Source organism: Amblyraja radiata, chromosome 45 (assembly GCF_010909765.2).
Source record: "Amblyraja radiata isolate CabotCenter1 chromosome 45, sAmbRad1.1.pri, whole genome shotgun sequence".
Taxonomy (NCBI): domain Eukaryota; kingdom Metazoa; phylum Chordata; class Chondrichthyes; order Rajiformes; family Rajidae; genus Amblyraja; species Amblyraja radiata.
Genome location: NC_046000.1, coordinates 621,404 through 693,492, shown reverse-complemented (window position 1 = coordinate 693,492; position 72,089 = coordinate 621,404). Strand labels below are relative to the sequence as shown.

At 46.1% G+C, this 72,089-nt stretch overlaps 3 protein-coding genes across 3 annotated transcripts; all 3 read left to right on the top strand.

Moving 5' to 3' along the window:
- Nucleotides 1-14,028: 14,028 nt before the first annotated feature.
- LOC116968510 (histone H2B-like) lies at nucleotides 14,029-14,525 on the top strand. Its single transcript, XM_033015277.1, has one exon. The coding sequence runs from the start codon at nucleotides 14,044-14,046 to the stop codon at nucleotides 14,464-14,466; it is 423 nt and encodes a 140-aa protein (XP_032871168.1). The 5' UTR covers nucleotides 14,029-14,043; the 3' UTR covers nucleotides 14,467-14,525.
- An 849-nt stretch (nucleotides 14,526-15,374) lies between these two features.
- On the top strand, nucleotides 15,375-16,000 carry LOC116968549 (histone H2AX-like). Its single transcript, XM_033015318.1, has one exon. The coding sequence runs from the start codon at nucleotides 15,539-15,541 to the stop codon at nucleotides 15,917-15,919; it is 381 nt and encodes a 126-aa protein (XP_032871209.1). The 5' UTR covers nucleotides 15,375-15,538; the 3' UTR covers nucleotides 15,920-16,000.
- A 15,964-nt stretch (nucleotides 16,001-31,964) lies between these two features.
- LOC116968396 (histone H1-like) lies at nucleotides 31,965-32,621 on the top strand. The gene has a single exon (XM_033015177.1). It carries the CDS (start codon nucleotides 31,965-31,967, stop codon nucleotides 32,619-32,621), a length of 657 nt encoding a protein of 218 aa, XP_032871068.1.
- Nucleotides 32,622-72,089: the final 39,468 nt, after the last annotated feature.

The window sequence follows — 72,089 nt, the reverse complement described above, 5'->3', positions numbered from 1 at the left end:
AACGGGTTCAATGGGGCCCGAGTGGGGAACTGGGGAATTTCAGAAAGGCCGAAAGTTCCAGACTATCAATCCGCAGAGAGTTAACATTTAATCTACAGTAATCTATGTTACAACGCCAAGTACTCAATACTCTGACTGATGAAGGTCAAAGTGCCAAAAGCCTTTTTGCCAACCTTATCTACCTGCAACTCGACCTTCAAGGAACCATGCACTTGTACTCCGAGATCCCTCTGGTCTACAACACTACCCAGAGGCCTACCATTTACTGTGTAGGTCCTGCCCTTGTTCGACTCCCAAAATGCAACACCTCACACTTTTCTGTATTAAATTCCATCAACCATTCCTCTGCCCACCTGGCCAATCGATCATCAGCAAACTTGCTAATCTTGCCCTGTATGTTCTCATCCAAATCATTGATGTAGATGACAAACAGTAACGAGCCCAGCACTGAACCCTGTGGCACACCACTAGTCACAGGCCTCCATTCTGAGAAGCAACCTTCCACAATCACCCTCTGCTTCCTTCCATAGAGCCAATGTGCTATCCATTCAGCTATCTCTCCTTGGATCCCTATAGATCTAACCTTCCAGAGAAGCCTACCACCTTTTTCGAATGCCTTACTAAAGACCATGTACTGAGTATAGAAGCTGGGATGTAATGTTAAAATTGTACAGGGCATTGGTGAGACCAAATCTGGAGTATGGTGTACAATTTTGGTCGCCCAATTATAGGAAGGATGTCAACAAAATAGAGAGAGTACAGAGGAGATTTACTAGAATGTTGCCTGGGTTTCAACAACTAAGTTACAGAGAAAGGTTGAATAAGTTAGGTCTTTATTCTCTGGAGCGCAGAAGGTTAAGGGGGGACTTGATAGAGGTCTTTAAAATGATGAGAAGGATAGACAGAGTTGATGTGGACAAGCTTTTCCCTTTGAGAATAGGGAAGATTCAAACAAGAGGACATGACTTGAGAATTAAGGGACAGGTGTTTAGGGGTAACATGAGGGGGAACTTCTTTACTCAGAGAGTGGTAGCGGTGTGGAATGAGCTTCCAGTGGAAGTGGTGGAGGCAGGTTCGTTGATATCATTTAAAAATAAATTGGATAGGCATATGGATGGGAAGGGAATGGAGGGTTATGGTATGAGTGCAGGCAGGTGGGACTAAGGGAAAATAATTGTTCGGCATGGACTTGTAGGGCCGAGATGGCCTGTTTCTGTGCAGTAATTGTTATATGATTATATATGGTTACACAACATCTTCAGCTCAGCCTTCATCAAGCTTTTTGCTCACGTCTTCAAAAAAATCAATCATATTTGTGAGACACGACCTCTCATGTACAAAACCATGCTGACAGGGGGCGCTGACCTGTGCGCGGCTGCCCAGCCTGCAGCTGTCTGTCTTTTCATCTTTTTTTTATTTTTAGTTAGTTAAAGTGTTTTTGTTTCTGGAGTTCTATACTTTTTTATTGTGGGGGGTGGGGGGGGGGAAGGGGGAAACTACCTTTCAGGGTCCCTACCTGGTCGGAGAGGCAGCTTTTCTCCGGGCTGCAGCTTCGACCCGTCCTCGCGGCCTACCAGCGGGCCTGGAGCTGCGTTTCCTGTCGGGCACTGCCCAGAACCAAGGCTTCGGCAGCGGCACAGCGCTGGAGCGCTATCGTGGAGCGGGCGATGCCTTGCCTGGGTCGTCGCGCTGGAGCTCCGGTGAGCTGAAGACCGCCGGGAACAACATCGCGGAGCTGCGGGTTTGAGGAGCGGCCAGCTGCGGGCGGCGGCGCCGAACTGTACATCAGGAGCCTGGGATCTCTAGATGAGATCGCCAGTTGTGGAGCTCCAACCGGCGCGGCCTTGTTGGCTTCGGAAGCCGCGGCCTCCAGTACGGAAGCGGCCATTCCAGGGTTCCCATGCCGCTGCGAGGATTCTCCCGACGCCGGAGCAACATCACCCGGCGAGAACGGCCTGGAACATTGGGCCTCCGTAGAGGCAACTGTGGAGGCCTCAATAGGCCCGACTATGGGTGAACTGGGGTTGGGGACTGGACTTTGTGCCTTCCCACATAATGGGAACCATTGTGGGGGGATGTTCTTTATGTTTAATCTCTTATTAATGTTATGTCTGTATTATTTCTTTATGTGCTGCACTGGCAAGAAGCATTTCACTACACCTAGGTGTATGTGACTAATAAATAACCTTTGACCTTTGAAACTTTGACTGTCCCTAATCAGCCCTTGCCCATCCAAATGCCTGTATATCCTATACCTCAGAATACTCTCCAGTAATTTACTAACTACAGATGTTAAGCTCACTGGCCTAGAGTTCCGAGCATTTTCACTGCTGTTATTCTTGAAAAGAGGCACAACATTTGTCACCCTCCAATCCTCTGGTAGCTCTCCTGTATTTAAATACGACTCATACATTTCAACTGGGCCTCCCGCAATTTCCTCTCTAGTTTCCTGCAATATCCTCGACTATATCTGATCAGGCCTCGGAGATTTGTCTACTTTCAAACACGACAGTACCTTCAGTACTTCCTCGACATTACCTGGAGTATTGTGTTCAGTTTTGGTCCCCTAATTTGAGGAAATACATTATTGCTATTGAGGGAGTGCAGCGTACGTTTACAAGGTTAATTGCTGGGATGGCGGGACTGTCATAGGCTGAGAGAATGGAGCGGCTGGGCTTGTATACTCTGGAGTTTAGTAGGGTGAGAGGGGATCTTATTGAAACATATACGATTATTAAGTGTTTCGACACGCTAGAGGCAGGAAACATGTTCCTGATGTTGGGGATGTCCAGAACCAGGGGCCATAGTTTAAGAATAAGGGATAAGCCATTTAGAACAGAGATGAGGAAACACTTCTTCACACAGAGAGTTGTGAGTCTGTGGAAATTTCTGGAGATCGGTTCTCTGGATACTTTCAATAGAGAGCTAGATAGGGCTCTTAAAGATATCAGAGTCAGTGGATATGGGGAGAAGGCAGGAACGGGGTACTGATTAGGGATGATCAGCCATGATCACATTGAATGGCGGTGCTGGCTCGAAGGGCTGAAAGGCCTACTCCTGCACCTATTGTCTATTGACAGTAACCCTGACTGCTCTCATGACACTTCCAGTGACTGCTCCAATTTCCTCCGTCCTACTGTGTTTCTCCTCGGTAAATACAGAGTTTTTAGTTCCCAAAACTCCTACAAGGATGCACTTGATCCCAGCTGCCCGGCACATATGTTCTTCTAATTCCCGTTGACTATTTGAGGGTCAGTAATACACCCCCAACATGGTGATCATCCCTTTCTTGTTCCTCAGCTCCATCCATATAGCCTCACTAGACAACATGTCCATAATGTCACCTCTGAACACAACTGTGACATCCTCCTTAACCAACAATGCAACTCCCCCAACTCTTTTTTCCTCATCCGTCTCTCCTGAAGTGCCTGTACCCCGCAACATTGAGCTACCAGTCCTGCCCCTCCCTCAACCAGGTTTCAGTCATGGCTCCAACTTCCCAGTCGCTCGTACGTATCCACGCCCTAAGCTCATCTGCCTTACCCGTCAAGCCCCTTGCATTAAAATACCTGCAGTTTAAACCAACCTTCCTTCCTCGCTCTCCAGATTTTTGCCTATTCTGTCCATTAACCTTTCCCACACCACCATCCATACCAAACTATAGCCTCTCCTGTGCCTCTGTCCTGCATGAGATCCCACCCCCCTGCCAATCTAGTGTAATCCCTCCCTCCTGTGTATGGAGTTGGAATCGTTATGTGCTGTTCTGGTCATCAGACTACAGGAGGAACTGGAATACGCAGGGGAGATTCACCAGGGGAGATTGTTGACTGGGATGAGGCGGAACCTGATAAAGATATAGTAAAATATTATAGGGACAGAGATAGCATGGATAGTGAGAAGCCTTTCCAAGCCTTTCCTGATTAGTTAGGATGTCAAAGATTATGGGGAGAAAGCAGGAGAATGTGGCTGAGAAGGAAAGGTAGATCAGCAAGGATTGAATGGTGGAATAGTCTCAATGGGCTGAATGTTTTAATTCTGCTGCTATGACATAAACAAAGGCATGTGAAACTAGTGAGCATCGCTTCCATGGGAGGACGGAGAGGTTTAGAGGGTACGTGAGGATTATATTTTCATCCATTGGCTGATTGCAATGTGAGACACTGCCTGAGAATGTGGGGGATGCAGGTACACTTTAAACATGTGTAAAGTATCTGGATGAGTGCTTGAAGCATTACGGTGTAGATTGTTACAAAACAACAGATGATTAATGGGATTGGTGCAGAGGGTCCTTGATGGCCAGCATACTGGGCCACACAGACTGTCTCTGTGCTGTACAACTCCATCAGATGTCATTACAGAGGATGCAAGGAGCCTCTTAAAATGGCTGTTGATCAGGAACTGGAAGTGAGGGGAATTCAGGAAAATCACACTCATCATTTAATTGATAGTAATCTAATGCGACACATGAGCAAACATAACATTCTTGCTGACAACCAACATGCATTTAGGAGGCATAGATCATGTGAGTCTTAGCTTATCCTGATGACAAATGACCTGGCCAAGCACCTTGATAGTAACGTAATCACGGATTTAGTTGTGCTGGACTTTTCTAAAGCATTTGATGTCATCCCACACCAGAGACTGCTTCGGAAGCTTGACTTCTATGGTATTCGTTCCAACACGAAATGATGGATTTCCGGTTTCCTGACAAAACGTCTTCAGCGTGTGTGTGTGAACAGAAAGAGCTCCAATTGGCATCCAGTGTTGAGTGGTACACCTCAGGGCACAGTACTTGGCCCACATCTATTTTTGCTTTACATAAATGACATCCATGAAAAAGTCGCAAGTACGACCAGACTATTCGCTGATGATTGTTTGCTGTACCGTCCAATTAAGTCAGCTGTTGATGAAGATGCTCTCCAAAAGGATCTCGATACTATGGTTGAGTGGTCACAACAATGGGGCATGCAGTTCAACCCTTCCAAATGTGAAACCATGCGTGTCACCAGAAAGAGGAATCCAGGCGAAACATCTTACAATATACTTGGTGCCACCCTTGAAGAATCCAAACAAACCAAGTATCTTGGCATCAAATTGCAGGATGATCTGCGTTGGAATGGTCAGACTCATCATGCAACGGTGAAAGCAACAGGTGTCCTAACATTTCTGAGGCGCAACTTTCATCATTGTTCAACTTCTGTCAAGGAGAAGCTGCACTTCACCCTCGTTAGACCTCATTTGGATTACGCAGTTGCAGCATGGGACCCATACACAAATAAAAACATTTCTTCCATCGAACGTGTCCAAAGACAGGCAGCTCGATTTGTTACTAACACCTATGAGAGAGAAGCGATTGTCACCAAACTTCTGAATTCTCTGGGGTGGAACACTCTCCAAGACAGACATGAAGCTCACCGTTTGACCTGTTTTTACAAAATGTTAAATGGTCAGCTCGACATAGATTACAAGACCTACACCAAACCCAAACCAATTTGTCGCAGACAAGGGCAATCGATCCAATTTGTGATCCCAGCTACAAAGACAGATGTGTACAGCAATTTGTTCTTCCCCCGCACAATTAAAGCATGGAATAATCTCCACCCTACTATAGTTACCCAACCAGATGCAACTAAATTTAAAGTAGCTTTTTCTTCCCAATAACACTTTCTGGCTTAAGTCCTCCCTCCACCACCTCCAGTTTAAATTCCATTTGGAATATTTTGGAGGACCAAGAAACCAATAACCAAGAACCAAGGGAATTGTTTACAAACCCCATATTGGAGCTGACACTGACAGGTGATTGGGTCATCTTCTCTTCATCCCAGTGGTGTACAAGAAGCACCTGGTGAGTAGATGGGTGCCTTGTTTTTTAGAAAAAAATAAAAAATAACCAAGCGTACACAGATTGGGGGAAGGTTTCCCCCCTTAAGATAATGAAGGAGGACAATGTTACCTAGGTTTTCTGAAAGGCAATACATGTTTGATCAACTTCATCAATTCTTTGATAAGCAACATGTATTGTCGTTCATGAGGCAGCAGTGGGTGTACTCAGCAGGCATTTGATCAGATGCCAGATCAAAGGTTATTGTGGAAAATAAAAGTTCAGAGATTGGGAGATGACGTGGGTGTGAACAGAAGCGAGTGGACATGAATTAATCTTTCTCTGGTTGCCCACTGACATGAGTGGTATGTCACAGTGATTAATGCCCAGGCCCAAACTTCTTACAATTAATGTGAATGACTTCTCTGACAACCAAAGTTTTGATAACTGAATTACTGATAATAAAGAGAGCTAGGATAGTACTTTGTGAAGGGTACATAAGGAGGATACAATGATCTATATATGTGTCAGGTAAATGGGCAGAGATCTGGCATATTTTATCATCCCCACGTCCCCTTCACTACGTACTTTCCTACTTTGTACCATCCGTAAATTCAGTAATCCAACCTTCATTCTTCAGTGAAGTAATTGAGAGGAATTGCAAGAGGTTTGAGCCCAGACATTGATATATTTCCATTGGAACATGGGTAGAGCATTGGCAGATGGAATGAAATCCTGACAAATGCATTTTAGGATGTAAAATAAAGATGGGTCATTGGCAGGATGCTAAGTTATGTTGATGCATAGACAGACCGAGGGGTTAAAATCCAAAGTTCCTTGAAAATTCCAATGCAGTAGATAGGCTGATGAAGAAAGTATATGGCATCCCTGCCTTCCTATGTCATGGCATAGAATATAATGGATAGGATGTTATGCAGCAACTTTACAAAACACTAGTTAATCCACATTTGGAGTATTTGTGCCATTCTGCCTCTCTTCTCCATCTGTGGCACGAGAAAGGATGTGGTTGTACTGGAGAGAGTATAGAGGACATTCCCCACGATCTGGCATGGACTGGAGAACCTTATCTTAGAGGAACTATTGGAGCCGCTGGTCTTGTTTTTTTCTGCAGTGAAGGAGATTGATTACTGACCAGATAAAAGTATATAAACCAGTGAGAGGCAATGACAGGGTAGAACATCTAAATCTATTTCCCATGCCAGGTGTGTCAAAAACAAGAGAGCAGAGGTTTTCTAGACAGGGAAAGGTTGACATTTGAATCATGGCACCAGAGAGGTTGTGGAATCAGGCACGGTCTGCATGTTGAAGAGGCATTTAGACAGGCAGTCTGAAGAAGGGTCTCGACCCAAAACATCACCCATTCCTTCGCTCCATAGATTCTGACTCACCCGCTGAGTTTCTCCAGCTTTTTGTCTACCTTAGACAGATAGTTAAATAGGCAAGACCTACAGGGCACAGTCAGATGAGATTTATGTAGATGGGCAAAGATGTGGGGATGGACGGAGAGGGCTGAAGTTCCTATTTCTGGGCTGTAGCACTCTATCGCTCTGCAATTGTCCATTTTTGGAAAACGGAAGCATATTGTCTGAATTGTGAGACATGACAGAAATCTGAGATTCAGAGAGTTCTTGGGTTCCTGGTGCCTGATTTTCAACGGCTCATTCGCCAGGTACAGAACCAATCTGGAAACCAAACAGAATGTTATCTGATGAAGGATCTCTGGCCTGAATCATTAACACTGTTTAATCTTTCACAAGGACTGCTTCCCCAGAAACTATGCAGACTGAAGGGCTGACCTCAAAGTTACAGAAAATCATGAGGATTGGAGGGTGGCAAATGTTGTGCCTCTTTTCAAGAATAACAGCAGTGAAAATGCTCGGAACTCTAGGCTAGTGAGCTTAACATCTGTAGTTGGTAAATTACTGGAGAGTATTCTGAGGTATAGGATATACAGGCATTTGGATGGGCAAGGGCTGATTAGGATTAGTCAGCATGGTTTTGTACGTGAGAGGTCGTGTCTCACAAATATGATTGATTTTTTTGAAGATGTGAGCAAAAGGTTTGATGAAGGCTGAGCTGAAGATGTTGTGTACATGGTCTTTAGTAAGGCATTCGAAAAAGGTGGTAGGCTTCTCTGGAAGGTTAGCTCTATAGGGATCCAAGGAGATGTGGATACACAGTCTTTGTCCGAGGGTTTCAGAATCCAAAAGTATTAGGCAAAGGTTTAAGGTGAGAGGGGACAGAGTTAAGGGACAAGTGAGGGGCAAGATTTTTCAACAGAAAGGGATGTGGGCGTATGAGACAAGCTGACAGATGAGACGATAGAGGCAAGTAGAATTAAGGGCCAAAGGTTGGCAAATGTGACACCCTCACGAAGGCCCTTGCTCAGTATGGACGTTGGGCTGAAGAACCGGTTTCTGTGCTTCACAACTCCAGTAAATGCTGCCTGACCTGCTGAACGTTTTCAGTTCTCTCGGAAAGTTTTCGGAACAAATCCCACACGGTCACGGGGAGAAGGTACAAACTCCGACAGACAGCTCCCGTAGTCGTGATCGAACCCAGGTCTCCGGCGCTGCAAGCGATCTACCTCTACGCCCATTTCCTTATTATTCTGAATAATCAGTTTCTTTCAACTTTATATTAAATCCACTTTAATTCTCCCCCCTCTATATAAATCATATGCAGTGCGGATTTACTGCCGAAGCTAAGGTAATTCAGCTCTTCTACACACTGCTTTATCGAGATCTGAATATTTTATGATGTTTGTGCATCCAAGATAAGATAAGATAACCTTTAATGTCATTCAGACCGAAGTCTGAACGAAATTGAAGCAGTCATACATACAATACAATACAATAAAATACAACAATAAACACATATTAACATCCACCACAGTGAGTCCACCCAACATCTCCTCACTGTGATGGAGGCAAAAGTCCTAGGTCTCCAGTCTCTTCCCTCCTCCTCTCCCTCTGCGCTGAGGCGATACCCCCCGGGCGATGTTAAAACCTGTCCCGCGGCTCAAACACCGCGGCCCGGGGTGGTCGAAGCTGCCGCCCACCAGTCCTGCTGACGCAGCCGCTGGTTGGTTTGCCAACCGCCAAGATGGTTGATTTGCACATTGGCACATAGTGTGACAAATCAGGTTGATCTGAGGAGTGAAAACATGGCATCTGTGTGACGTGCAAGTTTATCCCAAGACTGTGTCAGTGACAGGATTGAGTACAGTTGTTGACAAATGCTTTAGTGCCCGACGGCTGCTGGCAGTGGGACTCACTGGGAACTTGTGTCATGGCCGTGCTGTTGATGAGAAGCGACAACTCTGATGTCAATGTGAAGACATGTTGGACATGGTGGAAAACTCAGCAGGTCAGACAGCATCTGTGGAAAGGGAAATGGCTGACATTTTAACTGACATGCTTGATTGGAACAGAGGAAGAAAGAAATGTGTCTCAGCAGCAGAGAGGGCTGGGAGGGCAGTGGGTGGAACAGAGTGAAGTTCGCTGATAGTTGCACCAGGGCTACTCAGTTGTTAATCTAGTGATGCAGGGGGCTGGGATCCACAGTGACTCTGATCAGGTGGACTATGTAGAAAATGGGACAGTGAAATCCAGTGGGATGAGTAGACAGAGACAGGAGGGGAAACTCGCGAAGGGCCGGTGGGGTTAACTGCATTTACTTGAATGAAAGGAACCTCATGGGTAAGATGGGTGAGCTGGGATATCCTGGAGGGATCGACTCATGGAACTTTATGGTTAAAACTTGGGAATAAGAAATGGACAATCACTATGATGGGATTATACTGTCTGCCTCTCAATAGTCAGCATGCATGAGGAGACCAGACATGTACGCTGAATGAGGAAGGATGTGAAATCAATGTGTTTGTAGTCGTGGGTAATTTTAACTGTTGGGTGGGGGAAAGCAGTGATGTTGCAACAGAAAGCAACATCCAGGTCTGTGCTACTAGGACTGGCTCTGTGGCACAGTGGGGATGAATGAGACCAGTCAGGCGACAGTGATAGGATACTTGATAGTCAGGGGAAAAGAAGAAAATTCTGTGAGGATAGGAAGAGGAAGATGGGACTGATGAATGCATAACTGAAAAGTTGGAGCAGGGAGTCAGATTATTGGATTATAGGGATCTTTTCTGCAGCAGCAGTGACCTGCACAAGAGGGACGGGTTACACCTGAACTGGAGGGTGACCAATATTCTGGCAGGTAGCTTTGCTCAGGATACCAGGGAAGATTAAATCACATTTATTTCAGTAAATGTGACCGGACAAATTAGATCGTCGAACACTGGACGTGAATAAGTACATGGGATTGGGATATTACAGCCGCTGCAGAAATATAGTCAATAGAAGGTTGGGCTGGTAGCTTAAAGTTCCAGGGTACCAGTGCAATAGGCGAGAAGAAGCAGGAGAAAGAGAGGAGAGGTAGTTGAGTTTTTGATGAGGGGGAACATCACGCAGTTATCTAAGATGAAAGTATTGAGGATTTATGAATGGAACATTGAAATATGGGGGTGATCTTGTTGGGAATTAGAGCAAAATGTAGAAAGATTGGAGAGAGTTCCAAGAATAACAAAGGCTGTGAAGTGGATTTTATGTTTCTGGATATAGACTAGGATTGAGGCTTAGAGGAGGTGGGCAAAGCTTAAACTATTCTTGTGAAATAGGGCAAGTGTCTGAAATGTAGGTGGGAGGCACTTTAGTTCTATTTGTGTTAATACAGTTATGTAAAAACACAGAACTGCTCCACAAGCTAAAGTTATAAAGTTATTCTGTTGTGCTGCAGCAAGTAAGAAATTCATTGTTCTTTCTGCGACATCTATACTATTATTAAAATTCTCAAAATGAGTTGTTGGCCTGCATTGTACTTGAAATGGAAATGAAATGGTTTGTTGGCCTGCGCTGTGCTTGAAATGGAAATGAAATGAGTTGTTGGCCTTGCACTGTGCTTGAATTCATGTTGTTGGCCTGCCCTGTGCTTGAACTCAGTTGTTGGCCTGCACTGTGCTTGCTCCAAAGGTCACGCTCATTTCGGAAGTCCCGCTCACTCCAGACTTCCTGCTCAGTGGAGAGGTTGCGGTCATTCAGGAAGTCCTGCTCAGTGGAGAGGCCACGCTCAACCACATGAGTAGATTCAAGAGAGTTTTACTGTCATATATATGTTGTGTGTGAGTGATGGAGGGTGTAAGTGTGTGTGAGAGATGGAGGGTGTGTGTGAGATTGGGGTGTGTGTGTGAGCCCACCAGCCGTGAGTGAGTGAACTATCAGCCGTGGTGGGCTGGCGCGCACGCGCGCGCACACACACACACACGCAGGCACGCCTGAGCGAATGAGCTGCCAGCCCAACAGGCCTGAGTAAATGAGCTGCCAGCCCACCAGGCCTGAGTGACTGAGCTGCCAGCCCAAGAATCCATTCGCCCCACAATGTCCATACAAGCCTTCTGGAAACCTGTCCCTTCAGCCCACAACACCCATACTAGAGCTCCAGAAAGCCCCCTCCCCACTGGCCACCAATATTGGAATTGGTGGAGAGGTGGAATATTGCGTTGGGGGACCAGCCCTCCCATGTGAACATGGGACCCAACGGGTCCCACTTAGGATGAAAATAAAACACTCTTGACTCTTCTACATGACCAGTGAAAGTGGATTGGGAGCAGCGGCTAGAGAGGGAAATGATCTGGTGTGTGGGAAGCATAAACAGTGAGGGAGTACGAGGTCGGAGTCAGCAGGTCCCCGTGAGATAAATAAGCAAATGTGCTTACCTTGGTTTAGTTCTAACTCTCTCTCCATCCCTCCCCCACCCTAATTCTCTGACTAGCTTCAATGTCCTTCTGATAATTTTACTGATTTTATGATTCCTTGTCACCTTAGCTAACAATGAACCATTCTACATTTCCTTATCATCGTCTGCTTTGAACTATAATTTTACCCCACAATATCTCCAGACTCCCTTTCCCCTGACCTTCAGTCTGAAGAAGGGTCATGAGCTGAAACATCACACATCCTTTCTCTCCAGACATGCTGTCTGACCTACTTAGTAGCTCCAAAATTTAGTGTCTATCTTTGATGTAAACCTGCATCTGCAGTTCCTTCCAACGCACCTAATCTGCTGTAGTCTGGTCGACTGGTACATTCTGAATGGGCCAGACAATACAACTGAAAGAGTAAGGAAGATAGATGGCAGGCAAACTTGGTCAGACTGATATCAACACGAGGATTCAGCATAGAGTCCTACATACTGCATTGTGCACAGGTGATAGATGATGTGTTGTCCCTTGAGCTGTGGAACATTTCTAGAATTAATGAGTCAGAGCCTTATAGCACAGAAACAGGCCGCCTGGTCCACCTTGGCCATGGCAATCATGTCTGCATTCTGGGTCAGTTCCACTTGCCCACATTTGACCCTCAGCTTCTAATCCCTTCCTATCCCAATTTTGGTCAAAATATATTTTAAATATTGTAATTATACCTGTTTCCTCAGCAGCTCATTCCAGATATGAACTACTCTCAGTTAAAATGTTGCCCTGATGTCCCTTTTAAATCTCTCTCTCTCACCTTGGGCCAATGATTCTTGTTTTAGAATCCTTTATCCTGGGGAAAATAAACTGAGTGTTGAATATTCATGCCCCTCATGATTTTTCACTTTATTTAGGTCACCCCTCGACCTCCTATTCTCCCAAATCAATCCTTGCCTATCCTGCCTCTCCTTATAATTCAAACACACAAGTCCCCGAAACATCTTGGTAAACCTCTTCTGCACCATTTCCAGCATAATGGCATCCTGCTACAGCTGAGCAACTAGAACTACACACACTATTCCAGGTGTAGTCTCACCAATACAAAGCTGCATCATGATATCCAAATATTTGTATTCAATACCCTTCCCATTGAAGGCAAGTATGGCAAAGCCTTCACCACACCATCCATCTTACGATGTTCTAGAAACCATGCACCTGTAATCCGAGATCTCTGTTCTGCAACATTCTCCAGGGTTCTACCATTTATTGTGCAAGTCCTACCCTGGATTTGCATATCAGTGTGCAACACCTCACATTTGTCAGAGTTAAATTATATTTGTCATTCCCCACCAAACCAAACTTCCTGTGTATGATGTGCACAGCCTAAAGTTGGCATTTAATACCATCATCCTCTCCATGCTGGTTACTAAGCTCTCAGGTCTGGGTCTCTGCGCATCCGTCTACAATTGGATCCTCGAACTGATTGTGGACTTAGGGAGGGGTAGGATAGGGACTCACAATCCCGTTTATATCAACGGGACGATGGTGAAAAGGGTCAAGAACTTCAAATTCGTGGGCGTGCATATTTTCGAAGATCTTTCCTGGTCCCAGCACACTGATGAAATAATAAAGAAAGCACATCAGCGCCTCTACTTCCTGAGAATATTACGGAGAGTTGGTATGTGAAAGAGGACTCTCTCGAACTTCTAAAGGTGTACAGTAGAGAGCATGTTGCCTGGTTCGGCAACTTGAGCAACCAGCAACGGAAAAGAATGCCCCTTCTCGCTCACAGAGTCTCTCACCTGTTTTGGGCAGAATTTCTGGCAGTTTCCTACCAGGCCTGAGTGACTGAGCTGTCAGTCTACCGGACCTGAGTGACTGAGCTGCCAACCCACCAGGCCTGAGTGACTGAGCTGCAAGCCCACCAGGCCTGAGTGACTGAGCTGCCAGCCCAAGAATACATTCGGCCCACAATGTCCATACTATCCCTCTGGTAACCAGTCCCTTCGGCCCAAAACACCCATACTAGCGTTTCAGAAAGCCCCCTCCCCACTGGCCACCAATATTGGAATTGGTGGAGAGGTGGAATATTGCGTTTGGGGACCACCCCTCCCGTGTGAACATGGGACCCACCGGGTCCCACTTCGTCTAGTATCCCTATAAACCTTTCCTATCCATGTAAATGTAGTGTCACGCCAAAGATACTGGAGCTTGGTGTGACGCGAACGTAGGCTGTGGAAGCGGCTTCTGATTGGGGGAGCGAGGGATTGCAATGTTTCACCGCAGATATCCAATCAGAAGGTTTATAGCGAAGTGTGATTCATGTCACCGACCACCCAATGATGATCCGCTCCTGCTCCATCCCTCATTAGCATAGGGTGACGCCGCTGCCTATATAATCCGCGCTCCGACTCCGAGCTGGTCACTTCCGTGTTTGAAATCCACCGAGGAAATGCCTGATCCTGCGAAAACCAAAGATGCTGTAGGATCTTTGCCGAAAACAGCCGCCAAGAAGGAAACAGCCGCCAAGAAAGGCGCAAAGAAATCTTTGCCGAAATCCGCAGGCAAAGGGGGCAAGAAGCGCAGGAAGTCGAGGAAGGAGAGTTACTCCATCTACATCTACAAAGTGATGAAGCAGGTTCACCCGGATACCGGCATCTCCTCCAAGGCCATGGGCATCATGAACTCGTTCGTGAACGATATTTTCGAGCGTATCGCGGGCGAGGCTTCCCGCCTGGCGCATTATAACAAGCGGGCGACCATCAGCTCCCGAGAGATTCAGACCGCCGTGCGACTGCTTCTTCCCGGGGAGCTGGCCAAACACGCCGTGTCGGAAGGGACAAAGGCGGTGACCAAGTACACCAGTTCCAAATAAAGATCCACACATTGTTGAGAAAACACCCAAAACCCAACGGCTCTTTTAAGAGCCACCCACATTTTCGCAGAAAGAGTTGTACTAATGTTTCGACGTTGAATCGCAGCAGAATTGTTTCAGGATATTTTTGTTTGGCGAATTATTTTACATTCTGTTTAGTGATTAAATGTTCCGATGTAAGCGGGATATTCCCGGTATCCATGTTGCGTTCCTGTCCATCAAACAGAAGTAAAACTCACGTCAGCTTGTCCCAGTTATCATAAGCCAGTCAGAAGAAGGGTTTCGACCCGAAACGTTGCCTATTTCCTTCGCTCCACAGATGTTGCTTCACCCGCTGAGTTTCTCCAGCATTTTTGTCTAACCAGTCATCATAAGTTATGCCCACGGCCAGCCGATTAGTGCTGTAGTTGCTGTTTTATTGTCTTCATCTCTGTAAGTGTACTGAATTGCATTTCCACTCGGCAATTCGTCCAGTCTTTCAAGGAGGAACATTTCACAGTCGCCCATAGTCCGATTTTTGTGAAAATGAATCAGACGATAATCCGACACCGTTTACATAGTGACCGATCGCTAATTGATGCCGAGGATCATTTTTTGTAATCAGTTACCGGCCCAAATAAATCGTATATTAAATGTGTTGTGCTGTATTGCCCGGGGTTCAAGGTGGTCAACAATCAAGAGTATTTAATTGTCATATGTACCGTGAACGGAACAATGAAATTCTTACTCGCAGCAGTATAATTAACATCTTAACGCAATGCACTTACATAAACAATGATAATCAAAAAAGCAATGATTATGTGATGTAGCAAATTGTATTGACATACAGATTTATAGTTTGGCGGCTATTTCAAAGTTCGAGTTTTGGAGGAACTGGCAGTTATTTTCAGCGCTTTTCTGTTGTGGGTTTTGATTGGTAGATAAAACAGTTCTGTGATTGGGTCATTCTTCACACCAATGAGATCATGTCCTTTTTCACCAATCACCAGCGGTTCTCTGGATTCCTCAAACAGGTATAAGAAAGGCGAGTCTGTGATCATTTTCTCATTCTGCGTGTACAAAACATCAGGAGATGTCTGGACGAGGAAAAACCAGCGGCAAAGCTCGGGCCAAGGCCAAGTCTCGCTCGTCCCGGGCTGGACTGCAGTTCCCGGTCGGTCGTGTTCATAGGCACTTGAGGAAAGGCAACTATGCTCAGCGGGTGGGTGCAGGAGCCCCTGTCTATCTGGCTGCTGTGCTCGAGTATCTGACGGCTGAAATCCTCGAGCTGGCCGGCAACGCGGCCCGGGACAACAAGAAGAGCCGCATCATCCCCAGACATCTGCAGCTGGCCGTCCGCAACGACGAGGAGCTCAACAAGCTGCTGGGAGGGGTGACCATCGCTCAGGGCGGTGTGTTGCCCAATATCCAGGCCGTGCTGTTGCCCAAGAAAACCGGCGCAGCGAACAAGTAAGCGAGAGAAACTCAACATAGTGACCCAAAGGCTCTTTTCAGAGCCACTCACCATGTCTGTGGAAGGGCAGATCATCGATTATGTTTAGTGCGGGACAAGTGTTCCTTGTTGTCGAAAACCGACTACATTGAGTTGTCTACACGGTGGCGGAGCGGTAGACCAACTGCCTTACAGCGCCATAGACCCTGGTTCGATCCTGACTACGGGCGCTTCCCTGTACACAATTTGTACGTTCTCCCCGTTTCCTCCCACACTCAAAAAACGTCCACGGTTGTAGGTTAATTGGTTTGATATAAATGTTTTAAAATATATGTTTTTCAAACATTTGTAGGATAGTGTTCATGTGTGAGGATCGCTAGTCGGTGCGGACTCGCTGGTCCGAAGGGTCAGTTTCCGCGTTGTACCTCAAAACTAAACATGAAGCAGCGGTTGGCTGATGCGGGAACACACATTTAGGCAGATATTCCTCAGAACATTGGCAGCGACCTACAGTAAGAGATCCTCCTCGAAACCAACTCCGTTTCCCTCTCACCTACAGAACAATTAATGCAGCAACACTAAGATCGACTCAAAGGTTTCTCTACGAAAACAGCGACTGATATCCAGCCTCGGGCAGAGCTGAATTCCGTCAGTTTCGCTAGTGGATCAGTAAAACCGCACCGCATACGATTTATGGGGACATTAAAATCGATATGAATTGATGGAAACGATATTATGATAACATTTGCCTCTGTTCTTGTTTGCACTGAAATTGGCCGGCAATCACACTGCAGTCTTTTCTCCGATTGACTGAGCTCCGACCGCCGGAGAGAGGAGAGAAGCAGCGAGAGCTAGTATTGGCTGGAAGTAAGAGAGTAAAAGGGAAAGAAGATTTAAAAAGAGCGCCAAAGGCCCAGGTTCAAGTTATTTACTAATTAGCCGTAAATTAGTGAATTAGGTGTGTCTGTCTGTCTGTCTGTCTGTCGTGGAGGGTGTGTGTGTAATCAACAAATAGTACAAATAATATAGTATTTCGTTATGTTTAATAGCCTGATGGCTGTCAGGAAGAAGCTGTTCTTCAATGTGGATGTTACAGTTTTCAGTTTACAAAAGTCGGACTCCAGAAGTCGGGCATAAGTCAGCCCACAAGCTGTGATTCAGTCTGAAAGTCCAGAGGCCATGAGTTGGTCAGTCAGTCCAGACACCATGAGTTAGTCCCAAGGCAGTGAGTCCAGAGGCCATGAGTGGGTCACTCACTGCCCCCCCCCCCCCCCCCCCCCCCCCCCCACTAGCATCACCACCTCAAGACGCTGCCCTCCGCCTAGCTATAGGATGCTCCCCCTCCTGAAGCCGCCCCCATCCATCGCTGCAGGACACCCCCTCCCTCATCAGCCCACGAGAGCCCCCGCCTGAAGCCGTTCCCCTCTCCTCGGCTGCAGGACGTTTGCCACCCCCGGGGTGGAAGATTGCAACCTTCACGTGGTCCGCCCTGTTTCGACTAATGCAATCAACTCGATGTGCACAAACAGAAGATCAAATAGGACAAGTTGTCCTACAACTTTAGGCTGTGCACACAACAGGAAAGAAGAAGCCACCCCCCACCCCACCCCGACAGCCCCGCCTCAAAAAAATGTTTTGCACAAAAGCTTCAGTGAGTCCAGAGGATTGAGAATTACAACAAATTACAACCGCTCAATCTCTCTATATTAAAATTGTCTCTTTTTTTAATCAACAGCAAATAGCCATCAAGAGGCAGTGGGCAGCAGAACACAACAAGATATAACAATCATTCTCATCTTTAATTGTTCTTATATTTTAAGAGTAATTCACAATTTAAACTTTAATAAATCATTTTACCACTTTTCATGCATGCGTGTTCTTCATCACAATGGGAACCTAATAGGCAGGAATGGCTGCTCTGGGAGATCCGCTAAGATTGCATGGGGGGAGGTTGTAGGGAGATGGACTGAATGTGTGGGGGGGGAAGGGGAATGGCAAGGAGCAGAGTGGGGGGATGAAGGGAAGAGGGGTGACTGAATGAACTGCCAGCATACCAGGCGTCAGTGACTGCACTGCAAGCCCACCAGCCTTGAGTAAGTGAACTGCCAGCCCACGAGTCGTGAGTAAGTGAACTGCCAGCCCACCAGCTGTAAGTGACTGAACTGCCAGCCCACCAGCCATAAGTGATTGAACTGCCAGCCCAATAATCTATTCAGTCCACCCTCTCCCCCTTCTCTCTCACAGTCTGTCAGCTGTTTTGGGCAGAATTTCTGGCAGTTTCTCAGCTGCCAGCCTGGCAGGTCCGAGTGACTGTACTGCCAGGCCTCAGTGACTGAGCTGCCAGCCCAATAATCCATTCGGCCCACAATGTCAATACTAGCCCTCTGGAAACAAATATCTTCGGCCCACAACACCCATACTAGTGCAACAGAAAGCCCCCCCACTGGCGAACAATATTGGAATTGGTGGTGAGCTGGAATATTGCTTTGGGTGACCAGCCCAACTGGTCCCACTTAGTCTAGTACATTATAAATGTGTGGATGTGGTTTAGCCACTGCACCCTTCACTTGATCCCGATCCATTTACAATACAGACTGCGAGTGAATTAATTATCTGATAGGAGTTTCTGGGAATGGAACCTCCCATTAATTTCACCTGGTAACCATTCAAAACAAATACGATTCATGGAACATAACAGCGGTTGGATTTTTATGCAAAGGGAATTAGGTTATGGACAGGTTATTATTCATAAACCGGGGTCAAATCCGCACTTAGGTGTAAAAGTTGGTTCAGTGAAAGGACCGAGAACTTGTAGTGATCTTGATAAGAAGAGATTTCAGGGGACTTACAACACAGGAGGTTACAGTTAATACATCATGTTCACCACAGCAATTAAACCACATCAACAGCAGTACCTTGTTCATATTAGTCTGCTCTATATGTAACGTTGTGGGTGAAATATTTGGAGACAGAGACAAGCTGAGAGGGAATAAGAAGATAAAGTTTCCGTGTCAGTGCAGAGGACGGGAACGTAACAGCGACACCAGGACTGTGAGAAGAACCGCAACATTTAGAACTCAATGGAGGAGGACAAAGGGGTTAATTAAGAGGGTGCAAAAAGAGCATGAATGAAAGCTTGCGGGAATATAAAAACAGACTGTAAAAGCTTCTTTAGATATGTAAATAGTATCAGATTAGTGAACACAAATATAGGTCCCTAAGATGCAGAGACAGATGAATTTATAATGGAGAAACAAGGAAATGACAGAACAGTTAAATGAGTTATTTAGTTCTGTCCTCACTATGGAAGACACAAACAATCTTCCAGAAAAACTAGGGGACCGAGGATTTAATGAGAGGAAGGAACTGAAAATAATTCACATTAGTCAAGAAATGGTGTTAGTAAACCGTTGGGACTGGAGGCAAATAAATCCCCAGGGCGTGATGGTCGACATCCCAGCGTACTCAAGGAGGTGTACCCCAGAAATCATGGATGCATTGGTGATCATTTTCCAATTTTCACTCGACTCTGGATCAGTTCCTTGTACTGGAGGGTAGACACTGTATCTCCACTTTTTTGGATGTTTTCAAGAGAGAGTTAGATTTTGCTCGTAGGGCTGAAATAATTAAGGGATATGGGGGAAAAAGCCGAAACTGGGTACTGATTTTAGATGATCAGCCGTGATCATAATGAATGGTGGTGCTGGCTCGAAGAGCCGAATGGCCTTGTGCTGCACCTTTTTCTATGTTTCTCACTTAGGTAGCTCCGGCATTCTCTTTCGCTCTATCCCTCCCCCACACAAGACGCACTAGCTTCTTAGCTAGGAATGGCCTGTTAATTTTACCATTGCTTCTATTTTGCATATCTTTCATTCATTGTTCTTTACCTTTCCATATCGCTTGTTTCCCTTTTCCCTAACCAGCCTGAAGAAGTGTCTTGACTTGAAATGTCAACCTCTCCAGAAATGCTGCCTGTGCCACTGAGTTGCTCCAGCTTTTTGTGTCTATGGACTGGGCAGTGTTCATCCATTTGTCCAATCATCTTTGATTCTGGTCGTTCTAGTTGCTGAACTAGGCCATGATGCAATTATAGAAATTAAATAACGTATTTGTTGGCATACTGAATTTCCCCAGACTTAGAAGTAGAAACATTGATGCACTTTCTTTCTGATTGCATCAATGTGCTGGGGCCAGGACAGATCTTCAGAAATATGCATGCCCAGGAATTTGATACAGTTGCATATGGATGTGCAGAGACCCAGTTCCCTGAGCTTGGTCTTAGACTGTGGCTGATTTCCCTTTGTCCATCTCCCTGCTGTCAGTGCTGGAGCTGTACTGGGCAGTCTCCATGCAGTTCTGAGATGGTTTGTGCAGGTCTGTGCCCTTACAGTGTTGGGAGTGGCTGGTGCAAATCTCTCAGACCACAGGCTGTGTGGTCTGTACTGGGCTGTGACTTCACAGTGTAGTGCAGGGGGTGTTCCTGTCTTTATCTGTACACGAGGGGTTGGTGTTGGAAATCTGTTGCCCCACAGGGAAGTGTGAGGTCCATGTCATTACATTATTGTGCGGTGTGATGGTCAAATAGTGTGTTTTCCAGGCCTGGCTCCTTGCAGTACAGTGCAGGGAAGTTTTATTGTTTCCTGTTGGTACACGTGACAATAATAAACCTAAATCTTTTTAATTCACACAGTGAGTGCCAGTCATCTGTCATTGTATAAAATACAAGTCATAAAGTGATAGAGCTGTACAGCATGGAAACCTTGTCCATACCAACTAAGTTGACATATTGGGCTAGTCTCTTTTACCTACTTTTGGCCCATATCCCTCTAAAACCTTCCTGGCCTTGTATCTGTCCAATGTCATAATTGTATCCGCTCATATAGATTCTTCTGGAAGCTCATTCCAGATGTGGACGACATTCTGAATAAAAGTGTTGCCCTGAGGTTGCTCGTATGATTAGGAACAGTCAACATGGATTTGTGCCTGGAAGGTCATGTTTGACTAATCTTCTTGAATTTTTTGAAGAGGTTACTAGGGAAATTGACGAAGGTAAAGCAGTGGATGTTGTCTATATGGACTTTAGTAAGGCCTTTGACAAGGTTCCTCATGGAAGGTTGGTTAAGAAGGTTCAACTGTTGGGTATAAATGCAGGAGTAGCAAGATGGATTCAACAGTGGCTGAATGGGAGACGCCAGAGGGTAATGGTGGATGGCTGTTTGTCGGGTTGGAGGCAGGTGACTAGTGGGGTGCCTCAGGGATCTGTGTTGGGTCCTTTGTTGTTTGTCATGTACATCAATGATCTGGATGAAGGTGTGGTAAATTGGATTAGTAAGTATGCAGATACCAAGATAGGGGGTGTTGTGGATAATGAAGAGGATTTCCAAAGTCGACAGAGTGATTTAGGCCATTTGGAAGAATGGGCTGAAAGATGGCAGATGGAGTTTAATGCTGATAAATGTGAGGTGCTACACCTTGGCAGGACAAATCAAAATAGGACGTACATGGTAAATGGTAGGGAATTGAAGAATGCAATTGAACAGAGGGATCTGGGAATAACCGTGCATAGTTCCTTGAAGGTGGAATCTCATATAGATAGGGTGGTAAAGAAAGCTTTTGATATGCTAGCCTTTATAAATCAGAGCATTGAGTATAGAAGCTGGGATGTAATGTTAAAATTGTACAAGGCATTGGTGAGACCAGATCTGGAGTATGGTGTACAATTTTGGTCGCCCAATTATAGGAAGGATGTCAACAAAATAGAGAGAGTACAGAGGAGATTTATTAGAATGTTGCCTGGGTTTCAACAATTAAGTTACAGAGAAAGGTTGAATAAGTTAGGTCTTTATTCTCTGGAGTGCAGAAGGTTAAGGGGGGACTTGATAGAGGTCTTTAAAATGATGAGAAGGATAGACAGAGTTGATGTGGACAAGCTTTTCCCTTTGAGAATAGGGAAGATTCAAACAAGAGGACATGACTTCAGAATTAAGGGACAGATGTTTAGGGGTAACATGAGGGGGAACTTCTTTACTCAGAGAGTGGTAGCGGTGTGGAATGAGCTTCCAGTGGAAGTGGTGGAGGCAGGTTCGTTGGTATCATTTAAAAATAAATTGGATAGGCATAAGGATGGGAAGGGAATGGAGGGTTATGGTATGAGTGCAGGCAGGTGGGATTAAGGGAAAATAATTGTTCGGCACGGACTTGTAGGGCCGAGATGGCCTGTTTCTGTGCTGTAATTGTTATATGGTTATATGGTTATATGGTTAAATGTATCTCATTTCACCTTCATTGTGTGCCTTTTTTTTTAATGAATCCTCTACCCTGGGGGAAAAAAACTGTTCATTCAGTTTATCCTGCCCATCAGTTTCAGGTACACATCAAAAAGGTCACTGTTTAGCCTTTAATGCTGCAAAGTTAAAAGACCCAGCCCATCTATCCTCTCCCTATAATGCAAGCCCAGGTAACATATGGTGCATCTCTTCTGCACCCGTTACAATTTAATGACATTCTTAACTGCCAGTCAGGCCGCAGATCCACACGAGAATGGCAGAGAGCAAGGACCAGCTCGTTCATGCGAGCTGAGCGAAGGTGTTCCACAAAACGATTGCCCAGTCTGCGTTTGGTCTCGCCTATGTATATGAGTCCACATCTGGAAATACAGATACAGTAGATGCGGATGGAGGAGGTATAGCGACAGGTTTTGCATCTACTGTGGTTGCATGGGAAGGTACCTGGGAATGGGGTGGTTTGGGTGGGAAGGGATGAGTTAACCAGGGAGTTGCAGAGGGAATGGTCTCTGCAGAAGTCGGAAAGTGGTGGAGATGGGAAAATGTGGCTAGTGCTGGGATCCTGTTGTAGGTGGCGGAAATTTCAGAGGATTATGTGTTGTATGCGAATGTTGATGGGTTGGAAGGTAAGGACTAGGGGTACTCTGTCTCTGTTGTCACTAGGAGAGGGGGAGCAAGGGGTACTGATGAGACAGGAATGAGGGCCTCGTTTATGATGGGAGAGGGGAACCCCCATTCCCTAACGAATGAGGACATCTCACATGTTCTAGTATGGAACACCTCATCTTGAGCACAAATGTGGTGTAGACGGATGAATTGAGAGTAAAGGACAGTGCACGCCTTGAGAAAGGATTGTTCAACGTACCCTACAAAGAGACAGGCATAGCTGGGGCCCATGCGGGTGCCCAGAGCTACATCTTGGACTTGGATTCTTCAGTGAAATTGTCTCTCATTCCGTGACAGGCACGGCCGCAGCCCGGGGGGAGGGGCAGAGAGAGCTGTCCATCAGAGGCACAGGCACGGGCAGTCACTGCGCACAGACAAATCACAGAGACGTTTCGCTATAAAATCTGCAACTGGAGAAATGAACTAGAAACTGTAACTGCGATAGAAAAGTGAACAAAATATAATATGTTTTCCGAGCCAGAAGCAATGAAAAATATCAACAAAAATTCATGATAGAGATAAAGAACAATGAAAGAGGTGAGAGATGCAGCCAGTCAGAATTGTGTAAACAGTAAACGTGAGATAAAATAAAACTGATCTGATTATGGGGGCAGAGTTAATGTAGATGCAAGATGGCGGCGCGTTCAGACGCAGCGGCTTTGCGCTCCCAAGTCCGAGTCAATTCAGAGCAGCCCGGTACCGAACGCGGCTGTGAAAAGAAGGTATTTAAAAACCTCAGAACCCCTAGAACCCCTAGAAACCCCAGTACCCCCAGAAACCATAGTAAGAAACTCACCTCCAGGACGAGGAAATCCAGGACCCACATTGCAATCCCGACGGGTCGCACACGGAGCCGCACGGAACTGCTCAATATCGGACGTGGCTGCGAGAAACTGGCTTGTGAGTACTACAGCACCCTCACCAAAATCCCGATGGAGCTGGGCAGAACAGCCCCCTGGATCACCACCCCGGAGGGCAGGAGACGGAGCAAGCGCCGGGAGTGAAAGCAGAAACGTGGAGGCGAGCAGGGGGTGCAGGACAGGCTACGGAGGGCTCCACAAAGACCATCGCTCCCAAGCGTCTTTCTCGCAAATGTCCGGTCACTCACCAACAAGCTGGATGAGGTAAGGCTCTGGATCAACACCCAGCGATCCCTGAAAGACTGCTGTGTGCTGATCTTCACAGAGACCTGGCTCAGCGCGCTGGTTACCGATGGGGCTGTGGATCCTAACCAAACGGTCACTGCATCGTGCTGATAGAAGCAAAGACTCCGGTAAGAGCAAGGGCGGCTGGCTCTGTATCTATATCAACAATGACTGGTGCACCAACCACACTACAGTAGAGAGCTACTGTTCCCCAGACCTGGAATACCTAGTGATTAAATGTAGGCCGTTTTACCTGCCTCGGGGGTTTACTGTGGTTATCATCATGGCCATATACATCCCACCACAGGCTAATGCTAACCTAGCGCGAGCACAGCTGCACTCGGCCATCAGTAAGCAGCAGGATGCTCACCCCGACGGTGCCTTCTTGTTGCAGGGGACTTTAATCAGGTCGACCTACGAGCTGCACTCCGCAAATTCCATTAGCATGTGCAGTGCCCTACCAGGGGCTCAAACACACTGGATAAAGTGTACACCAACATCAAGGACACTTACAGAGCTCTCCCCTGCCCATCCCTGGGACAATCCGATCACCTCTCACTGTTTCTTCTGCCTGCATACAAACCCCTCATCCGTAAGACCAAACCTGCAATAAGGACGGTCAAAATATGGCCCAAGGATGCCACCCTACAACTCCAGGACTGCTTTGATCGCACCGACTGGGACCTGTTTGCACAACAGGCAACCAGTGGTACAGAGGTAGACTTGGAGGAGTACACATCCACTGTGCTCTCCTACATCAACTGCTGTGTGGAGACTGTCACAGTGGACAAGCAAATAAAGATGTTCCCAAACCGGAAACCCTGGATGAACAAGGAGGTTCAGAATCTGCTAAGGGCACGCAACAATGCCTTTAAATCCAGGGACACTTCTGCCTAAAGTGCTGCCAGGTCAAACCTGAACAAAGGCATAAAAAAGGCCAAAGACATCCACAGGCAAAGGGTGGAAGACCACTTCAATACCGCGGACACCAGAAGCATGTGGCAGGGTGTCAGGGACATCACTGACTATAAGAGCAGCCCCGCCTGCCTCCACGGTGATATCAGATTGGCCAACGAACTAAACACCTTCTTTGCCCGCTTCGAAACTGGCAACACCACCAGGAGTGGAATAACCCCGGCCATGGCGGAGGGACAGGCCTTAACACTGAGCACTCAGGAGGTTCAGTGCGATCTGCGTAGGATCAATCCACGCAAGGCTGTAGGCCCGGATGGAGTCCAGGGAAGGGTATTAAGGACTGTGCTGTACAGCTGGTGGAGGTATTCACGAGAATCTTTAATCTGTCTCTATCTCTGGCAACGGTCCCCAAGTACCTGAAAACAGCCACCATAGTGCCGGTGCCGAAAAAGTCTAAAGTCACCAACCTGAATGACTACCGCCCGGTTGCCCTAACTCCAATCCCAATGAAGTGCTTCGAAAGGCTGGTCCTTTCCCACATCAAATCCAGCATCCCTGCCTCACTGGACTCTCATCAATTTGCATACAGGGCAAATAGATCGACAGAGGATGCCATCTCTCTGGCTCTTCACACTGCCCTGACTCACTTGGCTAGGCAGGGCACTTACGTGAGGATGCTCTTCATTGACTATAGCTCTGCATTCAATATGGTCATCCCCACCAAGCTCACCACCAAACTCCACCAGCTAGGCCTCAGCTCGCCGATATGCGATTGGATCCTGAAATTTTTGACGGAGTGACCGCAGGCAGTGAGACTGGGCCCGCACCTGTCCTCCACTATCACCCTGAGCACCGGCACACCACAGGGCTGTGTACTAAGCCCCATGCTCTACTCCCTCTTCACTCACGACTGTGTTCCTGCATTCGACACCAACACCATCGTGAAGTTTGCAGACGACACGACAGTGATTGGGCTGATTACCAACGGTGATAAAACAAAATACAGAGCGGAGGTGCAGAACCTGGCGGACTGGTGCGCACGTAACAACTTGTCACTAAACACCTCCAAGACCAAGGAGCTGATTATTGACCAGGAGGTCCCATAATGGAGAATACGCCCCAATCTCCATTTACGGGGAAAGTGTGGAGAGAGTGTCCAGCTTTAAGTTCCTGGGCACTCACATTTCAGAGGACCTCACATGGTCCACCAACACCGCTGCGCTGGTCAAGAAGGCACTTAAAAAAGCCTGGACTGCCCCAACAGCTGCTGACAACATTCTACCGCTGCACCACAGAGAGCATATTAACGTATGGCATCTCTGTGTGGTATCTCAGCTGCACGGATGCGGAGAGGAGAGCTCTTCAGCGCGTCGTCCACAGAGCGCAGAGGATTATTGGGACACAACTACCAGCCTTGGAGGGCATCTACCACACACGGTGCCTCAGGAAGGCTGTCAGTATCCATAAAGACTCCTCACACCCTTGTAACGGACTGTTTGAACTACTTCCCTTTGGCAGACGTTACAAGGCCTTCTACGCCCGAACCTCCAGACTCAGAAACAGCTTTATTCCCAGAGCTATAGCGGCTCTGAACCGGCCCTGCTGAGTGACCCCCCATCCCCCCTGGACTGTCTCCCTCAGATGGTCACGTCGCACAGTTAATTTATTTATTTTATTTTTTTGACATCGGTTGGAAGCTGCATACTAAATCTCGTTGCACTGATGTGCAATGACAATATAAGATATTATTATTATTGTTATTATTATTATTATTATTATTATTAGATAGTGAGAAATGTCCGTACAGACAAAGTCAAAATCAGGTGAGGAAGGCAAGGGTCAGAAGGCAACTAAGGGTTGTATTATACTCAGAAGGTGATTGAAATGTGGGATATAACAAAATATGCTGAAAGGGAATCCAGTTTTGACCATTTTGATTAATTTATCAGTTCATTAAAGGCCATTGGGATGAGGGAACATGGGTCCACAAGGGATATTTGGGCTCTCAAGACTCAAGAACGTTTAATTGTCATATGTATCCGCAATGGAAAAATGACATTGACACTTGCTGCAGCTACACAGTAGCACGCAGATCATAATGAATAATTAAACGTACATTAAATTAGTAACCACATTACGTGGTAACCAAAATTGTGCAACTACTGAAATCCATGGTGCCGCCAAAAACCTGGTGCACAGGAAATCACTGAGGTTGTGTCATGTTTAAAAGCACTGTAATTACTGGAAAGAAGCTGTTCTTGAAACTGGTGAGCATGTTTTTCAGATTCGTCAACTTTCATTCTGTTGGTAGGAGCAAAATGTGTTCACAACCAGGGTGTAGTGGGTTTTTAGCAATATTAGCTGCCTTTTAAAGCATTGCCTTCTACAGATCGCTCAGATGTTGGAGAGGTTATACCTGTGAGTGACCTGGTAGTGTCTCCCCCGTAGTTTTCTTTGTTCAAGGGCATTTGAGTTGCCAAACCAGACCGTGATGCAACTGTACACCTGTAAAAGTTAAATAAAGTATTTGTCAACAAACTGAATTGATCAATCCTTTTAGGAAATAGAGGAAGGAAAAAATAGGTATATATCATGTGTAGACAGCTGAGATGAAGCAAATCTAGTAACTTAAGTGGAAAAGCAAAAGACCAAAAAGAGGACACTAGATATCTTTGGCAGAGAAGGTTATAAAAGGGGTAGATTTGTGAATATTAAGAGCTAAAGGTAACTCAGGAGAGATTAGGGTCGCTGAAGGATCAATGTGGATGTCTATATTTGGAGACATGGAGAATGTTACATGAACTGAGGGATTCAGTGAAGAAAACTACGATGTCTGGTAACATATCAACGTTGAGAGGCATAGATAAGGTAGACAGTCAAAACATTTTTGCAGGTTGCAAATGTCCTGTACCAGCGGGCATAGCTGTAAGATGAGAGGGAGAAAGCATAAAGGACTATGTGGGACAGGTTTTTTACTAAGACTAGTGGGGGTCTTGTTCGCATTGCCTGCGTTGCTGGTGGCAGATACAATAGTGGTGTATAAGAGGCTTTTAGATAGGCACACGGATGTGCAGGGAATAGAGAAGTATGGATCATGCATAGGCAGATGAAATCAGTTTAATTAGGCATCATGTTTGGCACAAACATTGTGGGCTGAAGGACTCGTACTGTTCTACGTTCAATCTGGAAAGAGGTACTGGTGGTCTTATAGTGCATAAAGAAGAGTAAATCCCAGGGGCCTGATCAAGGCTATCTTTGGACATTGTGTGAAACCAGGGAAGAAAATGCAGAGGCTCTGCAGAGATATTTGTATTACTGTTAGACGTGGCTGAGATACCGGAAGACTAATGTTGTCCCTTTACTTAAGAAAGACAGTTCAGGAAAGGCAGGGAACTACAGACCAGTGAGCCTAATGTTAGTGGTGGGAAAGTCACTGGTGGGGATTATGAGAGGATTCACTTGCACTTGGAAAGGCAAGGACTGAGGAGGAACAGTCATGATGGCTCTGTGCATGAGAAATCATGCCTCAAGAATTTGACTGGGTTTTTCAAAAAAGGGACCATGGAAATTGGCGAGGGAAGGGCAGTAGATGTTGCCACATGGACTTTAGCAAGGCCTTTGACATTGTCATGTATGGCACACAGGTCCAAAAGTTAGACCATAAGGGATCCAGGGTGAGCTATTCAATCGATAGAAAACTGGCTATAGACGTGTTTGTGTCGAGCTGTTTTAGAGTTTGGCCTATGACCAGTGGTGTGCTGCAGGGATCAGTGCTGGATCCACTGTTGATTATCATCTATGTCCATGATTTGCATGAGTATGCGATTGCCTTGGTTAGTAAGTTGATGGATAATAAATTAGTGGTACAGTCGACAGCGAATAAGGTTAACTAAGATTGCCACAAGATTTAAATCAGCTGGGACAGAGGCCCAAGGAATGGCAGATGGAACTTAACTTGAACAAGTGCATAGTTTTTCATTTTGGCTGAACAGTAAATGTCACCAGACTGTTGGAAGGATGTGGTTTTGCTGGAGAGAGTACAAAGGAAATTCAGCAGGATGCCTGGATTGGAGGACTTTAGCCATGGGGGAGCTTGGAGAAGCATGGTCTGTGTTTCAAAAACATGAGGCGATAGGTTTGAGGTAAGGCACATGGAGTTTTAAAGGAAATCGAAGGGTTCTTTTTACAAAGGGATTGATTGATATCTGAATCATGTGCCAGAGAAGGTGGTGGAATCAGATACAGTCACTGTGTTTAAGAAACATTTAGACAGATGGATAAATATGTAAAGCATAGAAGATGAAGTCCCAATGCAAGCAAATGGGATTAATATACGTGGGCAAAAAGATCAGCATGAATGCGGTGGGCCAAAGGCTCCATTTATTGGCTGGACGACTCTGTCCATCTGAATATAAAATGATCATATTTAGTGGGGAAAAGAAGCAGATTCTCCAAACATATCACCAACTATTTGTCCTGGTACAACCACATTGTTACTAGGGCTAAGGTGCCACACCAGCGCCTCTACTTCTTCAGAATAACAAAGCATTTTAGCAGCTCTCCAGTGACCATCAATGTCTGCTTATGCACCACTATAGACATCATTAATGCAGCAGCATCATAGCTTGCTGGTCTGTCCGGGATCTCAAAAAATGTGGAGAGTTGTGGAAACAGCCCAGTCCAACACAAACCAGCCTGCTCCATCAACTTAATCTACAGCTCATGCTACCTCAGGAAAGCACCCAACATAATCCAAGGACCACTCACAACTTGGTCATTCTATTTCCTCTCCTCTGCTGTCAGGTAGAAAATATGCCAGTTTCAAATCACGTAGCAACAGATTCAAGAACAGCTATTTGCCCGCTGTTATCAGACTGTTGACACCTTTCATATGTTTCCAATCTTCCAATCCACCTCGTTGTGGCCCCTTGCACTTTGTTTTCTTTTTGCACTAATATATTGTATGAGTGAACGATTTCCCTGCATTACATGCAAAATAAACGTCGTCACTGTACATTGCTACATTTGACAATAATAAATCAACTCAAAAAACCAAGAGATGACAAAGGCCTGAGGTTCACACAGATCTCAGGGTCATGTTGCATGATTTGTAATAACTCGCATGCAGACGCAGACAGAATTAGTGAACTTAACAGGTTACCTGATGTAATCAGGTTATTATCTGAATGGTGGCCAATTAGGAAAGGGGGAGATGCAACGAGACCTGGGTGTCATGGTACACCAGTTATTAAAAGTAGGCATGCAGGTGCAGCAGGCAGTGAAGAAGGTGAATGGTAAGTTAGCATTCATAGCAAAAGGATTTGAGTATATGAGCAGGGAGGTTCTACTGCAGTTGTACAGGGTCTTGGTGAGACCACACCTGGAGTATTGCGTACAGTTTTGGTCTCCTAATCTGAGGAAAGACATTCTTGCCATAGAGGAAGTACAGAGAAGGTTCACCAGACTGATTGCTGGGATGTAAGGAATTTCATATGAAGAAAGATTGGATAGACTCGGTTTGTACTCGCTAGAATTTAGAAGATTGAGGGGGGATCTTATAGAAACTTACAAAATTCTTAAGGGGTTGGACAGGCTAGATGCAGGAAGATTGTTCCCAATGTTGGGGAAGTCCAGAACAAGGGGTCACAGTTTAAGGATAAGGGGGAAATCTTTTAGGGCCGAGATGAGGAAAACATTTTTCACACAGAGAGTGGTGAATCTCTGGAATTCTCTGCCACAGAAGGTAGTTGAGGCCAATTCGTTGGCTATATTTAAGAGCGAGTTAGATGTGGCCCTTGTGGCTAAAGGGATCAGGGGGTATGGAGAGAATGCAGGTACAGGATACTGAGTTGGATGATCAGCCATGATCATATTGAATGACGGTACAGGCTCGAAAGGCCGAATGGCCTACTCCTGCACCTATTGTCTATGTTTCTATGTAAGGGAGTGGGGTTGCAGAAGGCTGTATGTATAACAGGTAGGTGATTTCAACTTCCGTTACACTGACTGGGCCTGCTACAGATTCGAGGCTATGTGGACGGGGGTGGAATTTGTTAAATGCGTCCAGGAACGATTCTTCAAGTAATATGTGGTAGGGCCTGACAGAGAGGAGGCGACACTGGGCCTCCTATTGGTAAATCAGGCAGACCAAGTGACTGAAGTGTAAGTGGGGAGCCAGTGACCATAATTATATCAGTTTTAATAAAAAACAAGTAAATACATTATATTTCAGACATACAGTGAGTTGATACCACAACTGGAGTCTGTGTCGGGTGTTGGACTGTTTAAAATACAGGGTCGCTCATGTATGAAAGAGACGAATCCGATTCCAGGGATCAGAGACTCTGAGGAGCGGCGGAGTCAGCGAGTTTAACAGTTACTGAGCTGGGAAACTACACGTAACCCCCGAGAATCCACAGCACGGGTCGATCGTCGAGGTAATTCCTCCCTGGGAACTGTGCAACGGGCCACCTGTCTGAGCTGTGAAGGTGCAGACGTGAACATTGTGTCAGAGAGTGTGTTGAAGGGGCGGGCGGCTCAGGCTGATGTCACTGTGTTTGTGGGTCCGAACACTTTGCCGGATTTCCCAGCCCCTCTGGTGAAAAATGTAAAGCTATCAGTGGCACGCGATCGCCCCATTTCCCAGCTCAGTCCTGAAGTTGGAATTAACCGGATAGTTTACGTTGGTTTCGATATTTCTGACGATAAGCAGCGAGCATGTGAGCGATCGGGGCAGAGAACGCCCTCAGTGCAGCAGTGAAACCGGGAGAAATGGAAAGCGCTGCCTTTAATTCCTATCAAATCTACTGGACAATAAACATTCCGGTCTCAGAGATGTACCGAGGCCAGTTTAGGTCTCCGAGATATCTGATTTTAATTGGAATCGGAGAGTTTTTGAGGACAGAGAAACACAGCGAGGCGAAGGGGCCGTGATCTGAGAGCAGGATGTCTCCGCCCCGTCCGCGCGCTGCCTTTAAGTTGCGCTGTGCCGCCGCCTCTCGCTTCATTTCTCACTCAGTCCTGAGTGTCAGAGAGAGTTTGTGTAGAGTCACCGACATGACCGAGACCGCAGCCGCTGAAGCGGCTCCTCAAGCCGTTCCCGCCGCCCAACCCATGGCTCCCAAAAAGAAGAAGGCGCCCGCCCGGAAGAAGGCAGCCGGTCCGAAGCTGAGCGACCAGATCGACAACATTGTGGCGGATTGCCACGATCGCCGAGGGATGTCTTTCTATGCGATAAAGAAGGGACTGGCCGCCAAGGGTGTGGATGTGGAGAAGTGCCGCCACCTGATCAAGACGGGCATCAAGAGGAAATTAGTAAACGGTTCCCTGGTTCAGATCAAGGGCGTGGGCGCCTCTGGTTCTTTCAAGACCGGTCAGGGAGAAGGCGCCGTGAAGTCGGCAAAGAAAGCGGTTCCAGCAGCCAAAACCTCCAAGAACAAGAAATCAACGTCCAGGAAAACCCCGACCAAGAAATTACTGGCAAAAAAATCAACCATCAAAAGATCATGGATGAAGAAATCTCCCTCCAAGAAAGTTGTGGCCAAGAAACCAGCGCTTAAACAAATGGCGGCGAAGAAATCATCGCCCAAGAAGGCGGCGCCGAAAAAACAAAAAAAGTCCGTAGTCAAAAAGGCGAAGGCGGCCAAGAAGCCGGTAAAAGGCCAGGCGAAGACCAAATCGGCGAAACCCAAGAAGGCAGGGACCAAAAAGTGAATTATAAAGCGCACATTGTAAAGACCTGAACCCAACGGCTCTTCTCAGAGCCACCTACATCTCTCAGGAAAGAGCTGATCCAGACACAAAACAAGCTCAGTGCCAGTGGGGACTCGTTTAAATTACCGGGGGTTCCTTGTAACTCACTGACATTCGCTGCACCCCCCACCCCTCCCCCCGGTATCCAGTATATGGAATACAACTAAATGGTATGTCCCGGCTAAACCTCACTCGGACTGGGCATACGTTTGGCTTCAGCTGAGTTCAAAGCCGTTTCCTTGTGAGTGAGACAATAACACTGACAAAATCCCCGCCTCAGAGCCATTGCATCAACTCAGTAATATTGCCAAATCATCCGTGTTAAAAGCTGCTGAACGCTGTGGGGTGGGCGATATCGGCAGAGGGAACGGGCTCCGAGGATGAACCGGAAGGAGACAATTTAATTTGACAGCGGTAATATCACTGACTGACTTTTACCACGGAATGTCTGTCTGAAAGTTTGGCCGGAGCGATAAATTTCGGGTCGTTTGTGGGCAAACCGTTTGAAAAATGTTTCCAGGAATCTGGGGCGTGGAGCTGGAATATGAGAGGAAGCTGTCTGTCACTTTGTCTCCTCCTCTCCCCGTCTCGCACTCTCTGCGTATCTCGGGCAGGTCGGGGCGCTGCGTATGAAAAGAGACAGCACCAGTTAGATTATCACTGAGCAGCGACTCTAGTGAAGCAGCATCATGTGTGGTCGAGGGAAAGGAGGCAAAGGATTAGGCAAATGGGGAGCAAAGCGATAACATCCAGGGCATCACCAAGCCAGCTATCCGCCCCCCTAGTTTACGATTATTTAAATGGTAAATGGAGCTTCAGAAGCGTTTTCATTTTGAATGTGAAAACCCACCGAGAACCATGGGCGATTTTGCAATTTTACAGATGGATTTTTAACTTTTAATACTTTTCATATAACAAATGAATAAAGATAAAAAGTCAATAATGCCACTTTTGATGAAATGCAGCGGGCAAACGCGATAATTCCCGATATTTTGGATCTTTAAATCTCCACGGCAAATGTCCGCTAGCACTTCCGCTGTATTTACACCTTCAGCTCCCTCTTGAATTTACCTTAGTTTCTATCTTTTTTTGGACTGTAAATTTCGGTAGCTGTTCCTCACGGTCACCCCGACTGGTAAAGTTAATTGCAGCTCAAAAACGGGCCGTTTTCGATGTTTTTAACGGGTGTGAAAGTGCGTGTTTTCCCATTCACTAACATGTACCGGAAGTGACGCTTGTCCCCCAGTTAAAATGTTCGGTCACGTGGGTGCGGATCTACGCTCCAGTGACCTTTCGTGAAATCACCCTATAGTTGAGGGGTTGGATAAGGCCTAGTGTGTGTGAAGTTGCAGGGAGGTTTACAATGTTTCTTATTTAATGTCCCTTGTCTAGTCTGAAATAAAGTTCATCATTGGATCAGAGGAAATATAATTGTGTGTGTTATATGATTATATACATTTATATCACATTCATGTATGTGTGTTCATAAACATTTTATTCTTTTACAAGAATTAACAGAATTATGAATCTAACCCTATATCACGCACAAAAACTTCCCCCGCAATGTCAATCACCCTGCGGGTCGGGTCGGTTCCAGTTACTACGAAATCAACTCAAACATTGCTTGTGAGCCATTTAAAAAGAAATGATTTAAAAAACATTAAAAAAGACAATTACCAGAGTCAAATGTTATTATTGACAAGAAGTATGAACTGACAGAATTATGAATCTAACCCTATATCACACACACAAACTATGCCCCGCAACATTGATTACACTGCGAGTCGGGTCGGGTCAGATAGGCTCCGGTTACTAAAATGGGCGAGGAAAAATGCCCTGGATCCCCTCCGTAGCGTACTACACGTCAACCCATTGTATTTCGCAGGAGTAGCCTATCTTGCTTCGCTCTACGATCTTTGTTTCACACTGCGCTCCCACTGTTGAAGGAGAATGGCCCGGACCAAAGATCTTATAGCGAAGCAAGATGGGTTACTCTCACGCAAACGTGTAGTCAGTTCATGGGCGATTATATGACCCATTTTAGCAACCAGCCCCCGCCATCTTGTTCCGCCATCTTGCTTCCGGCCAAAGATTGGATCCGCAGCGGGGAAAGGGAGTGTGGGGCCCGGGGCAGCGGGGAGAGGGAGTGTGGGGCCCGGGGCAGCGGGGAGAGTGAGTGTGGGGCCCGGGGTGGCGAGGAGAGGGAGTGCGGGGCAGCAGGAGAGGGAGTGCGGGGCAGTGGGGAGAGGGAGTGCGGGGCCCGGGGCAGCGGGGAGAGGCAAAGATCTTATAGCGAAGCCCCCTATAAGATCTTTGGGGAGAGGGGAATAGGAGGGGGGGGGAGACATTGTAGTGAGGGGGCAGGCGAGGGAGTGCCGGGGGGGGATAAGGCCTAGTGTGTGTGAAGTTGCGGGGAGGTTTACAATGTTTCTTATATACAATGTTTCTTATTTAATGTCGCTTGTCTAGTCTGAAATAAAGTTCATTATTGGATCAGAAGAAATGTAATTGTGTGTGTTATATGATTATATACATTTATATAATTTTCATGTATGTGTGTTTATAAACATTTTATTCTTTAACAAGAATTAACAGAATTATGAACTAACAGAATTATGAATCTAACCCTATATCACACACAAAAACTGGACTGCAATTCCCGGTGGGCGGTGCTCACAGGCTCCTAGAGAAAAGGCGACTATGGTGAGCGTACACAAAAATGCTGGAGAAACTCAGCGGGTGCAGCAGCATCTATGGAGCGAAGGAAATAGGTGACGTTTCGGGCCGAAACCCTTCTTCAGACTGATAGGGGGTGAGAGGGTTGGGGGGGGGGGGGGGGGGGGGGGGGGGGGGGGGGATGGGAGGAGACAGCTCGAGGGCTAAGGAAGGGGAGGAGACAGCAAGGGCTAGCAAAATTGGGAGAATTCAATGTTCATGCCCAACGTACGCAGCCTACCCAGGCGGAATATGAGGTGCTGTTCCTCCAATTTCCGGTGTTGCTCACTCTGGCAATGGAGGAGACCCAGGACAGAGAGGTCGGATTGGGAATGGGAATTGATTAGTTGAAATGCTGAGCCAGGTGATTTACATCGGTGAGACTATGCGGAGGTTGGGCGATCGATTCGCCGAACACCTCCGCTCAGTCCGCAAGAACCTACCTGAACTCCCGGTGGCTCAGCACTTCAACTCCTGCTCTAAGATCTTTGAAGCTGACTGTTGCTGTCTTCTTTTATACGCAGCGCCCCGACCTGCCGGGGAAATGCAGAGAAAGAGGAAGGAGGGAAAAAGGCAGAATCAGAGTGACAGACAGAAAGAGGGACGTCTCTCATCTTCCAGCTCCGCCCTCGGTTTTTGCAAACGCCCATTTTGCAACAGGAAGACGCCCCAAAGACCTAGATTTTGCCGATGACATTGCAATACTAGCAGAGTCGAGAAAAATCCTTAAAGAGATATCAGCTCTGGAGGAGAATGCATCAAAGGTTGGATTAAAGATCAGCTGCCAAAAGACAAAGACCATGCAGACTGGAGACCAGCAGACTGGAGACCAACTGATAATCAATGGGGAACCTGTGGACAACGCCACAAGATTTACCTTTCTTGGCATCATGTTCACAGTAGATGGAGATGTAGAGATCGACATCAACTCCCGAATTGGTAAAGCTGCATCAGTCTTCAGAAAAATGCAGCTAATATGTTCTAGTAGCGGGATATCCAAGATGCTAAAAGTCAAGCTCTTCCAGTCTGTAATCCTCCCTTCAGCCCTCTCTGCCAGTGAGACATGGAAAATCAATGTGAAGATGAAAAATAAATTGAATTCATTCCAAAACTTTGCTTGAGGAAAATCCTGAAGACCAGCTACACAGACCTCATCACAAATGAGGATATCTACCGGGAAACTGCAACAAAGCCTCTCAGCCAAGACATAGAGGTACGCAGGATGAAATTTGCAGGACATGTACTCAGAATGTCACCAGATCGTGCACCGAAGATAGCAATGATCTGGCAACCTGACGGGAGAAGAAAAAGAGACTGATAAAGGCAACTTTTATTGCAACTTTACATAACACTAGTTCATCCACATCTGCAGTATTGTGTACCGTTCTAGTCACCACACTACGGGAAGAATGTGGTTGTGTTGGAGTGAGTGCAGAGGTGATTCACCAGCATCTTGCCTGGACTGGAGACATTCAGTTGTGAGAAAACTTTACAGATTCTTGTTTTGTTTTCCCTGCAGTGAAGGAGATTGATTATTAACCAGATGAAAGTATATATCTACTGATAGGTGAGATCATCAAAAATTTATTCCCCCTTCCATGTGTATTAAAAACAAGAGAGCAGACTTGTGTTTTGATGGTTGACACTTGAATCATGTTGCCAGAGGAGATGGTGGAATCAGGTGCCATCACTGTGTTTGAGGCAATTAGGCAGTTGAATAGGAAGGTCCTATAGGCCACAGTCCTTAAGAAGGCAGATGGGATTAATATAGATGAGGAAAAGAAGTGGACATGGACATGGAGGGCAAAGTTCCCCTTTCTGGGCTGCAGCCTTCTATCGCTCTGAATGTAGAATTTTCCTTTTTGGGAAAAACAGAAGCACGTTATGTAAAATGCATGACAGAGTTCTGAGGTTTAGAAGTATCAGGCTCCTGGTCCCTGAAATACAATGGCTCATAGACTGGTACATAACCAACTAGGAAAGTGACCGGAATGTTAACTGATGAAGGATCTATGCCCTGAATCATTATCTGTTTTACCTTCCCCAGAGACTCTTGCCTTGAAACAACACAGGCTGAGGGATGACTACAGAGTGGTAGATGGGTATTTGGGACGAGCTGCCAGATGTAGAGGCAAGTATAGTTCACATTTTAAAATCATATTTGGACAGCTAGATCATTAGCAAATCGTTAAAGGGGCAATAGTACACAAATGCGACTCGCTCAGCAAGTCCCTTGGTCAGCATGAACACTGGAAAGAGAGGCCTATTTCCACACTGATTCCATAATATGCTGCCTGCCCCACTGAACCTTTTTATGGTTTTCTATTTTTAGTTCAGATTTCAGGATTTTGCATTTCGTTTTTTTATTTTCAGAATGTTATATATTGGTCTGCGGGTAAGGAGCAGGGAATATTATAGTCATCGAGTGATACATTGTGGAAACAGGCCCTTTGGCCCAACTCGCCCACACCGGCCAAAAATGTCCCAGCTACACTAGTCCCACTTGCCTGCGCTTGGTCCATATCTCTCCAAAGCTGTCCTATCCATGTACCTGTCTAACTGTTTCTTAAATGATGGGATAGTCCCAGCCTCAACTACTTCCTCTGGCAGCTTGCTCCATACACCCACCTCTTGGATTCCTATTAAATATCTTCCCCTTCACCTTGAACCTGCGTCCTCTGGTCCTCGATTCCCCTACTTTGGGCAAAAGACTCTGTGCATCTATCCAATCTATTCCTCTCATGATTTTGTATAACGCTATAGGATTTCCTCTCATCCTCCTGCGATCCATGGAATAGAGGCTCAGCCCACTCAACCTTTCCCGAAAGCTCACACCCTCTTGTCCGGGAAACATCCTCGTAAATCTTTTCTGAACCCTTTCAAGCTTGACAATATCTTTCCAATAACATGGTGCCCAGAACTGAACACAATACTCTTATTGCCGTCTCACCAACGTCTAAGACAACTGCAATATGACCTCCCAACTTCTATTCTCCATACTTTGACTGATGAAGGACAAAGTGCAAAAAGCCTTTTTGACCACCTTATCTACCTGCCACTCGACCTTCAAGGAATCATGCACCTATACTCCTAGAACCCTCTGCTCTACAACACCACCCAGAGGCCTACCATTTACTGTGTAGGTCCTGCCCTGGTTCGACTTCCCAAAATGCAACACCTCACACTTCTCTGTATTAAATTCCATCCATCATTCCTGGCCAATCGATCCAGATCCTGTTGCAATCGTTCACAACCATCTTCACTATCTGCAAAACCACTAACTTTTGTTTCATCAGCAAACTTGCTAATCTTGCCGTGTATGTTCTCATCCAAATCCTTGACATAGATGACAAACAACAATGGGCCCAGCACTGAATTCTGAGGCACATCACTCGCCACAGGCAACCAGTCTGAGAAGCAACCTTCCACTATTACCCTCTGCTTCCTCCCAATGAGCCAATTTGCTATCCATTCAGCTGTCTCTCCTTGGATCGCATGTGACCTAACCTTCCAGATCAGCCTATCATGTGGAACCTTGTCGAACGTCTTACTGAAGTCCATGTACACAACATCTACTGCTCTGCCCTCATCAAACTTTTTGGTCATGTCTTCAAAAATTTCAATCAGATTTTGGAGACATAACCTCCCAGGTAGAAACCATGCCTACTATCCCTGATCAGCCACTGCCCATCCAAATGCCTGTATATCCTATATATCCAGAATGCTCTCCAGTAACTTACCAACTACAGATGTTCAGCTCACTGGCCTATAGTTCCCAGCATTTTCCCTGCAGCCTTTTCTTGAAAAGAGGCACAACATTTTTCCACACTCCAGTCTTCCGGCACCTGTCCTGTATTGAAGGACGACTCATACATTTCAACCAGGGCTCCCGCAATTTCCTCTCTAGTTTCGCTCAATGACCTTGGATATATCAGATCAGGCCCCGGAGATTTGTCTACCTTCAAACACGACCTTATCTTCGGTACTTCTTCGACAGTAACCCTGACTGCTCTCATGACACTTCCAGTGACTGCTCCAATTCCCTCCGTCCTACTGTCTTTCTCCTCGGTAAATTCAGAGAAGAATTTCTCTTTTAGGACCTTGCCCATTTCACACAGATGTGACCACTTTTATTCCCGAGGTCTCACTCTCCCTCTAGTTACCCTTTTCCCCCTTATGTATTAATAAAATCTTTTGGGATTGTCCTTAATGCTAACCACCAGAAACATCTCCTGGCCCCTTTTTGCATTTCTGATTTTTTTTTAGTTTACCCCTTAGTTCCCAAAACTCCTCCAGGGATGCATTTGATCCCAGCTGCCTATACCTGTCCCATGCATTCTTCTTGTTTTTGACTAACGTCTCAATTTCCCTCATCAGCCAAGCTTCCTTATACTTGCCTGCTTTGTCCTTCACTCTAACGGGGAAGTAAACATCCTGAGCTTTCTTCAGTACACTTTTAAAAACATCCCACTTGGCCGATGTTACTTTCCCCTCTAATAACAATACAATACAATAAAATACAATTTATTTGTGTCATTTGAACCTCATTGAGGTTCAAACGAAATTTGGTTTCTGCAGTCATACACACAAGAAAAAGAACCAAGACACAACACAATTTACACAAACATCCATCACAGTGAATCTCCTCCTCACTGTGATGGAAGGCAAAGTCAGGAAAGGGGTACTGATTGTGGATGATCTAGAGGTCACAGTTCTGAGGTAGAGAATTCCACAGATTCACAACATTCTGGCTGAAAAAGTTATTCCTCATATCCGCTTTAAATGGCCTACCCCTTATTTTTAATCTGTGGCCCCTGATTCTGGACTCCCCCAAAATCGGCAACATGTTTCCTGCCTCTAGCGTGTACAATCCCTTGATAATCTTGTACGTTTCAATAATATCCCCTCTTATCCTTCTAAATTCCAGTGTCCACAAACCCAGTCCTTCCATTCTTTCAACATATGACAGTCCCGCCATCCTGGGAATTAACCTCGTGAACCTACGCTGCACTCCCTCAATAGCAAGAATGTCCTTCCTCAAATTTGGGGACCAAAACTGCACACAATGCTCCAGGTGTGGTCTCACTAGGGCCCTGTACAACTGTAGAAGGACCTCTTTGCTCCTATACTCAACTCCTCTTGTTATGAAGGCCATTAGCTTTCTTCACTGCCTGCTGTACCTGCATGCTTACTTTCAGTGACTGCTGAATAAGGACACTCAGATCTCGGTGTACTTCCCCTTTTCCTAACTTGAGATCATTCAGATAATAATCTGCCTTCCTATTCTTGCCAACAAAGTGGATAACCTCACATATATCCCCATTAATACAATACAATACAATTTATTGTCATTTGAGCCTCAGTGAGGCTCAAACGAAATTTTGTTTCCACAGCCATACAAACAAACACAATTCCTAGACATACACACAATTTAATTCACACAAACATTAAATTGTGTGAAGGCAAAGTCTTTTCTCTCCCCTGTTCTCCATGTCTCTCCCGATGTCCAAGCCCCAGGCGGGCGATGATAAGTCCCACAGCCATTTTAGGCCGTGCCGGGCGATTTACGGCCCCGCTCCCGGTCTAAAAGTCTCGAAGTTGGAGCCCCCGGCGGGCGCTGGAATATCCCACGGCCATGAAGCCATGCCGGGCGATTTACGGCCCCGCTCCAGGTCGTTCCAACCTCGCGACACGGGCTGGGGAAGTTGCGTTGCGGGAGCTCCGGGAAGCGGTCTCTCTCTCCCCCCGGACCCGCGAGCTCCCGACAGTCCACCGGACCTGCGGCTGCGTTGCTGGAGCCTCCGAGCCCCAGGAGTCGAGTCGCAGAAGCGAGTCACCACCGCTCCCCACGCTCTGAGGCCGGCCAGCCAGCCCCACGATGGTGAGTCCGCAGCTCCGCAGTCTCCCGAGCCTCCGGGTCGTTCAGGTTGCAGGCCGCTCCACGGTGCTAGGCCCCAACGACAACGGAGACCCGACATGGAAAAGGTCGGGTCTCCCAGACAGGGAAGAGATTTTAAACAGTTTCCCCTGCCCCCTGCCCCCCACATATACACATTTAAAACCAGTATTAAAAAACACCAACACTACATTTAACTAGACAAAAAATTAAAAAAAGACAGACAGGCTGTAGGGGCCGCTGCAACGGGTGAGTCGCGCCGCATCTGCTTCTGCCATGCATCCACCCTCACCCAAACTGCATCTTCATAGCACCCTCCCCTCAGTTCACACTGCCACCCAGATTTGTGTCATCTGCTAATTTGCTAATGTTACTTTTAATCCCTTCATCTACTAAATCATCAATGTATATTGTAAATAGCTGCGGTCCCAGCACCGAGCCTCGTAGTACCCCACTAGTCACTGCCTGCCATTCTGAAAAGGCCACTACATCCACTGTCTCTCCCTTGTCAATTTTCCTAGTTACAACCTCAAAAATGTCCAGAAGATTAGTCAAGCATGATATCCCCTTTGTAAATCCATGCTGATTCAGACCAATCCTGTTACTGCTCTCCAAAAGTGCCTCTATATCATAATTTATAATTGACTTCAGCTTCTTCCCCACCATCGATGTCAGGCTAACTGGTCTATAATTCCCTGTTTTCTCTCTCCCTCCTTTCGTCAAATGTGGGATAACATTAGCTACCCTCCAATCCCCAGGAACTGATCCTGAATCTATAAAACATTAGAAAATTGATCACCAATGTGTCCACGGTTTCCAGAGCCACTTACTCAAGTACCCTGGGATGCAGACCATCAGGCCCTGGGGATTTATCAGCCTTAAGTCCCATCAGTCTACCCAACATCATTTCCTGCCCAATGTGAATTTCCTTCATTTCGTCCATCACCCTGGGTCCTCTGGCCACCAGTACATCTGGGAGATTGTTTGTGCCTTCCTTAGTGAAGACATAGAAACATAGAAATTAGGTGCAGGAGTAGGCCATTCGGCCCTTCGAGCCTGCACCGCCATTCAATATGATCATGGCTGATCATCCAACTCAGTATCCTGTACCTGCCTTCTCTCCATACCCTCTCATCCCTTTAGCCACAAGGGCCACATCTAACCCTCTTAAATATAGCCAATGAACTGGCCTCAACTACCCTCTGTGGCAGAAAGTTCCAGAGATTCACCACTCTCTGTGTGAAAAAAGTTCTTCTCATCTCGGTTTTAAAGGATTTCCCCCTTATCCTTAAGCTGTGACCCCTTGTCCTGGACTTCCCCAACATCGGGAACAATCTTCCTGCATCTAGCCTGTCCAACCCCTAAAGAATTTTATAAGTTTCTATAAGATCCCCTCTCAATCTCCTAAATTCTAGAGAGTATAAACCAAGTCTATCCAGTCTTTCTTCATAAGACCGTCCTAACATCCCAGGAATCAGTCTGGTGAACCTTCTCTGCACTCCCTCTATGGCAATAATGTCCTTCCTCAGGTTTGGAGACCAAAAGTGTATGCAATACTCCAGGTGTGGTCTCACCAAGACCCTGTACAACTGCAGTAGAACCTCCCTGCTCCTATACTCAAATCCTTTTGCTATGACATATCCAAAGTACCATGTTCAACTCGTCTGCCAATACAGATTTAGATTCAGATTCAATTTTAATTGTCATTGTCAGTGTACAGTACAGAGACAACGAAATGCATTTAGCATCTCCCTGGAAGAGCGACATAGCAAATTATTTGAATAAATAATAATAAGTGTCCGGGGGGGGGGGGGGGGGGGGGGGGAGGGGGTGATTGGCAGTCACCGAGGTACGTTGTTGAATAGAGTGACAGTCGCCGGGAAGAAGCTGTTCCTGGACCTGCTGGTTCGGCAACGGAGAGACCTGTAGCGCCTCCCGGATGGTAGGAGGGTAAACAGTCCATGGTTGGGGTGAGAGCAGTCCTTGGCGATGCTGAGCGCCCTCCGCAGACAACGCTTGCTTTGGACAGACTCAATGGAGGGGAGCGAGGAACCGGTGATGTGTTGGGCAATTTTTACCACCCTCTGCAGTGCTTTCCGGTCGGAGACAGAGCAGTTGCCATACCATACTGTGATACAGTTGGTAAGAATGCTCTCGATGGTGCAGCGGTAGAAGTTCACCAGGATCTGAGGAGACAGATGGACCTTCTTCAGTCTCCTCAGGAAGAAGAGACGCTGGTGAGCCTTCTTGATCAGAGTTGAGGTATTGTGGGTCCAAGAGAGGTCATCGGAGATGTTGACTCCCAGGAACCTGAAGCTAGAAACACGTTCCACCTCCGTCCCGTTAATGTGGATGGGGGTGTGCGTGCCGCCCCAGGACTTCCTGAAGTCTACAATGAGCTCCTTGGCCTTCTTGGAGTTAAGGGCCAGGTTGTTGTCAGCGCACCATGCTGCTAAGTGCTGGACCTCCTCCCTGTAGTCCGACTCATTGTTGTTGCTGATGAGGCCATTCACCGTTGTATCATCTGCATACTTGATGATGGTGATAGTACCATGTACAGGTGTGCAGTCATAGGTGAAGAGGGAGTAGAGGAGGGGGCTCAGCACACAGCCCTGTGGAACGCCGGTGTTCAGGGTGAGGGTTGAAGAGGTGTGCTTGTCTAACCTAACAGACTGGGGTCTGTTGGTTAGAAAGTCCAGTATCCAGTTGCAGAGGGAGGGGTCGATGCCCAGGTTACCGAGTTTGGTGATCAGTTTTGATGGTATAATGGTGTTGAATGCTGAGCTGTAATCGATCAACAGCATTCTTACGTAAGTGTCTCTGTTGTCGAGTTGGGAGAGGGCGGAGTGAAGTGCCGTTGAGATGGCATCCTCCGTACTCCTGTTCTTGCGGTAGGCAGCTTTTGAGGTGTGCCAGGACCAGCCTCTCGAAGCACTTGGTGATGATGGGGGTAAGTGCAACTGGGCGGAAGTCGTTGAGGCTTGCCGCAGTGGAGTGTTTTGGCACCGGCACGATGGAGGTGGTTTTAAGGCACGTGGGGACAACTGCTTGGGCAAGTGACAGGTTGAAGATGTCAGTCCAGACGTCTGTCAGCTGCGCAGCACAGGCCCTGAGCACGCGCCCGGGGATGCCGTCAGGGCCAGCAGCTTTAAGTGCATTAGTCCTACTCAGTGCCACGTATACGTCGTAGGGGATGAGTGTGAGGGGTTGGTGATCGGCAGGTAGCACAGCCTTGATGGCTGTCTCTAGATTGTCCCTGTCGAAGCGGCCATAGAAGTGATTAAGCTCCTCAAGGAAGGAGGCGTCGCTGGATGTGGGGGTGGTGTTGGAGGGTCTGTAGTCCGTGATGGCCTGGATGCCTTGCCACATGCGTCGGGGGTCGGAGTTGTTGTTGAAGTGCTCCTCAATCCTGAGCTTATGGCAGTGCTTGGCCTTCTTGATGCCCCTCTTCAGGTTAGCCCTGGATGAACTGTAGGCTCGGGCATCACCTGACCTGAAAGCGGTGTCCCGTGCTTTCAGCAGTAGCCTGACCTCACTGTTCATCCATGGCTTCTGATTCGGGAATATGGTCACCTGTTTGAGGGAGGTGACACTGTTGATGGTGGAGTTTATCAAGTCCAGAACAGAGGATGTGTAGGAATCAATGTCCGTGTGGGAATCAAGGGTGGCCTGGGCTGCAAACGCCTTCCAGTCAGTGTTTCCAAAACACTGCTGAAGTGTGAAGTCCGCTTCCTCTGACCAGACTTTAACTGTCCTCACAGTTGTTTTAACCCGTCTGATGAGTGGGGAGTACTTAGGGAGCAGGAACAATGAGACGTGATCAGACTGACCAAGGTAGGGGAGGGGGATGGCTTTGTAAGCTTCAGCCATGTTGGTGTAGACTTTGTCCAGTGTCTTGTCTACTCTAGTGGGGAAGGAGACATGTTGGTGGAATTTGGGGAGTACAGTCTTCAGGTTAGAGTGATTGAAGTCACCCGCAACAATGAAGGCTGCCTCGGGGTTGTGCGTCTGTTGATTGCTAATGGCAGTATGCAGCTCTTTCATTGCAAGCTTGGCATTAGCATCAGGAGGGATATAGGCTGCAGTCACAAAAGTGGAGGTGAACTCTCTGGGCAGATAGAACGGTCTGCATCTAACCAAGAGGAACTCAAGGTTAGCTGAGCAGTGACTCTCGATGATGGTGGAGTCCGTGCACCATGCTTTATTTACATAAATGCACAGACCCCCACCTCTGGTCTTACCGGAGTCTGTTGTCCTGTCCGCTCGGAGTAAATGACGCCCCGATAGCTGGATGGCGCTGTCAGGAACGTCAGTGTTGAGCCAAGTTTCCGTGATGTTGCAGTCTTTGATCCAGTTGTGGGAGGTGATCCTTAGCCGGAGTTCGTCCATTTTGTTTGCCAGTGAGCGCACGTTGGCACGTTGGCAAGGAAAAGGCTAGGAATCGCAGCACAACAGAATATGTAAACAACAGAATATGTAAACAGAGCACATAAACAAGAGAAGAAAAGTTCAGTGTGTACATATACACATACACATATACTCACAAAACAAATAATTATAGTGCAATAATAATAATAGTCTCTGGTAGTTCAGAGCTTGTTTGTTGTCATGTTTAATAGCCTGATAGCTGAAGGGAAGAAGCTATCCCTGAACCTGGACATTACAGTTTTCAGGCTCCTGTACCATCTTCGCGGTGGCAGTGGTGAAATGAGTATGTGGCCAGGATTATAGAAACATAGAAAATACGTGCAGGAGTAGGCGATTCGGCCCTTTGAGCCTGCACCGCCATTTAATATGATCATGGCTGATCATCCAACTCAGTATCCCATCCATGCCTTCTCTCCATACCCCTGATCCCTTTAGCCACAAGGGCCACATCTGACTCCCTCTTAAATATAGCCAATGAACTGGCCTCAACTACCTTCTGTGGCAGAGAATTCCACAGATTCACCACTCTCTGTGTAAAAAATGATTTTCTCATCTTGGTCCTAAAAGACTTCCCTCTTATCCTTAAACTGTGACCTCCCACGCACAGAAACATGATTCCCACATATAAAGCCATGCTGACTATCCTTAATCAACCCGTCTTTCCAATTGCACATGTGGTTTATCCTTTGGACACTAACCACGGATGTTAGGTTTACCGGTCTCTTGTCCCCAGGTTTTTCTTTGCAGCAGTTATTAAAGGGAGACACAATATTGGCCAGCATCCAGTGTTCCAGCACCTCACCCTTGTGGAATCATGATCGATAAATCTCAGCTTGGGTTCCTGTAATTTCTTCCCCAGCTTTGCACAGTATTCTTGAATATGGCTGATCAGTCCTTAAAGAATGATCTGCTTCATACATCCAGCGCCTCCTCTACCATATTGAAGATCACCACAAGACTTCCCTGTTAATTCTTCAAGTTATTGACAATAGACAATAGGTGCAGGAGTAGGCCATTTGGCACTTCGAGCCATTCAATGTGATCATTGCTGATCATCCACAATCAGTATCGTTCCTGCCTTCTCCCCATATCCCCTGACTCCGCTACCTTCAAGAGCCCTATCTAACTCTCTCTTGAAAGTATCCAGAGAACCGGCTCCACCGCCCTTTGAGGCAGCGAATTCCACAGACTCACAACTCTCTGTGGAAAAAGTGTTTCCGTCATCTTCATGTATTTTTCTATAATAAAAACAGAGAAATACTCTCAGGTCCTTGCCAATCTCCTGCAGCTCCACACGTAGAATTTGGTCTTTGACGGAGCCACATTCTCTCCAATTCCTTATTTCCATTTTTCTCCTTAAACTTCTATGCCAAAGTTATCTCATTCACCCATTTTACTTTCCTTATTCCTTTCCATGCATGCTTCTGCATCTACTGTACATGTTTAGGCATCACTTGCTAGCAGCTGGCTGTACCTGAACACACCGTCCTTTTTTCTGACCAGACCCTCCATACCCTGTGACCCAGAGCTCCCTCGTCCTGCTGGCCCTGCCCTTCACACCAACCGGGTTGCACTTGAACCCGAGGGGGACCAATATCCTGGCGGGGAGATTTGCAAAGGCTACTGGGGAGACTTTAAACTAGAACTGTTGGGGGTGAGGGACACAAATAGAGAAAGCTAGTAGAAAGCTGTGAGGCAGGAGGCCCCTTAACCTTCTGCGCTCCAAAGAATAAAGACCTAACTTGTTTAACCTTTCTCTGTAACTTAGTTGCTGAAACCCAGGCAACATTCTAGTAAATCTCCTCTGTACTCTCTCTATTTTGTTGACATCCTTCCTATAATTAGGCGACCAAAATTGTACACCATACTCCAGAATTGGCCTCACCAATGCCTTGTACAATTTTAACATTACATCCCAACTTCTATATTCAATGCTCTGATTTATAAAGGCCAGCACATCAAAAGCTTTCTTTCTATCTACATGAGATTCCACCTTCAGGGAACTATTCCTAGATCCCTCTGTTCAACTGCATTCCTCAATTCGCTACCATTTACCATGTACGTCCTATTTTGATTTGTCCTGCCAAGATGTAGCACCTCACACTTATCAGCATTAAACTCCATCTGCCATCTTTCAGCCCACTCTTCCAAATGGCCTAAATCTCTCTGTAGACTTTGAAAATCTACTTCATTATCCACAACACCACCAATCTTAGTATCATCTGCATACTTACTAATCCAATTTACCACACCCATCATCCAGATCATTGATGTACATGACAAACAACAGTGGACCCAACACAGATCCCTGAGGCACCCCACTAGTCACCAGCCTCCAACCTGAGTTCAGGGCCATGATGAATTTATCTCCACTATCTGAAGCCCATCTGTAAGTCTGGTTTAGTTTATACAGCTTACTGGGTTCCTTTTTTACGTCTTTGAACAGGAAATGTTAAGTACACGTTGATTTGACTATGGTCTGAAAGAGGGGACTGCTGCCTAACAGTGAATGCACTGATAGTGCAGGGGTCTATGTCAGTAATTGCGTAGTCTACCACGCTAGACCCAAGAGCTGAGGAATATGTTAACCTTCCCAGCGAGTCCCCTCTGAGCCTACCATTAACTATGTACAGGCCCAAAGCTCTCTTTCTCTCTGTCTCATAGAAACATAGAAACATAGAAATTAGGTGCAGGAGTAGGCCATTTGGCCCTTCGAGCCTGCACCGCCATTCAATATGAGCATGGCTGATCATCCAACTCAGTATCCCGTACCTGCCTTCTCTCCATACCCTCTGATCTCCTTAGCCACAAGGGCCACATCTAACTCCCTCTTAAATATAGCCAATGAACTGGCCTCGACTACCCTCTGTGGCAGAGAGTTCCAGAGATTCAAGTTCAAGTTCAAGTTCAAGTGAGTTTATTGTCATGTGTCCCTGTATAGGACAATGAAATTCTTGCTTTGCTTAAGCACACAGAAAATAGTAGGCATTTACTACAAAACAGATAAATGTGTCCATATACCATGATATGTCCATATACCATGATATTTCACCACTCTCTGTGTGAAAAAAGTTCTTCTCATCTCGGTTTTAAAGGATTTCCCCCTTATCCTTAAGCTGTGACCCCTTGTCCTGGACTTCCTCAACATCGGGAGCAATCTTCCTGCATCCAGCCTGTCCAACCCCTTAAGAATTTTATAAGTTTCTATAAGATCTCCTCTCAATCTCCTAAATTCTAGAGAATATAAACCAAGTCTATCCAGTCTTTCTTCATAAGTCAGTCCTGACATCCCAGGAATCAGTCTGGTGAACCTTCTCTGCACTCCCTCTATGGCAATAATGTCCTTCCTCAGATTTGGAGACCAAAACTGTACGCAATACTCCAGGTGTGGTCTCACCAAGACCCTGTACAACTGCAGTAGAACCTCCCTACTCCTATACTCAAATCCTTTTGCTATGAAAGCTAACATACCATTCGCTTTCTTCACTGCCTGCTGCACCTGCATGCCTACTTTCAATGACTGGTGTACCATGACACCCAGGTCTTCCTGCATCTCCCCTTTTCCTAGTCGGCCACCATTTAGATAATAGTCTGCTTTCCTGTTTTTGCCACCAAAATGGGTAACCTCACATTTATCCACATTATACTGCATCTGCCAAACATTTTCCCACTCACCCACCCTATCCAAGTCACCTTGCAGTCTCCTAGCATCCTCCTCACAGCTAACACTGCCCCCCAGCTTAGTGTCATCCGCAAACTTGGAGATATTGCCTTCAATTCCCTCATCCAGATCATTAATATATATTGTAAATAGCTGGGGTCCCAGCACTGAGCCTTGCGGTACCCCACTAGTCACTGCCCGCCATTGTGAAAAGGACCCGTTTACTCCTATTCTTTGCTTCCTGTTTGTCAGCCAGTTCTCTATCCACATCAATACTGAACCCCCAATGCCGTGTGCTTTAAGTTTGTATACTAATCTCTTATGTGGGACCTTGTCGAAAGCCTTCTGGAAGTCCAGATACACCACATCCACTGGTTCTCCCCTATCCACGCTACTAGTTACATCCTCGAAAAATTCTATAAGATTCGTCAGACATGATTTACATTTTGTAAATCCATGCTGACTTTGTCCAATGATTTCACCACTTTCCAAATGTGCTGCTATCCCATCTTTAATAACTGACTCTAGCAGTTTCCCCACTACCGATGTTAGACTAACTGGTCTGTAATTCCCCGTTTTCTCTCTCCCTCCCTTCTTAAAAAGTGGGGTTACGTTTGCTACCCGCTAATCCTCAGGAACTACTCCAGAATCTAAAGAGTTTTGAAAGATTATTACTAATGCATCCACTATTTCTGGAGCTACTTCCTTAAGTACTCTGGGATGCAGCCTATCTGGCCCTGGGGATTTATCGGCCTTTAATCCATTCAATTTACCCAACACCACTTCCCGGCTAACCTGGATTTCACTCAATTCCTCCAACTCCTTTGACCCGCGGTCCCCTGCTATTTCCGGCAGATTATTTATGTCTTCCTTAGTGAAGACGGAACCAAATTAGTTATTCAATTGGTCCGCCATATCCTTGTTCCCCATGATCAACTCACAGCAAGGGACCTACGTTTTTTTTAACTAATCTCTTTCTTTTCACATATCTATAAAAACTTTTGCAGTCAGTTTTTATGTTCCCTGCTAGTTTTCTTTCATAATCTATTTTTCCTTTCCTAATTAAGCCCTTTGTCCTCCTCTGCTGGTCTCTGAATTTCTCCCAGTCAAAAGTATGCTGCTTTTTCTGGCTAACTTGTACGCATCATCCTTCGCTTTGATACTATCCCTGATTTCCCTTGTTATCCACGGATGTACTACCTTCCCTGATTTATTCTTTTGCCAAACTGGGATGAACAATTTTTGTAGTTCATCCATGCAGTCTTTAAATGTCTTCCATTGCATATCTACCGTCAACCCTTTTAGAATTAATTGCCAGTCAATCTTGGCCAATTCACGTCACATACCCTCAAAGTTACCTTTCTTTAAGTTCAGAACCATTGTTTCTGAATTAACAATGTCACTCTCCATCCTAATGAAGAACTCAACCATATTATGGTCACTCTTGCCCAAGGGGGCACGTACAACAAGACTGCTAACTAACCTTTCCTCAATACTCAATACCCAGTCTAAAATAGCCTGCTCTCTCGTTGGTTCCTCTACATGTTGATTTAGATAACCATCCCGCATACATTCCAAGAAATCCTCTTCCTCAGCACCCCTGCCAATTTGATTCACCCAATCTATGTGTAGATTGAAGTCACCCATTATAACGGTTTTGCCTTTGTCGCACGCATTTCTAATTTCCTGTATGATACAATCTCCAACTTCGCTACTACTGTTAGGTGGCCTGTACACAACACCCACCAGCGTTTTCTGCCCCTTAGTGTTTCGCGGCTCTACCCATACCGATTCCACATCCTCCAAACTAATGTCCTTCCTTTCCATTGCGTTAATCTCCTCTCTAATCAGCAACGCTACCCCACCTCCTTTTCCTTTCTCTCTATCCCTCCTGAATATTGAATATCCCTGGATGTTCAGCTCCCATCCTTGGTCACCCTGGAGCCATGTCTCCGTGATCCCAACTATATCATAGTCCCGGTAGGCAGCGCGGCTCTCGTCAGCAGCGGCCTCTGCAGTCCGTCTGCGTTTTTATTATTTTATGTCTATGTTTTAATGTAGTTTTTGTTATTTTTGTTGGGGTATGTGTGTGGGGGGGTGGGGGTGGTGTGGGGGGGAGGGGGAAACTTTTAAATCTCTCCCTGCACGGGAGACCCGACCTTTTCTTTGTCGGGTCTCCGTTGTCGTTGGGGCTGCAACGAGGAGCGGCCTCCAACAGGAAAACCGGGGGCTCGAGTGCCGACACTCACCTCACCGTCGCGGAGCTGGCCGAGTCCAGAGCGGGTGGAGCTGTGGTGGACGCTGCTGCGGCCCGACCCCCGGAGATTCGGTGGCTGCAACTGCGGGTTTGGCGGACGGCACCGGGAGCCCGCGGGTCCCTAGAGGGAGGCCGCTTTTCGGGGCTTCCGCAACGGCGACTTCTCCCGCCCGAGTTGCGGGGTTGAAGATCTCCTGGAGCGGGGCCTTACAGCACCGCCCCGCGCGGCTTGGAATGGCCGCGGGCTGCGAGCGCGCGCCGGGGGCTCTAACATCAAGACCCGGTGCGCGAACTTGTATTACCCGGCGTGGTTTAATGGCCACGGGACAATTCGCCATCGCCCGCCGGGGGCTTTGACTTTGACTCTGACATGGGGGGGGAGAGTGCAGTGGAGAGAGAAGTTTTTTTGGCCTTCCATCACAGCAATGTGATGGATGTTTATGTAAAATATGTTGTGTCTTGGGTCTATTTGTTGTAATGTATGGCTGCAGAAACGGCATTTCGTTTGGACCTCACGGGGTCCAAATGACAATAAATTGAATTGTATTGTATTGTATTGTATTGTAGTCATTAATAGCTATCTGCACATTCAACTCATCCACCTTATTACGAATGCTCCTTGCATTGAGACACAAATCCTTCAGGCTTGTTTTTACAACACTCTTACCCCTTATACAATTATGTTGAAAAGTGGCCCTTTTTGATTTTTGCCCTGGTTTTGTCTGCCTGCCACTTTTACTTTTCACCTTGCTACCTATTGCTTCTACCCTCATTTTACACCCCTCTGTCTCTACGCTCACACATTTAAGAAACCCTTTCCCTTTAACTCCATCCTCCACTATCCCATTCGACACCCCACCCCCCTTATTCTGTTTAAAACCACCCGTGTAGCAGTGGCAAACCTGCCTGCCAGAAATGCTGGTCCCACACCTGTTAAGATGCAATCCGTCCCTTTTGTACAGTTCCCCCTTACCCCAAAACAGATCCCAGTGATCTAAGAATCTAAATCCCTGCCCCGTGCACCAGTTCCTCAGCCACACGTTAAGGTCCCGTATATATATATATATATATATATATATATATATATATATATATATATCTCCCTCTCCCTCTCCCTCTCCCTCTCCCTCTCCCTCTCCCTCTCCCTCTCCCTCTCCCTCTCCCTCTCTCTCTCTCCCTCTCCCTCTCTCCCTCTCTCCCTCTCCGTGTCTGTCTCTCTCTTTCTCTGTCTCTGTCTCTCTCTCGGTCTCACCATCTCTGTCTCTTTATCCCTGTTTCTCTCTGTCTCTCTCTCTCTGTATCTCTCACTGTACCTGTCTCTCTCTTTTTCTCTCCCAGTCCGGACCGCTCCCGCTCCCCTCATCCCCAACACTACCCCCACCAAATGGGGGGGGGGGGGAAACTCACCTGGCCGCCCTCAATGGCCACTCACGTCCCCGTCTCTCCGTCCACAGCAACGGCTCCTAAACCCTGCAGGAGGGGAACACACAGGGGCAACAAGCTGGCAAACAGGACATTACTAACGTGTCAACATTACTGGTGTTTGAAGTGGGGGGCGGGGGGTGGGGCGTGGGTGTCAGTGGTGGGTGGGGGGGTGAGAGGTGAGTGAGTGGGGGGTCAGTGCTGGGGGAAGGGGAAGGTGAGGGGGAGAGTGGGGTTCAGTGGTGGAGTGTCGGGGAGATTGGGGGTCCGGTGGTTTGCGGGGGTGAGTGGGGGAGATGGGGAGGATAGGGGTTGAGGGGTCATTAGGCGTGAGGGGGTGAGGATGGGTGAGGTGGGGTCAGTGGGGGGGGGGAGGTCAGTCAGGAGGGGTGAGGGGGGGTCAGTGAGGGGGGGCTCAGTGAGGGTGGGGTCAGTGACGGGGGGATCAGTGAGGGGGGGGTCAGTGAGGGGGGGCTCAGTGAGGGGGGGATCAGTGAGGGGGGGATCAGTGAGGGGGGGGGAAGGAACACCTCCTCCACCACCGCCAGACAGTGTAGTTGCGGCCCGATCCGGCCTCCGCTCCGCTCCAAGCGCCGACCCCAGTGGCATCGGGCGGGCGGGCGGCCAGTGAGTGAGTGCCGGTGCGAGGCCGTAGACTGGAGCCGCCGCCGGCGCCCGATCCCCAGCTCCGCCCGCGGCTCAAACCTTCTACTTCTACTTTTTGGCGGTTGGCAAACAACTTTTTAGTGCATTACCGCCACCAACTGGTATGGAGTGTGGATCAAATAACATTATTACTTATATACTAATAACCTATATCTTTCCGAACAAATTGGTTACCCTGAGAAAAAGCAATAGGATTTGATAGCACTTATATGAATTCTTTTGTAAAATATCTATTAAATCAAATTGTACTTTTTCTTTTCTGAATCGTTCACTCATTTGTCTTCTTTCTTCCTCATACCTCTCACAATGTATAATGACATGCTCTATTGTCTCTTCTTGCCCACAGTATTCACATCTGCCTGTATTATGCTTGCCTATTATAAAAAGTGTACTGTTCAGACCAGTGTGTCCAAATCTGATTCTTGAAATTACTGTCTCCTCTTTTCTGTTTTTTCCTGCACATCTCATTTCACCCACTTTCCTCTGGACTCTGTAGAACCACTGTCCTTTCCGCTCTTCCTCCCATTGTTTTTGCCATCTTTCCTTCAGTCTTTGCTTAATAATGTCTTTGATTTCAATTTTACCTACGTTAATACTTAAATCAATCTTACTTTTTGTTACCTCTTTTGCTACCTTATCTGCCATTTCATTTCCTCTAATGCCAATGTGTGCTGGTACCCATAACAATATGACTGTAAGCCCCATCATTTGAATTCTGAATAGTGTTTGTTGTATTTCAATCAAAATGTCTGGTCTACTGTCTGAATGGCTGTGCTGTAAACTCTTTATTGCTAAACTTGAATCTGAACAAGTAACTGTCCTTAAAGGCCTGGTATCCTCGACCCACTGTACCGCTAACAATATTGCAATCATTTCACCTGTGTATACTGAGACCTCATTATTGATCCTCTTCCCTACTTTGATGTGAAATTCTGATACAATAAATGCTACTCCTACTTTATCTACTGAATCTTTTGATGCATCTGTATAAATTTGGACAAAGCTGTAGTATCTGTCAATGTATTCCTGTATGATGACAGAATTATACCTATGTTGTTTATCCTTGTTTTTCTGTTCTAATGTTGTAAAGTCTACTGTTGCATCTGGAAGTATCCAAGGTGGAATTGAAGGTAATGGAACCGTTGGAACCACATTTAATTGTGCCATGCTGCTTTGTAATGCTCTCTGGGTCACTGTCCATCCAAAACATTTTGTTTCCCTTCTCTCCTTTTCCCAGCATGGTTTGACAGTAATTTGTGCTGGGTCTTCTTGACTGTGGCCCTGTAGGTTAATCCAGTAATTCAATGAAAGCTGTATCCTTCTCATCTCTAGAGGCATCTCCCCCATTTCAACCTGTAATGCTGCTGTTGGAGTTGTTTTTATTGCACCTGTACATATTCTCAATGCCTGATATTGAATGTTGTCTATTTTCTTAAGAGAAGTACTTGATGCGGACCCATACCCCACACAACCATAATCTAACACAGATCTAATTAAGCCAGTGTATATAGCCTTCAAAGCTGTTCTATCTGCCCCCCAATCACATCCAACTAAACATCTCATTATATTAAGCATCTTCTTACATTTGTCCACTACTTTCTGAATATGAACCATCCATCTAATCCTCTCATCAAACCATAAACCTAAAAATTTATAGTATTTTACTCTCTCCAATTCCTGATTATATAATTTTAGTTTTACCTCACTACCAATTTTCTTCCTAGTAAAAAACATTATCTTTGTTTTTTCCACAGAAAATTTGAATCCCCATTTATATGACGACTCTTGTACCTTTATTATAGCCCTCTGTAGTTTCTGCACAATAAACTTCACATTTCTCCCCCTTTTCCAGATTGCCCCATCATCCGCAAACAGTGAAACTCCCATTTAATTTACAATTTCTTCATATACATCATTTATCATTACTAAAAATAGTAAAGGACTTATTATGCTCCCTTGAGGTGTTCCATTTTCAATATCTAATGTTCCTGAGTATTGATTTCCAACTCGTACTTGTATTGACCTCCCAAATAAAAAATCCTTAATCCATTTAAATATACGACCTTTAATCCACAACTTACCTAGTTTCACTAATAACCCTTCTCCCCACATCATATCATATGCTTTCTCAATATCAAAAAATACAGCTATTACACTTTCCCTGTTAATTTGTGCTCTCCTAATTTCATGTTCTAAACATATAGCTGGATCCATGGTGTTTCTCCCCTTCCTAAAACCACTCTGGTGCGGCTCAAACCTGCCCTGATCCACCGGAGCCTCTCACTCACTCACCAGGTTCACGGATCACCCCGCGCCCAGCCCGGGAAAAGAGAGAGAGAGGGAGAGGGAGAGGGAGAGGCAGAGGCAGAGGCAGAGGCAGAGGCAGAGGCAGAGGCAGAGGCAGAGGCAGAGGCAGAGGCAGAGGCAGAGGCAGAGGCAGAGGCAGAGGCAGAGGCAGAGGCAGAGGCAGAGGCAGAGGCAGAGGCAGAGGCAGAGGCAGAGGCAGAGGCAGAGGGAGAGGGAGAGGCGTTCACCCTCCCATTGGGAGACGAGACCGAACCAGGGCCACAGCCCAGAAATGATGTCACAGCCGCGCTGCCTTCCACAAGATAGACCAATGGACTGACGTGTAGTACGCAACAGAACGTCACTCCGCCATTTTAGGAATAAGACCCCGATCCCCGTTCTGCCTCTCGCAGTTTAATCCACGTCAGTCCATTGGATTTTGCAGTTTATCTTGGTCTATGATGCGACCATTATGATCTTTGTTTATAATAAATAAGATGCTTCTTTTAAAAAACAATAAACTGCGTATAAAATGAGCGACAATGCGCAATGAAAGGTCTCTGGACCATATGCATTCTATGATCTTTGGTTTAATTAGTGTTGTGGGGGAATGGTATGTGTGTGTTTCTGTGTGTGAGGGGCAAGATAGAGATAATAGATTTCAAAGTTCCTCATGGATCAGAAGCAACTTTGATTTACATCAACTCATGATGTACATAAGCAACAAAGGCAATTATATTTGCCTTTATATTTTGTTTTTGCCTGTAAGATATAAGGAACATAAGCCATTAAGGCAAATATATTTGCCTATATTTATATATTAGAAACACGTATATATATTATATTAGACTAAGTGGGACCCGTTGGGTCCCTGTATCACACGGGAGGGCTGGTCACCAACGCAATATTCCACCTCTCCATCAATTCCAATATTGCTCGCCAGTGGGGGGGGGGGGGGGGGGGGGAGGGGGAGGGGGGCTGTCGCGTTAGTATGGGTGTTGCGGGCCGAAGGTACTGGTTTCCAGAGTGCTAGTATAGACATTGTGGGCCGAATGGATTCTTGGGCTGGCAGCCGACTGTTACAACGATTTAAAAAGCCAAGGCGAGGCAAACAATTGGGCTGCAGCCACCTGACAACCAAAATTAATTTTGTGAACACAAACTTGTTAAGAAGGCAAGGCATCTCCGAATATAGATTTGAAAAATTCTCTTTTAAGGGGCCTTTTCTTCTATTTCTACTTTCCACCTTTTCTTTTTTATTTTATTTTTTTATTTTTATTTTTTATATCCACACTCCACATTTTTCTACTCTCTACCATCTATTTTTCCACTCTTTCCCCTTTCTATTGTTTTCTTTTTCTTGTCTTGTCTACTCATAACATAAAACTAGAGGTTGTACATAGAATGGATTACGGTATGACACAGTTGACACCTAAAATTAGGTGCCACTGTATTGTTTTGTATTGTATTCACTTCTAATAAAATAAAAAAATTAAAAAAAAAAAAAAAAAAAAAAAAAAAAAAGAAGGCAAGGCAAACAATTGGGTTGCAGCCACCTGACAACCAAAATTCATTTTGTGAACACAAACTTGTTAAAAAGGCAAGGCAAACAATTGGGCTGCAGCCACCTGACAACCAACATTCATTTTGTGAACACAAACTTTTAAAAAAGGCGAGGCAAACAATTGGGCAGCTGCCACCTGACAACCAACATTCATTTTGTAAACACAAACTTTTTAAGGATTTAGTGTACCTTCACACACATTTTAAGGATGCCTCATAATTTTACATGCTTCTATCTTGTCATGTCAGCTTCCTTTACTCCAGAGCATATAGAATACAGCCTGTCCAATCTCTCCTGATAACTCAAGCCATCCCAAGCAGGCAACAACCTAGTGAATCTTTTCTTCACCCTCTCCAGCATAATCACATGTTCTCTGTGGTGTGATGACCATCACTGCACACAATACTCCAAGTGCAGCCTAACGGACCATTAGTACAACTATAACATGGCGTCCCAATCCTTGTACAGTGCCTCGGTTGATGAAGGTGTTCCTGCCCACTCTTTCAGTGAATCCTCTTCAGATCCTTCTCACTTCTCACATCCAGCCTTGATTCCCGCCATCTATTGAGCTGGGGTCAAGGAAAGATCATTCACGTTGCGGCCCTGCTTCCACCAATCTTTCCACCACCACGCACACGAAGCACAAGACAGACACCATTGTATGCAGTTACCTAGAATCATTACCAGGTAAGGAAGGCGAGAATTACACTCAGAACGTGGTTGCAATATGGGACATGGTGCCTGGGAATGTGGTGGATGCAAGAACACTCACACTAGTGAACAAGTATATGGAAGAGATCTTGAAGCTTTGAAATGTGGAAGGTTATGGACCAAGTGTTGATAAACTGGACTGGTACAGTGGGGCTCTTGATCGTCAGTATGGAGGGCCACATGGGTCGTCTCTGTACTGTACAATCCCATTACCGAGAGGTGTGTTTAGCTCTGGCTGAACAACTTCTAATCTTGTGTGTGGACTCGATAAGAAGATCTATTGAGCTGGGTTTCGTGTGACATCAGTGACAGAGCCTCCACACTCTCAAGGTGGACAGTCATAAAGATTGAAAGAGTCAAAGAATCATAAAAGAAACAGGCCCTTCAGCCCAACACGTCCATGCCGACCAAGATGCCCCTCCTGAGCTGGTCCCATATATCCACATTTGATCCATATTACTCTGAACTGTCCAGACCTACGTACCTATCCAAGTGTCTTTTTAAAGTTGTTATTGTCCCTGACACTTCCTATGCAAGTGCCCACCAACCTCTGTGGGGAAAATCAGTGCACTCCTGGTGAGGCGATTTTACACCAGTCCAAAATGCCTCCCCCTTACTCTGAACGTTGAATCCAGACATTTAACCTGAGGAAATGCTGGGTCTGCAGCTATTTACAATATACATCAATGATTTAGATGAAGGGATTCAAAGTAACATCAGCAAATTTGCAGATGACACAAAGCTAGGTGGCAGTGTGAACTGTGAGGAGGATGCTATGAGGGTGCAAGGTGACTTGGACAGGTTGGGTGAGTGGGCGGATGCATGGCAGATGCAGTTTAATGTGGATAAATGTGAGGTTATCCACTTTGGTGGTAAAAATAGGAAGGCAGATTATTATCTGAATGGTGTCAAGTTGGGAAGAGGGGAAGTACAAGGAGATCTGGGGTTCAACACTCATTGAAAGTATGCAGGAACAGCAGGCACTGAAGAAAGCTGATGGCATGTTGGCCTACATAACAAGAGGAGTTGAATATAGGAGCAAAGAGGTCCTTCTCCAGTTGTACAGGGCCCTAGTGAGACCACACTTGATGCAGGAAACATGTTCCCGATGTTGGGGGAGTTCAGAACCAGGGCCACAGTTCACGAATAAGGGGTAGGCCAGTCGGAACGAAGATGAGCAAAACCATTTTTACCCATAGAGTTGCGAATCTGTGGAGTTATCTGCCTCAGAAGGCAGTGGAGGCCAATTTTCTGGATGCTTACAAGAGAGAGTTAGATAGAGCTCTGAAAGATAGTGGAGTCAGGGGACATGGTGAGAAGGCAGGAACGGGGTGCTGAATGTGGATGATCGGTCGATGTGGCTCAAAGGGCCGAATGGCCTTCCCCTGCACCTATTTTCTATTGAAACCCCTGGGTCCCTCAGAATATCAACATAGAATGATCCAGCTGGAAAACAGGCCCTTCGGCCCAACTCACCATGCTGATTAAGAATATCATCCAACCAAATCCCATTCCCTCTTATTTGACCCATATCCCTCTAAACCATTCCCATCCATGTACACATCCAAATACATAGATACATAGACAATAGATGCAGGATAATTTTATATGCTTCTATAACATCCCCTCTAATCCTTCAAAATTCCAGTGAATACAAGCCCAGTTGCTCAGTTCTTTCATCAGATGATAGTCCCGCCATCCCGGGAAATAATCTTGTGAAACTATGTGGTACTCCCTCAATAGCAAGAATGTCCTTCCTCAAATTAGGAAATGTCCTAATGTCGTAAGTGTCCTAAAATGTCTTTAAATATTGTGATCGTGCCTGCCTGAACTATTTCCTCAGTTAACTCGTTCCATATACCATCACTCTCCATGTGAAAACAATGGCCCTTGGGTGTCTATTAAATCTTTCCTGTCTCACCTCAAATCCATGCCCTCCAGTTCCTGATTCCCATACCCTGGCAAAAGGACTATGTGGGATCACCCTCTCTACGTCCCTCAGAATTTTATAAACCTCGAAGACCAATTCTCAGATTTCCAAGATCTAAGGAATAAAGTTCCTGTCCAATCTCACCCCATAACTTCAGGTTCAGACAACATCCATGTAAATCTCCTCTGCACTCTTTCCATTTTACTAGCATCTTTCATTCACCTTGGTGACTAGATCTGAACACAATACATATGCAGCACCACCAACATTGTGAACAACAGCAACATCAACATCAACGAGCAGAGATTTCAGGGGGTCACTAGAAATGGAGGAGATTACAGGCAGAGTGAGGGGAGAGGGTGAAGGAGGGGTTGCTGCACAAGGATGAGAATGGTAAAAGTGAGTGAGGGAGGGAGGGAGCCGATAGAGTGAGGCACTAACACACACTCACTGTTCACTGCCCGGCAAGGAGGAAGAGAAGACCCCGATGGATGTCCACAGTGGAGGAGCAGTTAGGCCCACAAGACTCCACCAGTCAGGCCGCAGATCCACACGAGAATGGCAGAGAGCAAGGACCAGCTCGTCTGATACAATCGCCGCCTTCTCTATCTCTGCAAACCACAAGAGCATCCGTGCGATCACCTCTCATTCGTCTAAACACCACAAGTACCGAGCGAGCGAGCGAGCGACCCCACTTCAGTTCCGTCCTTAACCTCAGGCTCCATCCCCGGGCCCAGGCCGCTCCCCCTCCGTGGGCCTCGTCGCCGACCCGCGCCCGGACCGGACGGTTGCCGTGGCAACGTCGTCAGAGACGGGACGCGGCCTCTGTGAGTGACGTCAACGCGCAAATTGCTTAGTGAATGTGGACACAAAAAGATGCAGCAACTCATCGAAGGTACACAAAAATGCTGGAGAAACTCAGCGGGTGCAGCAGCATCTATGGAGCGAAGGAAATAGGCGACGTTTTGGGCCGAAACCCTTCTTCAGACTGATGGGGGTGGGGGGGAGAAGGAAGGAAAAAGGGAGGAGGAGGAGCCCGAGGGCGGGGGGATGGGAGGAGACAGCTCGAGGGTTAAGGAAGGGGAGGAGACAGTAAGGGCTAGCAAAACTGGGAGAATTCAACGTTCATACCATCCGGACGCAAGCAACCCAGGCGGAATATGAGGTGCTGTTCCTCCAATTTCCGGTGTTGCTCAACATCGAAACAGGCAGCAGCATCTCTGTAGAGAAGGGATGGGGGACGTTTCTGTTCCACACCCTTCTTCACACTGGTTGGGGATAAGGGAAACGTGAGATATAGACGGTGATGTGGAGAGATAAAGAACAACGAATGAAAGATATGCAAAAAAGTAACGATGATAAAGGAAACAGGCCATTGTAAGCTGTTTGTAGGATGAAAATGAGAAGCTAGTGGACTTGGGTGGTGGAGGAATAGAGAGAGAGGGAATGCTGGGGCTACCTGAAGTGAATGACATCAATATTCATGCCACTGGGCTGTAAGCTGCCCAAGCGGAATATGAGATGCTGCTCCTCCAATTTGCTTTTAGCCTCACGCTGACAATGGAGGAGACCAAGGACTGAAAGGTCTGTGCAGGAATGGGAAGGAAAATTAAAGTGTCCAGCAGTGTTCTGCCTAACTTGAAAGGACTGTCGGGGTCCCTGGACAGGGACGACGGAGGAGGTATAGCGACAGGTGTTGCATCTACTGCGGTTGCATGGGAAGGTACCTGGGGAGGGGGTGTTTTGGGTGGTAAGGGATGAGTTAACCAGGGAGTTGCAGGGGGAATGGTCTCTGCAGAAGTCGGAAAGGGGTGGAGATGGGAAAATGTGGCTAGTGGTGGGATCCCGTTGGAGGTGACGGAAATTTCGGAGGATTATGTGTTGTATGCAATGGTTGATGGGGTGGAAGGTAAGGACTAGGAGTCTCTGTCTCTGTTGTCACTTGGAGAGGAGGAGCAAGAGCGGAGCAAGGGGTACTGAGGAGAATGGAATAAGGGCCTTGTTTATGATGGGAGAGGGGAACCCCCATTCCCAAAGGAATGAGAACATCTCACATGTTCTAGTATGAAACACCTCATCTTGAGCACAAATGTGGTGTAGACGGATGAATTGAGAGTAAAGGATAGAGTCTTTGCAGGAAGCAGGGTGGGAAGAAGAATAGTCAAGATAGTTGTGGGAGTCAGTGGGTTTGTAATAGATGTTAGTCAATAGTCTATTTCTTGTGATGGAGTCTGTGAGATCAAGAAAGGGGAGGGAGATGTCTGAGATGGTCCAAGTGAATTTGAGTGCAGGATAAAAATTGGTGGTGAAGTTGATGAAGTCCATGAGTTCTGCCTGGATGCAGGGGATAGCACCGATGCAGTCATCAATGTAACGGAGACAGAGTTCGAGGACAGGGCCAGTGCATGCCTTGAGTAAGGATTGTTCAACGTACCCTACAAAGAGACAGGCATAGCTGGGGCCCATGCGGGTGCCCAGAGCTACATCTTGGACTTGGATTCTTCAGTGAAATTGTCTCTCATTCCGTGACAGGCGCGACCGCTGCCCGGGGAGGTGGGGGGGGGGGGCAGAGAGAGCTGTCCATCAGAGGCTCAGCCGCGGGCAGTCATTGCGCACAGGCAAATCACTGAGACGTTTCGCTGTAAAATCTGCAACTGGAGAAATGAACTAGAAACTGTAACTGCGATAGAAAAGTGAACAAAATATAATATTGTTTCCGAGCCAGAAGCAATGAAAAAGATCAACGAAAATTTGTGAAAGAGATAAAGAACAAAGAAAGAGGTGAGAGATGCAGCCAGTCGTAGAAACATAGAAACCCTGAATATTCGGATGAATTCTTATACTTTCAGCCAGGGGTTCTATCAGGGCTATAATACCAGGGACTCAAAGAATAAAATCTCATTATATGCAGACGATATACTTTTATATATTACAAAGTCACAAACGAGCATACCAAATTTATTAAATTTAATAGAGGAATTTGGGTCTTTTTCTGGATATAGAATACACTGGAATAAAAGTGAAATCATGACATTAAAACCTCAAGAACCTACACACTTATTGAAGTTCCCCTTTAAAATCGCAACAGAAAAATTTAAATATTTGGGTAATCAGATTACTAGAAAATATAAAGCATTATTCAACACTAATTTCATACCTTTATTAAATAAACTTAATACGCTGATTAAATTTTGGAAAACACTTCCCTTATCATTATTAGGTATAATAAATGCAATAAAAATGATCTTCCTACCACAATTACTATACCTATTTCAGTCTATACTGGTATATATGCCAAAATATTTTTTTTTTAAATTAGACTCTAATATTACTAATTATATTTGGGACTATAGATCACATAGAATCACAAAAAAACACTTATGTAAACCAAAAGAGGTCGGGGGGACTTTCACTCCCGAATTTTATGTATTATTACTGGGCAGTGCATATTAAGAATATGATTTATTGGTTGGATAGTTCTACCCAACAGACAGAATGGATAAAAATGGAGAAGGAGGATTGCCATCCTTGTAATATAGGAACGATCCTCTTCTCCCCAAAAAAACTGAATAACACAATATATAAGAAGAACCCAATTATATATGGTACAATAAGAATTTGGAAACAAATAAAATTATCTTTAAAATTAAGAAATCTATCATTGTTAATGCCAATAGTGAATAACCCTTTATTTAAACCATCTCTTATTGATAAGACATATAACCAATGGGAAAGTCTCGGAATTAGAAGGATCGGGGATATGTACGAAATGGGAAACCTACTATCATTCCAACAATTACAATTAAAATTTAAATTGAAAAACAACCAATATTTTAAATATCTTCAGATTTGCGATTTCATGAAAAAATATATACAAGGATATCAAAAAATAACCTCTGAAGTATTGGAAGAAGCAATGAATATTGAAGCTGACTCACAAAAATTAATATCATATTTATATAATAGTATTCTAAATATAGACCTACCATCAACAGAGGTACTTAGAGAAGAGTGGGAACGGGAACTAATGATAAAAATCACGAAGGTTACATGGGAAAAATACTTGATATATATTCACAAATGTTCAATTACTGTAAGACATAATCTAATTCAATTTAAAATTGTACATAGATTATATTATTCAAAAACAAGATTGAACAAATTTTATCCAAATATATCCGCCACTTGTGATAAATGTCTCGCCCAAAATGCAACTATAACACACTCCTTAGTTTCCTACATAAAACTTTATAGATTTTGGAATGATATTTTTGAAATATTTACAAAATTATTCAAGACAAGAATGGAACCTAATACTGAAATGATTATATTTGGCGTAATGGAAGATGGGAATAAATTGAACACATCTCAAAATCTATTCTTTAACTATGGTTTAATAATAGCAAAAAAATTAATACTTACATTTTGGAAGGGTACATCAATACCAACGCTTAAAATGTGGATTGCAAGTATGTTGGACACCGCTCATCTTGAGGAAATGCGATTCCTCCTAATGGATAAATCAGACCAATTCATAACGAGTTGGTCTCTATTCGTCGTTTTTTTGGAATCATATGGTGCAACACAATTGTATAAAAATAACTGTTTCAGGACTGGACGAGGGTTGGTCAAGATTATAAATCATGATCTCCTTTATTTATTTATTTATTTATTTTTTTCCATTTTCTCTTTCTCAACTTTCTTTATTTACTCGTTTTCTTTCTTCACACACTATATATTTCACATCTTTCTATCCTTTACTATCTAACTTATTTTTCTTATTCTAATCTTTTTTTAACGTAACAAAAAAAAAACAAGTTGTACATAAAATGTATTATGAAAATATATATTAGGCACTTTGGTGCCATATGATTGTACTTACTTCTAATAAAATAAAATATTTATTAAAAAAAAAACAAAAAAAAAACATAGAAACATAGACAATGGGTGCATGATTGTCTATGCACCCGGTAGGCGGCGCGGCTCTCGCCAGCAGCGGCCTCTGCAGTCCGTCTGCGTTTTTATTATTTTATGTCTATGTTTTAATGTAGTTTTTGTTATTTTTGTTGGGGTATGTGTGTGGGGGGGTGGGGGTGGTGTGGGGGGGAGGGGGAAACTTTTAAATCTCTCCCTGCACGGGAGACCCGACCTTTTCTTTGTCGGGTCTCCGTTGTCGTTGGGGCTGCAACGAGGAGCGGCCTCCAACAGGAAAACCGGGGGCTCCAGTGCCGACACTCACCTCACCGTCGCGGAGCTGGCCGAGTCCAGAGCGGGTGGAGCTGTGGTGGACGCTGCTGCGGCCCGACCCCCGGAGGTTCGGTGGCTGCAACTGCGGGTTTGGCGGACAGTGACACCGGGAGCCCGCGGGTCCCTGGAGGGAGACCGCTTTTCGGGGCTTCCGCAACGGCGACTTCTCCCGCCCGAGTTGCGGGGTTGAAGAGCTCCTGGAGCGGGGCTTTACAGCACCGCCCCGCGCGGCTTGGAATGGCGGCGGGCTGCGAGCGCGCGCCGGGGGCTCTAACACCAAGACCCGGTGCGCGAACTTGCATTACCCGGCGTGGTTTAATGGCCACGGGACAATTCGCCATCGCCCGCCGGGGGCTTTGACTTTGACTCTGACATGGGGGGGGGGAGAGTGCAGTGGAGAGAGAAGTTTTTTTGGCCTTCCATCACAGCAATGTGATGGATGTTTATGTAAAATATGTTGTGTCTTGGGTCTATTTGTTGTAATGTATGGCTGCAGAAACGGCATTTCGTTTGGACCTCACGGGGTCCAAATGACAATAAATTGAATTGTATTGTATTGTATGAGGAGGCCATTCGGCCCTTTGAGCCAGTACCGCTATTCATTGTGATCATGGCTGATAGTCCCCAATCAATAACCCGTGCCTGCCTTCTCCCCATATCCCTTGACTCCACTAGATCCTAGAGCTCTATCTAACTCTCTCTTAAATCCATCCAGTGACTTGGCCTCCACTGTCCTCTGTGGCAGGGAATTCCATAAATTCACAACTCTCTGGGTGAAAACGTTTTTTTCTCATCTCAGTCTTAAATGACCTCCCCCTTATTCTAAGACTGTGGCCCCTGGTTCTTGACTCGCCCAACATTGGGAACATTTTTACTGCATCTAGCTTCTCCAGTCCTTTTATAATTTTATATGTTTCTATAAGATCCCCCTCATCATTCTAAACTCCAGTGAATACAAGCCGAGTCTTTTCAATCTTTCCTCATATGACAGTCCCGCCATCCCAGGGATCAATCTTGTGAACCTACGCTGCACTGCCTCAATCACAAGGATGTCCTTCCTCAAATTAGGATTGTGTAAACAGTAACTGTGAGATAAAATAAAACTGATCTGATTATGGGGGCAGAGTTAGTGTAGTGCAGAGAAATGTCCCGACAGACAAAGTCTCCTGAAACCAGTGGGAATCAGGTGAGGAAGGCGAGGGTTAGAAGGCACCTAAGGGTTGTGTTATACTCAGAAAGTGATTGAAATGTGGGATATAACAAAATATGCTGAAAGAGAATCTAGTTTTGACCATTTTGATCAATTTATCAGTTCATTAAAGGCCATCGGGATGAGGGAACATGGGTCCACAAGGGATATTTGGGCTCTCAAGACTCAAGAGCGTTTAATTGTCATATGTATCCGCAATGGAAAAATGACATTGACACTTGCTGCAGCTACACAGTAGCACGCAGATCATAATTAATAATTAAACGTACATTAAATTAGTAACAACATTACGAGGTAACCAAAATTGTGCAACAACTGAAATCCATGGTGCTGCCAAAAACCTGGTGCACAGGAAATCACTGAGGTTATGTCATGTTTAAAAGCACTATAATTACTGGAAAGAAGCTGTTCTTGAAACTGGTGACAATGATTTTCAGATTCGTCAACTTTCATTCTGTTGGTAGGAGCAAAATGTGTGCACAGCCAGGGTGTAGTGGGGTTTTAGCAATATTAGCTGCCTTTTAAAGCATTGCCTTCTACAGATCGCTCAGATGTTGGAGAGGTTTTACCTGTGACTGACCTGTTAGTGTCTCCCCTGTAGTTTTCTTTGTTCAAGGGCATTTGAGTTGCCAAACCAGACCGTGATGCAACTGTACACCTGTAAAAGTTAAATAAAGTATTTGTCAACAAACTGAATTGATCAATCCTTTTAGGAAATAGAGGAAGGATAAAAGAGGTATATATCATGTGTAGACAGCTGAGATGAAGCAAATCTAGTAATTTAAGTGGAAAAGCAAAAGACCAAAGGAGGACACTAGATATCTTTGGCAGAGAAGGTTACAAAAGGGGTGGATTTGTGTATATTAAGAGCTAAAGGTAACTCAGGAGAGATTAGGGTCGCTGAAGGATCAATGTGGATGTCTATATTTGGAGCCATGGAGAATGTTACATGAACTGATGGATTCAGTGAAGAGAACTACGATGTCTGGTAACATATCAACGTTGAGAGGCAGAGATAAGGTAGACAGTCAAAACATTTTTGCAGGTTGCAAATGTCCTGGACCAGCGGGCATAGCTGTAAGATGAGAGGGAGAAAGCATAAAGGACTATGTGGGGCAGGTTTTTTACTAAGAATAGTGGGAGTGTTGTTTGCATTGCCTGGGTTGGTGGTGGCAGATACAATAGTGGTGTATAAGAGGCTTTTAGATAGGCACATGGATGCGCAGGGAATAGAGAAGTATGGGTCATGCATAGGCAGATGAAATCAGTTTAATTAGGCATCATGTTTGGCACAAACATTGTGGGCTGAAGGACCCGTACTGTTCTACGTTCAATCTGGAAAGAGGCACTGGTGGTCTTATACTGCATAAAAAAGAGTAAATCCCTGGGGTGTGATCATGGCTATCTTTGGACATTGTGTGAAACCAGGGAAGAAAATGCAGAGGCTCTGCAGAGATATTTGTATTACTGTTAGGCGTGGCTGAGATACCGGAAGACTAATGTGTTGCCTTTACTTAAGAAAGACAGTTCGAGAAAGGCAGGGAACTACAGACCAGTGAGCCTAATGTTAGTGGTGGGAAAGTTACTGGTGGGGATTATGGGTGGATCCACTTGCACTTGGAAAGGCAAGGACTGAGGAGGAACAGTCATGATGGTTCTCTGCATGAGAAATCATGCCTCAAGAATTTGCCTGAGTTTTTCAAAAAAGGGACCATGGAAATTGGCGAGGGAAGGGCAGTAGATGTTGCCACATGGACTTTAGCAAGGCCTTTGACATGGTCATGTATGGTACACAGGTCCAGAGTTAGACCATAAGGGATCCAGGGTGAGCTATTCAATCGATAGAAAACTGGCTATAGACGTGGTTGTGTCGAGCTGTTTTAGTGTTTGGCCTATGACCAGTGGTGTGCTGCAGGGATCAGTGCTGGGTCCACTGTTGATTTTACTTCGGAGTCACGTGAGTGACTACGTGAAGAACCCGCTCAGCGCGCAGGCACGGCATTACGCCAGCAGTGCAACAGCGGCTGCAACGGGAGTTAGGCACTCCCGTTACAGGATGAACCGGTCCGTCAGGTGAGTACCCTGAGGTCGGGTTTTCTTTTACAGGTGAGCCTTTTTCTGCTTGTGTTTTTTACAGGCAGAGAAAAAGGCTCTGGAACAAAACTGTCCCCCGTTTTCCCGTTGGGGAGGGGGGCAGCAACAGGCGGTAGGAGCGTTACCCGGTGTTCCGTAATTTCCCGACACCGTGCCGAGGCCAGCCCGCTAGTACCTGAAGCAGCGGGCTGGACGCATAGCCACCCGAGAGGCATCCGGCAGGTGTTCCCGATGTCGGACGGGACGTCTCTCCACCCGCACGGGGGGGAGAGAGAGCCGCCTGAGCCGCTGGAGCGGCTCACGGAGCAGGTGCCTGCGAGACGCGCTGCTTGAGGGGCGCTCTCGCTACTACAAGGCACAAAAGCTCCAGAAGAACCTGTCCCCCGCTCGACTCCAGCGGAGGAGCGTTCCATTGCAGGGGGGGCAGCAACAGGCGGTAGGAACAATTACCGGTCGCACCGCTATCCCCATCACCGCGCCGAGCCCAGTCCCGCTAGTGCCTGAACTGCGGGCTGGATGTCTAGCCACCCGAACAGGCATCCGGCCGGTGGCGTCCGATTCGTCGGACGGGGACATGTCTCCACCTAAATGGAGGAGAGACAGCCGCCTGAGCTGCATCCAACAGCAATTGGAGCAGCTCCAGCGAGATGCGCAGAAAGAGCGCTCTCGCGGAGGGAGGTCAGGCACCCTCTCCACAGTGCTTCATGCACTGCCCTCTGCTCCCTCATTACTGGAGGCTAGCATTGGTGACCAGGGCTGGGCTGGTCTGGAACAGGGGCAGGCGGACGAATTCGGGAGTATGCCAGGGGTGCAGGAACATGAAGAGCTGTTGGGTGTGATGGACCGCTTGTAGCAACCCCACGGGCTGGAGCACCGCTGGAACCAAGAATGGCGGCCAGCATCAACCATTACTGGAAAAGGTGCTCGCTGAGGTGCTGAAACAACACAGCACCAGAAAACGGTGAGGCCCTCAAAGTAAAAAGTGTCAACAGCCAAATCTGGGGGCATGTGGGTCACACATGCAGACCCAAGAACTCAAGCTACAGCGGATCCTAAGGCTCCTGACGTCAGCCATCACAGCCTTTGCTCGTTCCGTGGAGACCACGGAGATGGATACCTGCCAGCAGGATGTGCTGGCATTAATGTGTACCACACAATTTGAGATCAACAATCTCCGGAGGGAAACATAAGACCTGCCCTCAATCCCAAATTTGCTGGCTTGTGTAAAGCCCCAGCTGCGGAGACGGACGCGCTGTGCTATTTGGGAAAGATTTCAATAAAAAACTGAAGGAGATGCAGGAAGCATCAAAAACCTTCGGCCTAATGAGGGCAGGCCCCCGGGACGAGCAAACCAAGACCTCCGATACCCAAGCGGCAGCACCCCACGGCATCCACCAGTCGACGTCCGCAATATGGGACTGGTGAACGCTTGGGGTCCGCACATTATCCCCAAAGATCTTTCAGATCAGGGCCCGCAGCGGACCCTCTGGAAAATGCGCCTCCCCCCAACATCGCCAGCACGTCAGAACAAAATCTTCAGGAAAATGAAGAAACAGAATCGCCAATAACCATGGAGGTAGGTGGGTCTGGTCCCTACCAGCATATAGAGAATAAGGGTGCTTTATTAACAGGGGGGATATTACACTTGTTTAAAGAAGCATGGGGTATGGTCACGAGTGACAAGTATATACTCAACAACATTACAGGATATAAAATACAATTCATGTCAGAAAAAATGCCGCAGTTCAACAATGGCCCCAAAGGGTATTTCTCCCTCCGTCAAAGAGAAACGTGAGGGACAAGCTGAACTGGTGAGACTTATCACAACGGGGGTCATCGAAAAGACCAAACATGAACCTTTGGAATTTGTATCGAATATATTCACTAAAACCAAAAAAGATGGTGTCTGTCGCATCATCATTGACTTAACATCACTAAACAAATTTGTTAAGTATATACATTTCAAAATGGAGACATATGTTACTGCCAAACAACTGAATTCCAAAGGACACTTCATGGCAAGCATTTATCTTAAAGATGCTTACTATCTAGTACCCATATACAAGGATCATCGCAGATACCTAAAATTTATCTGGATAGTACAAAGCATTGCCCTATGGGCGAACTTCAGCCCAAGATTATTCACCAAAATATTGAACCCAGCCATGGCAATACTAAGAAAACAAAAACATATTGTCATGGCATATCTGGAGGATATTCTCATAGTAGGGAAAACAATGGAATTGGCTGTGGCAGCAGTATCAGCTACAAAACAGCTCCTCGAAACTCTGGGGTTCGTCCTACATCCAGATAAATCTAAGTTGAAGCCATCCACTATCATGGACTACCTGGGCTTCACAATTAACTCAGTCCATATGACTGTTACCTTGCCAAAGGCAAAAATGGTTGAATTAGCACAATCATGCAACAAATTAATGATCAACGAGCGACCAACTATTCGACAAGTAGCAAGAGTAATTGGGGAAATGGTAGCAGCATTTCCGGCTACACAATTCGGACCTTTGCACTATCAAAAAATTTTACAGAGAGCAAAGGTACGGGCAATAAAACGACATACAGGTCACTATGATCGTGTCATGAACTTACCCACTGAAGCAATATCAGAGCTACAGTGGTGGGCAGAAAACGTTTGGCATAGTTTCATCCCTATCTTTATCACTAACCCTACTTTAGTTATTCAAACAGATGCCAGTGCTCAAGGCTGGGAGCGACTAACTCCATATCCAGCACAAGTGGTAGATGGACTAACCTAGAGTCATCATTACTACTTACACTGGGCATTAACTATCTAGAGATGTTGGGCACCTTTTATGGTTTAAAAGCATATTTATCTAATATGCAGCACTTGCATGTTCGGTTACAAATTGATAAATACTACGGTGATGGCTTATATTAACCATATGGGTGGCATAAAATCATTATCATGCGACAAATTGGTCAACATGATTTGGCAATGGTATGTCGAAAGACATATTTGGCTATCAGCTACTTACCTACCAGGTAAGGTAAACACCCATGCCATGAGAAAATTAAACGCCTGGGTTGCAAGTTTGAACAGACCTTACCTGGAACTGGGATTGTCCAAACAAACCATCACCACCATGTCGGCATCCCTTCGAACATCCACCAAGAGGCAGTACTTAACCAGCATCAAAAAAGGGAGAAGTACTGCCAGGAAACATGGACAACATACGCAACAGCTACAGCCACCAACATACTGGAGTTCCTGGCCATCTACACCACGATGTAGGGATCAGCTACAGTGCCATCAACACAGCGCAGAGTGCTCTTTCTGCTTATCTCAAACCAGCGGCAGGACAA

Coding starts and splice junctions, on each gene's coding strand:
- LOC116968549 (XM_033015318.1), top strand. CDS start 15,539: ATGTCTGGACGAGGAAAAACCAGCGGCAAAGCTCGGGCCAAGGCCAAG.
- LOC116968510 (XM_033015277.1), top strand. CDS start 14,044: ATGCCTGATCCTGCGAAAACCAAAGATGCTGTAGGATCTTTGCCGAAA.
- LOC116968396 (XM_033015177.1), top strand. CDS start 31,965: ATGACCGAGACCGCAGCCGCTGAAGCGGCTCCTCAAGCCGTTCCCGCC.